The sequence below is a fragment of the Alosa alosa genome, chromosome 19 (genome assembly GCF_017589495.1).
Source record: "Alosa alosa isolate M-15738 ecotype Scorff River chromosome 19, AALO_Geno_1.1, whole genome shotgun sequence".
NCBI lineage: Eukaryota > Metazoa > Chordata > Actinopteri > Clupeiformes > Clupeidae > Alosa > Alosa alosa.
This window is the reverse complement of record NC_063207.1, coordinates 24,690,252-24,747,396: the sequence shown is the minus strand read 5'-3', so window position 1 is coordinate 24,747,396 and position 57,145 is coordinate 24,690,252. Positions and strand designations below refer to the sequence as shown.

The 57,145-nt window shown below is 40.8% G+C and overlaps 1 protein-coding gene across 1 annotated transcript; it reads right to left on the bottom strand.

Annotated features, from left to right (window-relative positions):
• Positions 1 to 10,534: 10,534 nt before the first annotated feature.
• Positions 10,535 to 26,383, bottom strand: LOC125284691 (uncharacterized protein C14orf132). Its single transcript, XM_048228767.1, has 2 exons — positions 26,193 to 26,383; positions 10,535 to 13,470 (listed from the first exon to the last, which is right to left on the bottom strand). The coding sequence occupies exons 1-2, from the start codon at positions 26,217 to 26,219 to the stop codon at positions 13,231 to 13,233; spliced, it is 267 nt and encodes an 88-aa protein (XP_048084724.1). The 5' UTR covers positions 26,220 to 26,383; the 3' UTR covers positions 10,535 to 13,230.
• Positions 26,384 to 57,145: the final 30,762 nt, after the last annotated feature.

The following is a 57,145-nucleotide window of genomic DNA, read 5'->3' as shown; positions in this document are numbered from 1 at the left end:
AACTGCAGGATTATTCAAATAACAGTTACTGATAACAAATATCTATCCTGACATGCAGACAGAGAAAGAGTGACTGTAGACAGCCGGACTGGCAGTGGGCCAGCAGCATGGGTGTGGTTAGTCTTGTCTGGACGGCACGGCGACCAGCTCAGACTGCCTGTCACACATGCTAATTTGTGGTGTTTTCTGTCTCCTGCTCATGCCCACACTGCCACTCTGTCCCTGGGGCTCTTTTCCAGACCCTCACCATAGAGGTAGACCTTTACGCCTGGGCCCCCGTAACCGCCATAATGAGTGGAAGTTTGGCAACTTCTCCCCTAAAACTATCCCCGTCTTACATAACCACAAGACAAGTTTAACACACTCCTCTGCTTGGGCAGAAAATGTATGTGCAGAGCCACAACGAGGATAAGTCTTTTAGTTCCATGGTGGTGAAAAACAAATCTCTAAAGACTATCCATGGTCACAGTAAAGATACTTTTCAAGACCTTTGGTGGTGCTGAAACGAATCCTAAATAAATCCACCCATCTTAGTGGCTGTTGAGCATATCCAAAAGCCTCACAGACAACTTTCCCACACGCAAATGATTTTTTGCGTACATGTGGCGTCATGAACAAAACACACATTTTTTCCATTGGACCTTGACCTCAAAAATATACAACCACAGACTCCTGATTGGTCCAAGAGACAGTGTTGTTTACAAGTGTCTGACAAGTATCAAAGCCACTTGACTTCTGTGCACACAAAGTGATACAATTAGCACTGACTTTGTCCAAAGACACACATACATTTTACATCCACAACCTGCTTCTACTAAAACATTATTGGCAGTAACCAATATGTCATAACTGTCTTGATCAAAACAAATATAAAAAACACTCAGATGTTTTGATGGTTTTATCAAACCCGACCTTGTTCAGTAATTATGTCCTCGTACTAACCATATCAATTCAACCACAATGTTTGACTGAAATCATTATTGCAACACCCAGCCAACCCCCGCAGTGACTCTAACTTGCTCTGGTTTTACAAGGAGTTCTGAGTAAACTAACAGTCCATAAACCACAAGCTTTATATGATGCAAGAGCTAGTGGGTGGAGGGAAGCATTAAGTGGCATTAATGAGACCCACATTAGTCACAGAGGTGGTCACAGCCAAACCGCAGAGGAAAAGTGGTTATACATACATGATAGAAATAATAATGGTTCCAAAGAATAATATATAAATGTGTTATATTCTTTATTTCTCTTTCTTTATTTTAAAATAAAACAGAGTAAATGTTTTGACTGAACTTTCATGAGCAAAGAGAGTAGGCCTAATACCTTAGTTGAAGTCATCAGTGTTATGCAGTTAGTTTAAAGACTTCACTGTACGAAATTTCATATACATTTTAAGCAGTATATTTTTCATATTCCTTCATATTACCACATTTATATTTTCTAGAATAGACAGTAGGCAGCAATATAACTTTTTGAAGCATTTTAAGGCAATAGATACTGGTATTATCTTCTAACTCATTTTCGTGGTAAACTCATGTAGGGGGATAATTAACACATACATCATTCCAATTAGCTGTCTATAGCCACTATATGCTGTTCTGGTCACCGCCTTTTGGGTGATAGAGATTGATAGCTTAAACCTAAACTCCTCACTGCTGTTTTAATAACCAAACTCTCCATTAGCTCTACCTTGTTTCTCTGGGGTATTTCATGTGATCCGCTGTGTTAGGCCACTCTTTGGACAGAGTTTGAATATTCTGGACTGTACACTGAGGAGATTTGTTCTCTTTGTCAGGCCTATAAAGTACTACTGTACACCCACTTCACCATACGGAGTATAACAAGCGCTGTCTGGATTAGGGCAGAAATAGATCTGTCTGACATACAATTTTTTCCATTAGGACATACGCATGTATGTTAAGTTTGTGTCAGTAACAACCTTTCACTGAAAAAAAACAACCTCAGTTTTGGGTTGGCCACCCTGTGCTGTGCAACAGCTGTGAAGCAAAGTGAAGACAACAATCATCACACATTTCTGAACTTATAAATATTTGAAGTCACAGAAATCCAGTCAGTAACACCATCATGTTTCCAGGATGTATTGAGGTACATGGGGGCAAGAAGTTCTGCATTTACTGTAATGTCTAAAGTTGTGTAATGGTCATTTTTACTTTTTTGCATGCAATTTCTGGTACTTGGCCTATCAAAATTTTGAATAGGCCCAGAAGCACATGGTCTCCAAATCAAACCACCACACACAAACATTTCATAGATTCTCATCCATTTGGTCCCTAGAGTTAAGGCACCCTTAAGGTTTTTTTTTTTGGGTGAGCCTATTTGCACTCCTGGTACATTTAGCAGTGTATGCTATTCATACCCCAGTGCACACAGCAATGTGTTCTATTACAGTAATACCCCGTCTGGTACAAATATCAGTGCACCCCTATTTGCACCCCTGTGCATTTACCCTGGCATATTGATCACACAATGTAATTTAAATAATAACTAGATGTACCGCATAGCAGTACAAAATATGACCGCCGCTCAGTCCTGTACATCCGTTTCGCGAAAATAAATCACACTAATCAATTTGTCTCCATCTTTTACTCCATCCCCCACTCTTGAAACTTTTGTGTATGCTTGTTTGGCATGCCTGTGTGTGTGTGTGTGTGCGGCTGCACAGAAAGTAGCCTACTGGCGCTGAAAAGGTGAATAGATTGTAGAATAGCCAAAGAAGTTGTAGCATTGTTATAAAACCTTTAAAATCTCTAAACAATCACAAGTAGGGCAGTTCAATACAGTTCATCCATTGCAACTGGATTGATGAAAGGTCACTTACACCTGTAGGCTACATTGTATTTGGGAAAAGCAAAAGGTATCAGCTTAATGTTATATTTTTTTTTATTTATTTATTTATTTATTTATTTATTTATTAATAACAAAAACATCTCTGTCAGTTCCATGCCGTTTTCATGAGCTATCAAAAACAAAGGTCATTTTTGGATGGATGAATGTTTCTACATAAGATTTTAGTCATCTTTAGTTCATGTGATACTTTATTGTCAATGCACAAATTAAGTAACAGTAGTCTGAAACTAAATGCTGTTTTACATCTAACCAGTGGTGCAAATAACTGACATGTCCAAATGGGCCTTGATGAAATGCGTCGCTAGACTGTTCATACACATTTTAACGGGCCAAAGTTGAAGCGCTGTTGTCCGTTATTGTTCGTGCAAATATAGGCTGATTCATGTTCCCTTTCATTGTGTAACTGAGGTCCATGGCTTGTCTGGCTTTCACCACACCAAGCTCAATCTTTTAAGAAATCAAAAAATAAATAGCGGGCAGATCAGGCTGGGTTCACCCAGCCTATCCATAGGCACCCGATATTGTTTAATTTTCTGATTGAGATATCCACGCTCTGGCTATTCTAAATGCAAAAATGCATCAGGGAGTTATGACAAAACTGTAAGTAACAAACTAGATCCTAATAGAAAGCTGTTAGCTTCCCTAAGCTACAGGTAGGCCTATAAGGTAGGTCTATTTACAACATAAATTTTCAATAGGCTATGCTGGCGACACAAATAAAATCTCCTTTGGAAACCAATGGCTTACGCCTTACAGTATCAAGCGGACTTAAACTGCCATATCGTGGCGAAAAGTTGTAATAAAATTCACGCAGCTCCATGAGTCAAGGAAAGCGCAAATGAAGTATCCACTTCTAAATGGGACCCACTACACAGTAGCTTAAAGTGCCCATATTATGACTATTTTTCAACAAGTTAAAATAGGTCTTTGAGTTCCAGAAAACATGTTCTGTTCTATCCTATTACCCTCTGTTTCAGCCACTTTCAGAGTGTGCTGTTTTCTGCTGCTCATTACATATTCATGATCTGCAACTAATTTGGCCACGCCTAAAGCTTCTAGAATCTTTGCCCACGCGCCACTGACTCTTACCACTACTACTACGTTAACTTTCACACAGACATGGCAGCAGTAGTTCAACCATACATGTTCGAGCCAGAATCTGATCCTGAAGGAGGGAGTCTCCTGCACTACCCAAGACTCAGAGAATTCAGCAAGATGCTTTTGAATGGTTAGTGAAACTTTCTATTTTTTTGAAACTTAGATATTAGTCAGTGTTTAGCCCGTGAAAGCTAACGTTAGGCCAGTCTAGTTATCGATAGCTAACGTTAGTGCCAGGTCAGGCACTATTATGAATTATTTTTCATTATTTATTAAACTTAATTAATTTGTATTCACACAGTAGTAAGCTATATATTGTGCTTCTTGTTCACTAAATGTGAGGTGATGTCTTGTAAACACCTCGCTGATTCAAGCTTCGCTCGGTTGACATTGGCCAAGGTGGTTGGCAAAATGCCATAATGAAATGAAGGTGTCATTGTTTGGATACTTCACACACACATGCTTTTTAATCTCACAGACTACAACTACCAAGCGGGAATCAAAGCACATCGATTCCCCTCTCACACCCTGCACGCACTTAAAACAAAATAAACAGGCGTCTCAGTCTCACGCATGTATAGGCAAAACTGTATCAGTGTATAACAGTGTAACGTTGGTAAATCTTCCATTGCACAGAATGTTTTTTGTAGCACGTGCAACAAATGACAGTCGAAAGATGCAATTACAGTGCTGCTATCAATTTGCTTGGTATAACCGCATTTATAGTTTTCTACAAATGCAATCAAATTGGCCTCCATCACTCAACCAACGCTAACGGTAACATTATTGTACCTAGGTCCTTATTGATATTATAAGATTAACGTACCTGCAGTAAAAACCAAGCATGTCCGATAAACATTCTCAGATTTATTTCGGCTTCAAGAAGAAATGGGAATTACATTTCTTGTGGACATCGTCCTATACTTATTAGACGTTCTCTGCGGTAAACTACAGTCCTTGTAGGAAGCGTCCATTGTTTTTCCAACCCACTTTTAACTTCCAAAAAAATTACGTTTCACTGCAACAATGCGCCATCTAGTGGACAAACGACTACGTATCGCCAATACTGGAAATGCAGCCATGATGATGATGATGAATATTTGGCTTTCTTTTAATCCTACTGAATTTGTAATTATGTATCGACCGTTCTAATACCGAAAGTATGTGCGTGCCTGTGTGTGTGTGCATGTGTATGTGTGCACCGCCATCTACAGGCCAATGAGTGTACAGTCACTAAATGTATAAGTATAAGTATAAGTATATATACTCTTTTGATCCCGTGAGGGAAATTTGGTCTCTGCATTTATCCCAATCTGTGAATTTGTGAAACACACTCAGCACACAGTGAGGTGAAGCACACATTAATCCCGGCGCAGTGAGCTGCCTGCAACAACAGCGGCGCTCGGTGAGCAGTGAGGGGTTAGGTGCCTTGCTCAAGGACACTTCAGCCGTGCTCACTGGTCGGGGTTCGAACCGGCAACCCTCCAGTTACAAGTCCGAAGCGCTAACCAGTAGGCCACGGCTGCCCCAAATGTACACATAACCTAAATTTTTTTAGACCCCCCCCATGGATGAAATTCTACGAAACTTGCCATAACCCCAGAGAATGCCAGGTCAATCTTACACATAAAATTTGGTGCAGTTCTGAACATCTTAACTGAAGATAGGGGCGATGCAGAATGATATTGCATTTTCATTTTTTACCCGGGGGGTGCAAATCACAAATGAGTGATTATGGGCCAGGTTGATGTGGGCCCTTGAGACCAACATACCATAAAAGATTCTTCATCCTCAGTGCCACGGTTCAGGTAGTTATTTAGGAAAACTGCTTTTTTGGCGGTTCAGGGGGGCTCCAGCACGGGGAGTGGCCCCCGGGACTAAAACAAAATTTTTCCGTAAAAGTCTAGTGGTGCTACATACCCACCAAATTTCATGTGCACCGGTGTTTCGGTGTCCCGGGTATCGTTGACCAAAAATTCAGGAAGTAGATGACGGGGGGGAACTTTTCATGAAAATTCGTGACTTTTGCGACTTTTCATGAAAATTCTATAATCCAAGATGGCCGCCAATATGACGTCATAACATGCAAATTAGATATAAACATTTAATCCCTACATAAACTTTGGGTCATCCTTAATATTTCTCTAATTTACAGAAAGTCTCTATCTCTTATCACTTTTAAGATATAGCCTTTTGAAATGAAGATGTCAAAATCGAACGTTTCAAAAAAAAAACTCTGGCGCCTAAAGGGTTAATTAAGTTATATTAATGTCAGTTTAGGTCTACTGTAAACTACCTGCTGTCAGTCAGTAAGACCAAAGGTAAATGCATGTTAAGTCAAGTGGTGACACCAATTGGAAAGGCCAGGGCTGCAATAGATATGGCAGTTAAAAGAAATGGTCTATAGTTCATAGTTAATAAAAATGGCAAGTCATGATGACGTGCAGACTCTTTGCCAGAAATGGACTATAGCCTAGTTCGCATATTAATGTCTGGTTTTGTATAACAGCGGGTCAACTATGGGGCAGACTGTGAAACCAGAGGTGTCAAACTAGACTAAACACCTCTAAAAGTAGGAGGACGTCAAACAGCAAGTCATTTTGTGTGTGCAAACTCTTTATGAGAAATGAACGAAAACCAAAAAAAAAGCAGGATAACACATATTTGAATCAGATCCCACCTTCCACCAATATGATTAGTCAAAATACAGTAAGAGAGAGGAAACCTCAACTCTGAGCTCAGCAGCCAGACCAATGGATACCTTGTCTTAGCTGAATTACTGAAGCTAAGTAGGTGTGGGCCTGGTTAGTACTTGGATGGGAGACCTCCTTGGAAAACTAGGTTGCTGCTGGAAGTGGTGTTGGTGGGTGGCCAGTAGGTGGCACTCTTCCCTCTGGCCAAAAAAAAGATCGATCCCAATGCCCCAGTGCCGTGACGGGGACACTGCACTGTAGGAGATGCCGTCCTTCGGATGAGACGTTAAAAACCGAGGTCCTGACTCACTGTGGTCATTAAAGATCCCATGGCACTTATCGCAAAGAGTAGGGGGTTCCCCGGTGTCCTGGCTAAATTCCCAATCTGGCCCCCTAATCATCCTCCACTGTAATTGGCTCATTCACTCCCTCACTCTCCACCTCAAGCTGGTATGTGGTGAGCGTTCTGGCGCATAATGGCTGCTGTGCATCACCCAGGTGGTTACTACACATTGGTGGTGGTTACTAGTGTGGTCCCCCCATCCATGTGATGCGCTTTGAGTATCGAGAAAAGCGCTATATAAATGTAATGTGTTGTTGTTGTTGATTGACTAAATGACATTTGATAAGGAGGTGCTTAGAGCAGCCAAGAAAGGTAGAGCACAGCGACCTACACTATGGACAATTAAGTCAACTGTTCACATTCACAGATTGTAATGAAATACATGACACTGGAGATGATCTGAAGAAGCTATAATCGGATGAACAACATAGAAAGTGTACAGCAAGATTTTACAGCCTACACACACACACACACACACACACACGTTGCAAGAATGAAAGAATGTAACAAACCATAGCAAGTGTTGCACAAAATTGTGCAATGCCAAAATCCTTGAGGGACTGACCATTAATCAAGCCAAATTTAATTTACCCGATGACGCATTAGTGATATCTTAACTAGTGATCTGGCTAAATATGTAAATATTTTTCCAAGCCAGGAAGGGCATCACATGTCATTTAGTGCCCTCCAGTGGTGAGAAGTTGAACAACTCAATGTGGGTGAGTCTTGCCTTCCATCTTCTTTCTTGGATTTTAGGATTTTAGTTCACAATGCTTTTTAATGGTCATTGCTGATATTACTGCTCTGGTTTGGTATGAATATATGAATGACAGGAGGAAAATCTATATTTTATTTGATCTGAATGAGAGTCATATAGAGGTAAAGAGAGGCCCAGATGTGATTATGGTTCCTCCTCTAACTCTTACCCTAAGCAAGGGTCATTGAAGGGTAGTGAGGTCTGAGGGTCAGACAGACAGAGAGAGAGGGAGAGAGAGACTGAAATCTAGTACAGATCATAAGACTAAGATACCCTCTGCTGTTTAAAGTGGTCAACCTGGGGGCAGATGCTGCAGTGACCCCTGCCCCGTCCAGCTCATCTGAGCCTCTCTCTCTAACAGCTCCTCAGAAAGACACCAAGGCCCATTAGATTCAATTGCATCCACCACCTCTGCTGCTGACGAGCTGCGAAGATTTACCACCTGGAGTCATTATCACCTCAGACCTTACAGGGAAAACAGTTTGGTTGTCCACCCCCAGGGAAGCGCGTGGGAGGACAGGCTGGTTCCAGGTGTCCGCCGCACTTCAGGTCCCTGCGTCTCTCCACTGACACATCAGGGACTGTGTGGGCACATCATGGAGGAGATTCTGAGGCTTCGCTGTGAGCAGAAACTTGTGATGAGTGGAGAAAAAGGGCCAACAGATATCATGCATGTGTCATTTCAGGGAGAATCCTCATAAGCTATAGGCTGGCAAAGAAATTGCAATATTTGGTGTATAAAAATATAGAACATGTGCTAGTTTTCATAAGTGTAGCCAACATAGAGTTCCGCTGATGCACACGTCAGATTATGCCTCTGAAGTGGCTCTCTGTTGAGTATTAGAGTTGACAGACTTTGACAAGATGTGTCCAAATTGCTTGACAATCATTAGCATATTCAACACCTCGCTGCCGTGCTGTCAGTATTCATCAAGCCAAAGATCACCAGAGGTGCATTCTGGGAGACTCCAGAACAACAACTAGAACAACACAGTAGAGGCTCTAGAAGACCTCACTTTCCTGTAACCCACCCAGAAACTCCAAGAATGTAAAAAAAATGTATGCAAACAAAATCTGTGAGAATCCACTGGGAGAAATTAGTTGAGTGGCAGTTGAAGGGTCCACTCCCCCCAATTGCACCTGCAACAAGCACTAATTAACCCTGAGCATTTGTTGATTTGCCCCTGTGGTTCTTCCTCTGTCATTGTGGTGTTTGATGGTGCTGGTGGCCTATTGAAGACTCCCAGTCCCCTGGGAGCTGGACGGGAGCGAGAGATGGGCTGCCTTGCATTCCTCATCTGCAGGTACGACACAGTAGCGCCACTGAGGCCTGGAGATGACCCAGCAATAATGATAAGCTGGGGAAAGCTCAAGCCAGGACATGACAAGGCACTTTTATGTTCACAGATGGAGTACATGTGAATGCCATACTCAAGGACACGATGGGAAGAAGGAGGAGGTGGTATTGCTAAGTATGCACAACATAGCTAGTCATTAAGGATCAGAGAATTACATTTAAATTGTATTATTCACAATCTTTTATGATGCAATGATTACTGCCACTACTTTGTAAGCAGTTGACATGAGTTCAATTCCCAATTGAAGATAGTGGTATACCTCATTGTGTGTCTTAGACACAATTTGAAGGATGATGAACACTCATACAATCCAGTCATATCATTTGTCTACGAGATGTACATTCAGGGATAATTGTTTGATAAATTGGTCTACAATAGCCCTAAAAAACCCTAAGAAATAATAGGAAAATACAATGGATGCAGGATTCCTGATGGGTATGGGAATTACATGGCATAATCATAAACCCCAGGGGCATTATTACTAGTGTTCCATGTGCATATATATGACCACATTATAACTGTGTGAGTGCTGAATAAAGATGAAATATAGTAATTATCAAGATGATGTGGGGATAAGACCATAATCCATCTTGCTTTAATATGGTTGCAATTGAATGAAATGGTGACTAATGTTCCTATTCACATTTGCCCATGCAACACCCATTAATAACATTATAGCTTAATATAACAGCATCATGAAATGGAAAATAACCAGACTCACAATAATGACTGTAGAATTAACCACCAGGAGGTACAATGAGCGAGCAGCTCTCCATTGTAGTCATGTAATCAGACCATGCAGGTGTTTTGCATAGGGGATTATGTGCCTGTGATGACATAAAATGGATGTCCTTGCTTATGACCTTCAGCCTTTGGTGATGTGCACCATCAACAAACCATCACTGCCTCCAGCTCTCACGCCCCCACAGACAGTAGGGATTGGACATGGCAGAGAAAGAGGTAAAACACTAAGATGTAAAGATGGGCCTAAAATAAGTTTATATCATACTTTCTTGTGCAATTGTATGTCCCTCAGTTAATAATGTTTTTTTCAATTAGGCTAGTGTTTGGATTGTTAGCAACAAAGCAATTACAATACTCTGGGACAGCAATGAATTTAACTCTCCGATGGTGGACCTCTTGTATGAACCAGACTTAAATGAAAAAGCCGCCCCTTATTATTGGTAGAATGAAGCTGTGTGTCTTTTTTTTTTTTTTTTTTTGTTAATATCTGGTCAGCAAATACCAACTACTGTTTGAACCTCATAATTTGTGCGCACTACATCTGAGATCACTGCTTGATGGTCTTTTGGGCTCCCAACGTCAAATTCAAGGCATTGCTGCCACCTGACTAGGCACCTAACTGTAACCTTAACCCTAACCATAACCCTTGCCTGACCCTAGCGCCTTCCAGGCAGAACTGCCTTGAAGTCGATGGTGGGGGCCCAAAAGACCACAGATCGAGGTCACTGCAATCATCAATGAATCTTAATAGTGTCTTATTACAAAACAGTTTATTCTTGTATGCGTGTGTCATGATATAGCACAAATACAGGCATTAGACTCTTTTTCAAATGAAAAATAAAAACTGGTCTTTCAAAGACCCTATTTGAGTGTATGACTGAATCATTCATATACAGTACGCTTAGCTGGCACTAAGAGCTACCCTTTGAGTTGGCACTGATTACACAGCCACATATTGAAATATGAAAGTAGGATAATTTTGCATGACAAACATTTTAGCCAGTTATTAAAAGTGGAAATAGCAGGAAACAACAAAGATATTGTAAAGTAGATTCTCTGTGTTACGTCAACTCATTTAATTAGCTTAATGGTGAAAATGTAACATCTGGTCATTTGTTTGTGGCCATTTCTAATAACCAGCACCATCCAGCTATTGGTGTTGGACTATAAGTCCATGTTCATTCCGCCATCACACATGATCTTATAGTTTACTTACTTACTTACATAACCAGCCTTTTTAATAACATGGTACGATGCATCGCTCAACTAACCAACATCTATGTTACAACTGTTTCCCAAAACCATCATACTTACATAGTACTTTGTAAGTTTGGACCATGATAGTTTCCAAACTTCAGTAGTCTGGACTAAGGTGGTTAATGACGTATAGTAACGTGGACTGGCACACCTGCAAATAACAGAGAATTAATGATGGACTACCTTAGTTTAATCCGTGAATCATCTCTGTTTTTCTTTATTCAGTGTCATCAAGTTAATTAATTGGTTCAAAATGACTGACCTTGTAACTTAACGAATGCTTTGAATTAACTTTTAAACATATGTCATTCAAATGTTCTGGTGAAACAGTTGTGTACTCTTGTGTACTATTATTTACCCCCTATTCACTCATCAACACCATCAGTTCTGTGGCGCAGTGCGTTAAGGCTGGCTGGTGATAGCCTGCGGTGTGCAGCAATTGACAGTCACCTGTCCAAGAGTTCGAATCTAGTTTGGGATTTTGACTACAATATTCTCACAATTGTTAATGTATAAGTCTATCTATTGTGCAGAGCATATTATCCCCCCACTCTATGAAAATGTTCAAATCAAAAGCTACATATTCTCAACTGACTGACCAAGTGCGCACCTTGTATTATTATCTGCAGGTGTGTGACTGACTAGTGTGCACGTTGCTGCAAATCGACTTTTAAAATTATGCATTTTATGCCTAACAGACATTTTAAAAATATGGATGTATGGTGGTTAAATGTGTAAATATCAACCATAAACCTTTGATGTTAGTGAAGTCTTTGACATTAAGATCCCCAGAACTATGCTCCTACTCATCGGTCTACCACATGTTGAGAGGTGTAGTTGTAACTACATAACTTGTACGCAACAGTGTATGCGAACATTCATTGGAACTATGGTTTTGGGAAACACTTGTGTAGCTTAACGATGCATCGGACTATGCAGGTCTAAGTTGCACCACCATAGTTCAAACTATCTTTTTGGGAAGCAGTTGTGTCGTACTAACATAGACTGAAATGTTTCAAGCTCTTACTTAGGTCTAACCTTGTAAATAGATGCAATAACTGACTTAATCTGAAGAGATGTGTTACCATTTTCCAAAATATTTATTTTTTTGCCATCTTTCTGAACTGACTAAAGTATGACTGGCTACCCATATTGATTTCGATCAAAATATCACCCACAGTGAGTGAGCCCTGTCTGTTTTTGAAGAAATAGCCTACTATTAAAGTGCCATATTAGGTAAAATCACTATGGCAACAGCTGCCACAGAACCTCTATCATGAGGAGGAATGTTTCTTTATCATATAAAATAATTCATTACTATTTGCATACAGTGACAAGACAATTATGACTGCAGTTTTCTGTTGTTGTAGTCCCAAGTCCATTCAGCGCTGATAGTTTAATAGCCTGTGACAAAGGAACATCAGGAGAGCATTATAGTACATGTTTGGGGATGGCCTAGGAAGCTGCACTTCCGTGTTGGTCGTGTGGCTGAACAAGGAACGGGAGCTGGGGCTTAATGCACTCCATGGAGTTCTCAGATCGAACCCTCATTAAAGAAAGAACAACAGGGCTCATGCAAAAAGCGCCACCCACCACAGCGGCAGCACTGTTGTTTCAAGTCACCTACCTCCGGCAGTTAAATTTACAAGTTATTTATTATGTAATAAGTTTGCCAAGTGCAGAGCAATGCAACAGTAATGACCCGATTCACTTGGAACATTTCAAGATTCATGGTCCCTTCATCCAAATAATTAAGCTGCACTTTCCTTAATTGCCTCTCATCTATCTGGGGGGCGATTAAGTAGGTCCAATTCACTAACTACATCATAATCCTCTTTTAAGCCCCACACTCCGCTCTAGTGAAAGTGTGCACACACGATTTGAGTCGAGGGTAGGGGGGAGTCCTTCCAGCTAAACTCGCATGGCAGTGAAGATCTGCGGGAGCCAGTTGGTTATTAGGGTCTCAGTATCTCCATAGATCCAAGACAGAGTCACGACACTGGACCACCAGGGAACTTGGTGGTGCTGTAAAGTTTTATAGCACATCCCCTGTGTGGTCGCTGTCACGTATGCTCTCAGGGTCAGGGGGGTTGTGGTGGGGGTGGGGGGTGTTCAGAAAGTGAAGGCATAGACCACCCCGACCACAACGATGTTGCCGATGGTGGCCACGATGGCGATCCAGAGCCAGATGGCGTCGCAGGACATCTGCTGCTGGTCGTCAAGTGGGGCCTGGGCAGAGGAGGCAGATGCCGTCGCCACGTGAACGCTGGCCGAGGAGTTAAAGAGGGAGTGCTCCGTGCTGTAGTCGTCGTTGGGTGAGGAATCCATGAAGGCACCTGTCATCACAGGGATCTGAGAAAGAGAGAGAGATGAGAGAGAGAGAGAGAGAGAGTGGTGAGATATATTGCATATGTATGATCTGTGACATGATCTATCTCATAAAAAATGCATAACTTTACAGTGGTGGTGTGGTGGTTGTTCAGTATATGCTTCATGGTAGTATACAATACAATATGATGATCATTAGGGCTTAATGAGATCTATTACCCACTTTTCCCTATGGACAGGCAGGCTCCATGGACAAGCATGAAAAACCCAGACCCAGATGTTTGAACTAAGAGTTCAGCACTGTATCAAATGTATGGCAGTACTGCAAAGTACTGTATCTAAACAGAAAGATGACTTTTGTAGTGAATAACAATGCATAGAACTAAGAGGTTATATTCCGTAACCATAGTTTTGAACACAACTGCCATGGATTCCACCACAGGAACACATTTCTACCAGGGCAATGTCAGGCACAGGAACCTGTGCTTAATTAAGACATAAATAAATATTTGACGATGCGGTAAGGTAAAGTGATTTATTGCCCAAGACAATTAGTGGCCAGAGTGGTGGAGCGTGCGCTCCTAGTTACTGTACATACTGTATGAGAGAGCTGAGTGCAGCCTCCATCACTTGCACACTAGAAAACACACACACTAGAAACCGCTTCCTCTGCCTGCCTCCTCCACCTCCTCTTCCCTGCACAAACACTGCTGAAAACAATGCTAAAAATACCTCAGGGCAAGATGACACTCATGCCTGTGCTGTCTACACATCACTTTCTTTCTCACACTCTCTCTCTCTCTCTCTCAGGCAACCTTTGCATTCCCAAGCTGATTATGAACGGAGACAATTAAGGACACACTGTATGTCCATCTCTCTGCAGGCTACAGTAGGCTAAGCATGATAGGGAGACAGACTGGTCAGATATTGCTGCTGACATGACAAAATGTTTTGGAGGCCATAAGAAATTAATGTCTGTAGAATAGCCCATGAATATCCACTCCAATACTAACTTCATCGCTGTACCACAATAGTGATGGTTTTCATTGTAAAAATCAATATTTATAGTGCTACCAGTTAGCATCTATGTGCAGTCAGGTTGTTTAACATCTCAGCCATTACAAAGCCTGAACCCAAATTAAAACTCAGCAGACCATAAATGCATTGATCAGCCAATACCATGAATTTGCAAACATTAAAGGTACCATGTGTAAGAATTGAGGTAAAAATATCCAAAAAATGAGCTACACACATCAAAAGAATGAGAAGAAATAAGGGTGATGATGTCATAAAAAAAATGTGCTGCAGAGATATCAACCTGAATTAGTATGCTAAATTACTAGCCACAGCCCGACAGGTGTCATAATACCAGTTTCGGCCATGGGAGGCGGTATGCGGGCAACATAACCACCAGCCAAACTGCAATAGGCTACGCGTTTCTCGGTTGTTACTCTAGGGTAGACCAACTCACTTTCTGGAGGTATACTGCCCCCATCTTTTATGGAATGTGGAGTATGAATTGATTTTTTTGGCGGACATTACACATGGCACCTTTAAGGCAAAGAAATATATGTTAGTAATGAAGATGATTCATAAAACTTTATGAATAAAAAACAAATCCTTGTTGAGAGCCTTATTGCATTTCCTGATTCTACAGGATGTAACATACTCTACATTTGAATTATGAACTATGAAATAGGAATCAGGAAAACATTTTATTGAAATTAATTTTATTCCAGGCTTTTTTGTTTTATTGAAATTAATTTTAGTCAAGGCAATTTGTGTCAGCACTTGTGCAGGAGAAACCATAACCATATTAGAGTGATGCTTTTACACAAAAACATATCAAAGCAATGCTTATGTAAACACAAACATGTTTGTGTTTCATTGTATTCTTTATCATACTAATATGAGTTACATGCACAGTTCCTACAGTCAAATCTAGTTTTATTCAGTAGAGAATGAAAGCACAGTATGGGCTATATGAAGAAAACTGCAATGGAAAGAAATGCTCAATTCATATGGGTACACATGAGGACGCAAAAAGCAAAGAAAAAGTGAAAAGCAACAATGACTGTTATTGCACTGCATTAGATTGCATTTGCATATGGACATCATTTATTACTTTAGGAAGATGGCAGACTTAACATTCATGAGAAATAGTTCTTGAATTAGTCAGAAAAGCCAAACTGGGTTCTGCCTGCTCCCACAAAGGCAACGTCGGGCAAATCGATTTTCCTCTCCCTGAAGAGGAGAGAGTGTTTCGCTGCGAGCTGCGCCATTCGATAGAACATGAAAAGAAGGGTGATTCCTCAGCCTGCGCCTGATGATCACTCAATAATCTCCCTGTAGTGGGGGAGTAGACGAATCCAGATGACAACCATATCCTCCGTAGGATATATAGAGAAAAGGAAGGCTGTTGTGGTTCTTTTTCTTTCTTTTTTTTATCAAGAATACTTTTAATTTGTTTCGCTTTGATTTTTTTTCCAATGCTATGCTCAAACTTACAGTGCAGAGAGAGAGAGAAAACAAGAGAGAGAACATTCAGCAGATGAAATCCCTGTCAGTGGTAAAGTGTTTTGTGTGAGTAATTGAGTTATGTGAGGAGGTGAAGCTCTGACAACAAAACAATGGAAAATTGACAGTGCAAACAATTAAAGATGATTTCCCATTCTGCCCAGACGGTCTTGTAATGGAGTGAAGAACTGTCTACAACTCTCATAGACATTAGTCTATATGCCTTTAATCTTACTAATTCATATGTGTCTGAGTAGCTATAAATATTCAACCTGCAGACCTTGGACTGTACCGTACTCCCCTCTACCAAAACATACTGGTGGAGCCCACACCCAGTTAAGGTCTGGTGCTGGTGACTAACATTAAATAAATGCATGAGGCTGAGGAGAGCCAGTGGGGAATTAAAGCCCTTTAAGCTTTCCCAAAGATTCTGAGCCCCAAGTTTAATCTCCAGTGAGGCGCTTGTGTTGCCTTCACAACCCCGACGAACAGAGGGCTTAAGCTGCCAGGGAGAAAAATGTCTGCTCGTTGAAGAACTTCAGAGCTTTACATATTTCAGCAAGCTATTTTTAAGAGAAGAGTGTGTTTCCCTTCAGGTGGGTAACCACTGCTGAGCGCTCATCGATGCCATTATCACCACCTCCAGAACTAGCGGTTTTAGCTACTCTGATGGACTTCCATATTGATCTATGTAGTCTGAGAAGTGTAAATAAATAGTAACGTCTCCTTATCAGAGGCGGACAGAGTACACAGCTTTATTACTTGAGTAAAAGTACAGATACCCTTTGCTAAATTTTACTCAAGTACAAGTAAAAGTACAACAGTCAGATGTCTACTTAAGTAAAAGTACTGAAGTACTTGTTTTTTAGTATCAAGAGTACATTTTCTAAATATTGCATTACTACTGGCACAGTCCTTACATTTATGTACAGAAACGTCCTACATGGAGTTATGAAAGGGAATTGAAAGTAAAATCAAGTCATTTTCATCTTTTTACCATGTTGCCAGGGATGGGCAGTATTTCTAATATATGTATTTAAAATACGTATTTCAAATACAAAATACTATGTTGTAATTGAAACACTTGAAGCAAACACTATCATTAACTTGTTCAGAAAATTGAAATAGTCTGGCGAGGTGGGGCCACGGGTTGTCGGGCTGTCCCAATCAGTGGTGCCTGCACAATCCAATCACGTTTGAGAGGGAAACAACAAATTGAGGGTTTCCGAGATTTTTCTTTTTTCCTTTTTTTTTAGAAGTAGTAATGGGTACTCACGGTTATGGATAGAAATGTAGTGGAGTAAAGAGTACAATATTTGCCTCTCAAATGTACTTGAGTAAAGTCATGAGTACACCCCAAAAATGATACTCGAGTAAAGTACAGATCCCTCAAAATTGTACTCAAGTACTGTACTCAAGTAAATGTACTCGTTACTGTCCGACTCTGCTCCTTATTTCTCACCAAATACTGAGTTTGACTGAGTCCATAACTCTGAATACATGCTTTTTTGAGAGCTCTCTGCATATCTGAATCAGGTGTGGGTCCAGAGATATCGAAAAACTGTTTGTGTTGTATAGTCTGTCCTGCTTTTTGAAGGATCTCATGAAATTCTGAAATGTGCTTCCAACTTCTGGTCCAGTGGGAGTAACTCTGATGCCTTTCAAACTGTCTGAACATTGAAGGCAGCCTGTGTCTCTGAGGGCTTCCTTTTTCTGGTTGGAGGTTGTGTGGTTTTAAAGGTGTTTTTTGGGAGGGATTACATTGTTAATATGCTCAAAGATGATATCAAGTTAACCACTTAAACATATCACATCACATAGGCTGAACATAATACAGACACTAAAAGTAGCCTATTATCTGGTTCTAGCTAGCCTGCATCTACTGCAATGTCTTCATAAATACAGTCCCCTGTGACTGTAGGGAATTTCAGTGATTCAGATCAATATCAACAATACTATAATAATTCATACACACTTTTACACTTACAGAAAAGAATGACCTATCCAGGATGTTGTCCATGGGACTAGGAAATACTAAGAGAGAGGGAGAACCATTGCCCCATCATCCATTCCTAATGGGCAAATGTGGTCATACATCAGTGAGTGCTGTTTACAAGTTTTATTGTTGGTGTATCAGTGGTTCCATTGGAAAGAGTGAAGACCTGTCTTTTCCTTAAAGTGAAATGACTTTGAAACTCACATCTTTCCTCAGTGACAACTCATTATTTTTCTGTGATCTGTGAGCATTTAGTTTATGGCACAAGGCATTCCCTGTCTGGCCATTTTACTTCTGGTGTCATTTATGGCACACATGGCAATATGTTATAACTGGTCAATATGAAAATGGCTTGATTGCCTCCTCAATTGCAACACAACTTTTCATTGTGAAAATTAGAAAGGCCTAGAACATGAAAGTGGACATATTTCCCAAGGACTTATTATCTGCATAATTATTATCTTATTATCTGCATATTTAACAAATGTTTTAATGATAATGACTGATATCTCAACATTTTCACAGACTCATTGATGAAATAAAATGACACATCTGATGAACATGACAGGGAATGTTTAGATACCACATACTGAAATATAACATATTCTAATCTTGCGTCTGTAGCTTAAAAATGCTGATGATATATTCAGCGGGCCTGTTGCCAGGGGGATGTCCTTAGCAATGAATAATGGGTTTTCCTGACAACCATTCACGGACAGACAAAAGGATGTAGTAACGTCTTGGAACCAAGAACTCTTTCCACTCTATTGAAGATGATGGAAAGAGACTATGGAGATTGCATCATGAGACAGTGTGTGCCTGTTTCTTAATACAAATAATTAATTTACCGTGGACACGTTTTTTTTATTAAAAAGGGATCTATTTTGTGAGATGTAATGGGGGGTATCTTGATAGAGTGACTGAAAGGGATAATTTAATCATGTTGTATAGCATGTCAGAGCCTAGGATGCTGAGAATACAAAATAGAAAAAAAAAACACACAGTCTTCTGTGTGCCTTTATCTGAGTCCACATTCGGTTCTCTTATCTGGCCGGGCTCAGAGTGAGATTGAGCTGAGGTAGGGAATATATATTGAGCCTGGACTCAAGTAAGATCTCATTTAGAGAACTGTGGTGATCTCAACTCGTCCCACACATGGAGAGACCAAAAAAGATTAGGGGAGAAAATCTAAAGCCCCATATTTACTTTCATTCAATCACCATTCACCATCGGAGATTTACTGCGGTTTAGGTGGGATGCTTGCAACAGTCCTGAATTGCAATCTTGCTGATGTGAAAACCTGTATATGTAGAAATGACATAACCCAAATCTCTGCGTCATAAGCCTGAGTTGAACATAAGACCTATCCAAGTGGTCGTGTATGGTATGAGCGAGTTTCAACCTAACATACCACAGCAGTAATGGAAAGGAGATCATGCCTATGGTATGGTAATATGAAAGTAGCCACAATCCCATCCAGAGCTGCATGAAGCCCATTGCTATTCTGGCAAGCATCTGGCAGATAACACACTTGAGTTATGCAGCTGCAGGGCTCCATGGGAGGCACATCACACGGAGGCGGCGGTGGCCGAGGGTGCCGGGGTGTCTCTGGTGACATACGCTGCCCTGCTGAGCCTCGCGGACATTCTGGAGCAGCGCTACTCTGGTGTGCTGAGGGAGGCTTTGTGTCTGGAGCGTTCTGCTTCCTCCCCTCCATCCCTACATCCCTACATCCCTCCCTGCCAGCCAGCCAGCCAGCCCAGCCTGAGGTTCTCTCCAGAGCATACACCTGTCAAATGCCCCCCACACAGCATACATCACCGTTAAACAGTGGTGCTGGAGAGTGGGGGGTAGCCACTGGGAGAGAGGGATGAAAGGAGGTGGAGAGGCATCCAGAGAAAAGAAAAGCAAGGCCAAGAAAGAAGAAGAGAACGACAGAAGAGAGGAGAGAGGCTGATACATTTGGCCTCCATCAGTATTCATGACAGTCCTGTCTGTTAAAAATGTTTGCTTTTTGAGATGTTCTTGTTTTAAATATCTATAAACATTTGTTCCTTGGGTGTCCTTGACTAATGTTCTAAAGGAAACTATTTCTGAACTCAGAACTGCTTGCTTCTCCATGCTGGCCAGGAGGAAGAGAGGAATGAGAAAGCAACAGCATCCTGCCTTGCTACAGCTCCAAGGCACTGGCCACACTAAAGCACTCACCAACCATGAACAGAGCCCAGAGGCCCCATCCGACTTGAATCAGTCGCTCTGAAAAATAGATATGTGGAGAGTTCATTCAGTGCATGCTTGGTATCCTTTGTTGTAATTTACTACACTGGAATAAAAGCCACATATTATGAGAATGATCTTGTTAGAACCCGGTCTGGAGAATGTCTTTTTATAGGATTGTGCATGGCGCAAATGAGTGATTAAACTTAAGCAACAAGAGGAAACAACACAGCTGCTCACAGAGCAATTCATCAAACTGTGTGTGTCTCAGAACACCAGAGTCGTTACTGTACGTCCTGCCTGTCTGCCAATGAGGGATAATTAGCTCATTTGCACAATCACATTTAGTTACAGGGCCCACGCAGGTGTTTGGCCATTTCTCTGACTTCTCATTTCTCACTGGGAACCCACAGCATCGCATCAGCACATATTCCTGTCATTGTGGTTTTGCGTGGAGTAGGTTTGTCTCTGACCTTGATCTTCAACAACATATGATCAAGGACACAAATAACAACCAAAAATACTTGCAAAATAATTCAGACACAAAAGTAATAGTAGACCACCTTAGAGTGGAATGTAGTTAGCATATCATTTATATAAAGAACTATTAGGTATAATTAAAGTATATAATAATTTCTGAATTATTATTATGAATGTATTCAGACCTATATGGCACTATCTCTTGGGGGCTTAAAGTAACTACTGGGTGTGCATACATAAGAAGTGACTGTACAGAGAGTATATTTCCCTTAGGGAGAACATAAAAAGCAGTACTTTCCTCTTAGCCTTTGTCTTATAGGATCATCAGGCTTGCTAGGTGGCTAGTTCATGAACAAAAGAGTGACATGACCAGAACTGAAAGAATTGCCCAAGGGCACAGAGTTGCATAGACAGCAGCCTCGACGCAACTTCCAGGAAAAATAGCCGCTGGCTGGTGAAAAGAAATGGACGTTTATTTATTTTGTCACAAATGAGCTAGAAATTCTTTCCTGGTGGGGGTGTGTATAATGTACCAGGTATAGTGAAAGCAGCATAACCAGGATGCTCAGTAAAAAGAAAACAGACATGGTAACATAAACTAATCAGTTTATTGGGGCTAGTTTAGAATCTTATTTACAAAAGCAGGAGTCCTATCTGTGGAGAATGGAGAGAGAGCCAGAGAGGGCGGGGATGTTTGGGGATCTGTCAGACGAGGCTGACATTTGAAGATGTGAGAGACAGCTTATGAAGCTGTTTGCTGAGAAAAATGTCCCAGCAAATGCTTGATGATCTGAGCTCATCCACCTTGGTTTAGATTAAACTCTTAGCAATGATGCGCCATCACCCACACACATCCTATCCAGTACACACACAGACACACACACACACACACACACACATTCAAAATCATACACATTACACTTAGAAAGTCACGGAGAGACACATAATATGTGAGACACAACAGTGGTGGTGACTCACACAGTAAGTCCACAGCTATTTGCCATCTGTGCAGCTGTTGGATTTAAATAGTGATGCACCCTCAGCACAGTGCCAAAGATGTGAATACCCTGGACGTCAGCTACGAGACCGGTATTAGGAAATGCTTCAGTGTGGTGTCTGGTGTTCTCTCAGTGGCAGCTTGCTTTCTGTAGACAGCAGCAACTTCCCTGAAAGGCTCATTTAGTCCATTGCATAACGATATTAGTCTTTCAGCGGCACGGAGTTATTCAGTAAAACTTTCAGTTTAAGGAAGGAAATTGGCTGCTTTAGCTTACATTTGGGGGTTACTCAGAGGGAGCATCTTGCAAAACTGCTAACTTTAGTAGCTGCATTCAAATATGTCTGAAAGGGAAGATTGGAAGCAGGAAATGAATGATGAACAGATAGTGATACGGGGTAATATGTTGGTAATATGAGGACGAGTGCCGTTCGGTGGGCCAACTGGACCACAGAGGGCCAGTAATATAAACACAGACAACAGTGAGGTCTAATAGACCCTTACTTTTTTTTATGCTTTTAATTTTGATAGGACTGAAGAATGACAGGAAGTGAGTGGGAGAAAGAGTCAGGGTGGGATCTGGAAAGGACCACGAGGCGGGAATCGAACCCGGGTCGCCGGCGTACGGGGCAGGTGCCCCAGCCAGTTGCGCCACAGCTGGGGCCCAAATAGACCCCTTACATAACCTCTTTGAACTTGTGTAATGGGAAAGCTGTCCAATTGAGGAACAATGACCCATACCTGCGCATCTTGCTGAGGCCACGTGATCTCTCTACCACCAGCTCCAGATTGAGTTCAAGGCCGTCCTACACATGGGGGAAAGGGGTTTCTTCCTCTAATGGCCATTTCACATTGCAATTTTTCTGACTTGGTATAAGTAGTCATGCTTTATGAAAATGGTTGTTGTCTCTATCTTTAAGCTCAAACATGGTTCAGTGTGTCATAACACATTAGCCACAGCTAACCGGTGAAAGGTGAAGTGAATATATTAATTAATACTAGAGATTATTATCATCCCTTATTCAAATTTGTGCAGATGAGCAGATTTGGGAAAGCATGAAATGCCTTATTACGTATAGTTAAGAATGACATTGTGCAGATTGAATGCACATATTTTAGCCTAATTAAATCAAAACTATATATGTTATACTCATTATTATAAATATGAGTAATTATAAATGCTTAATCGTGCTATATCTGATGTGTAAGTTTTTCTATATAGCCATAATTGACACTATCAATGTTGAAAAATTACACATTTAAACAGACAGTAATGATGTGTCTATTGTCTGATTACTTTGGTTTATGATATATTCAGATGCAAAGCCAAACGTCATGAGAATGAAACACACACACACACACACACACACACACACACACACAAACCCCTTCATTTACTATGTACCACATCATTTACAGAGCTTCCCCGGGCAAACGCACGCCACATCAGCACTTCCTCCTTCATATGTAGACACAAAAGTGCGTGTAGATGGCGTGCTCAAAACCACAGTCATCTCAGAATGTAATGTAATAATCAAACAAATAATCCAAATCCATTCCATCTCTTGGTGAAATTTGATTCTAGTGCATCCATGGTGGCAGCAATGATGGCAGGGATCACAGCATGTTTTTCATGTCATGCCAATTTACACACATGCAATGCTCTGACTGAATGTACGAGGGTCATTCTGAAAATAGTATTGGTATGTCTGGCCAAAGCAGTATTCAATTTACATAAGATGCCACTGAGCTGCAGGACAAACATGGACAATGGGATAGCTCATCTGTGTGTGAACTCACATATAGTACTTTTTCAGCAAACTATAGTACAGTTTCAGCAGAGCACAAATCAAATTATACTTTGAAGCCAAGTCTTTGAGGTCATTCTTCTCTCAAGCTGTATAGAAGAAATGCTCCTCTGAAGAGGAGAAAGGATATGCTATGAAACCCCCAGTGTAGTATGGTGCCCTTGTCATGCAGAGCTATTGAGATATCATGAGAGAAAATATGCAACTTTGGGAACCAAACAAGGAAATATCCAGGAACTGCTGAACTGACATAAATGAATTGCTTAATGAATTGCTGAATTGAGTTTAGTGGTTCCGTCCCTAGATTATTTCAGGCATGGCAATATGCAACAGAAATACCAGAAGCACACAACCGCTCTAATGAAAGCATTTCTATCTCCTACCAAAATCACAGCAGCTTTCTACCGTCACAATTATTGTTTTTCTGTCATGCAACTGGATATGGGTGTTGTTACACTATGTCACAGAGTAAACATGCCAAGTAAACATTCCATAGAATAAAGTCTTCCTTGACCTGTCTTTGCCAGATCCATTCGTTGACATATTACAGCACTTCTCAAACAAGTTAATTGTCTAATACAAATACAGCTATAAATCTAAGCAACGTGACCATGAACACAGATGAACATGTCAATTTCACGCATCTGAATATTGAAATATGGGCCCATCAATCAAAGGCATGCTGGAGCCACAAAGGACAACATCTGTGCAGTGATGTCTCCATGGAATATAGTGGGGTGTATACACACTGAACCATCCGATGGCCTCGAGGAAATCAGGCCCATTAAAATACTGGCCACAGACTGATGGCTTCTACACGTGAACTCTACATTCAGTCTAAATAAAGACCTAACATCTAAACCCAGTATGAAACTAACTACAACCCACGTATCAGCAACTGAGATACGATACTACAATACGAAAGATTTTGAAGTCAACTAATGCTTTTTAATGATTGTGTCATCATTTTGATATATGATCAGATTTATTTTAATATTACAGATTCAACACACTTTGTCATTGGAACTCTGCTGTGCAATGGATTGTAAGTAGGACACTAGGAGAACTCTTTTTCAACACTGTACACCATAATACACCACAATAAAGCACCATGATAGAAATCTTGGAGAAGAACTGCTCAGTTACATGTAACAGCTTTGGCAGGTAACTCTCCACCATCATGTGTTCAGTCATATTGAGAAATATGAGTCAGAGACTCTTCTGTCAAACGTCATAACAATACAAAACACGTCAGACATTATGTCAGCAGTCATAATTTGCAATGCGTTTGAAGCGTCTTGTCATCCTTAAGAGACGATTCCACAGCATTTGACAGACATGACGAGCCTCTCAAGCGACACTGGTGACCAAGACTGTACTGGGCTTACTCATGAGTCGAGGGCAACATTTCTCTGTGCTTCAACTATATGTGACAGCATGTGCGCCTTCAACTTAATGGAGTGTGACTGTTTCATTTGCGACCACTCAAGTGTTGCTTCGGCGTCTTAATTGGTAATCAAAACACATGGATGAACTGTTGGTTTAGTTCAATGATGTGTGGTCAGGCATGCTCTCCAAACACAAAGTGCAAAGAAGAAAATAAAAAAAGAGAAACTTTGGTGCTCCTCTACTAAACATCAGCACTGACCTGAATGTTAACACACCTGCGTAGATTATTGGCCAAATAACACACTGGCAGCTGGCCCTTCAGGCAGAATCTATACAGTATCCCCATAGCCCACCCATCTCAAGTCTGAGTTGGGCTATATGAAGTCATTCTGCTCTAGAACAAATACAGGAGCTCCACTGGCTCGAGGAGATATTCTCAGGCATGGCATGTGGAGAGAACCCATCAGTCAGCATGCTGCTTCTGCTGACAGAGGTGGATAAACAGAGATAAAACCTGTGTTCTCCCTGTTGAATACACTTCCAGATATCCAGGTTCTGAATTGTGTTCCATCAACTGTGGGTCATTTTGGTGATCTGTGGGGTAGTGAATATCTGCTCACTGACTGCAACTTTTTGTGTGTGCGTGTGTGTGTGTTTGTGTGCGTGTCTCTGTGTGTGTGTGTGTGTGTGTGTGTGTGTGTTTGTGTGTGTGTGTGATACCCTAGACCTGAAGATAAGTACCATCAAAGATAGATTCCTCCCTTAACTGTGAATGCTGAAAAAAACTCAAAGACCCTCTTCCACAGAAAAATCCCAAATAAAACGCCATCCTTTACAATATCAATGAAACAACTGTGCACATGATGATGCTGTAATGTACTGTATAATTTCCTTTAACCGCTTACAGCAGCCAGAGGGCGTTTTTCCTCGTAGGCTTCAGTAGCACAATGTTCAACAGTCTAAAAAATTGAGATTGTTTTTGTTAAAGACAAACTGTAGGCCTAGGTATCACACAAGAAGCCATTTTTAAAAAACACATTTTGTGCTGGTTTTAACTTTATTTCTAGCTTGTCATGCCATAGAACTTTTCATTCGATAGTATCCAAACAACCATGGGCTACACTGTTAAACCCCAAGTAGTCAACCTGTTCTAAATTTCCCTCAGAATTACCATAACTGATCATTGGTATTTACTCAATAAGGGTAGGCTAGACTTTTACAAGAAAGACAGTGTCCAACAACTCTTTCGAACCACGCCCACATAAAAATACAAAAGTTATGTTCCAGTCTGCACCATGTCGAACTGGGGGGGAAATGATTTGAGAACAAACGTGTATCTTACCTGTGCTGCCATAAATGAAAGATCCATATTTACTGACTGGAGAACCCGAATAGAAGTTACGTGGGGGTGCTTGAAGATGTCTTAGTATGATTTACTCCTCTAAACAACATCGACGACCACGAATCTCTAAAGGTCCTCGCTCCATGGAAATTATGTCGTAGTAAGAGCAGTTTTGACGGGCGTCAGTTCGTCAGCACAACCCGAAGGCGAGTGAGCCGAGAGCGGGCGGGGATGCCGAGGCGGGAGTCAGCAGTCAGTGGGTGCGCTTAATCTCTCTCTCTCTCTCTTTGTGTCTCTCTCTTCCTCTCTCTCTCCCTCTTTCCCCATCTACTCTGTCGATCAGCCACGCTGTGTCGAACATTAATTGATTTCATACTGAAGTTTGTGCGAGAATATTATGGCAGGGGAGTTCGACCAAATCAATTCTAGGATACTTAACACTTCACACTCCTTGGGTTCGATTTAAATCATAATAACTTAAATGCATTTAGCCTTACACTCAAATATTCAAATCTTCCTTTCAACAAGAAAACAAAACATTATTTTCATGTTATAGGCTACTGAAGGACCAAATCATGCAGACTAGCAATCTACAATACCAGGTATGCTATATTTTCCCCTAACCATTGCTAAATGGCTTGAACAGTATCAGCATGTTACCTCTAATGAAATGATTCAATATTGAATCAAGATAATTGCATTTGTTTTCAATTGGATAATGTTAAAAATGACATAATAATAATCAACTGAGCTGACTTCAACTAAGAACAACTCAGTTAAAAATTCACAAGGGAAAGAGCGCATCCTCAAAACTCCCTGCATGGGGAGCTTTATTATTATTCCGTTCAAAAAGCATAGCAAGCTTCTCACATGTGCGCACATACACATGTGAGAAGTGACGTGAGAGAGAGAGAGAATGAGGGTCACTGTGGCACTGTCATATTTGTCTTTCAAATAATCACAATGCTCTTTCAAACCTTATGCATTTTATTCCATGTGTGTCACTTAGAGCTTCCTCAGTACACATACATATTCAGGCTACTGTATATTAGCATAATTTACTGTTAATCCTCCATGGCACTGGCTTGAGGGACAGTAGACAGCTTCCAGCATCTTGAGAGAACTAGAATGAACTGACTAAATGAACTAGAATGAACCTACTGAAGACTTATGTATGCAAAATCCACATATTTCACTCTGGAACAAGTCACTCGAAGTAACCCTTTATAAGAGGTTGTTGTTATGCATATTTAATGCATCAATGCATCATCAAAATATTAAGTGATGCATTATAGCCAAAAACTGGATTCTACTGAAGAAATTTCCAGTTTTGCTTATTATATGTAACCATATTCACAAAATCTTTTTGTGACATGATATTGTTTATTAATCTATCTCCCTCTGTGTGTGTAGGTATCAGGTTGTTGTTGGGTTGTGGGCAGCTTTGAAAGTGTAATAGCTGGCTCATGGAGTTCTCCTCTGCTGGTCGCTCTGCAGAGCAGCTAGTTAAATTAACCATCTCGCTCCTATCTCTCCCTGGATGGCTGTATAAGCCACAGCCTCGTGCATCCTAGGCAGGGTTCCTGCTCCTGTACTCTTCTGGTGCTGCCCTTTATGACGCAGTGTGGCTCCATCCCATCCGCCACTGGAGAAGCAACCACATGCGGCTGCCGCTGCGGCTCCAGAGTGCCTGGGCCTGTGCTCTCCACCATGGGGTGGGCAGTGTGTGTGTGTGTGTGTGGGGGGTGGAGATGGGGATGGGGTGTTCTCAGCTGGAGGTGGTTTGTGTGAGGAAACCATGGGTCAGCGCTCTAGTCTGACCTTCTCCATCGTCCCATCAGCTTGCATTTGCCGGGTCTTAGATGAGGAGGACAACATCAGAGTGCTGTACATCATTTGCAGCTCCCTTATGGACAGTTTCCGCTGTGTGAAGTGATGATGGTGTGTGTGTGTGTGTGTGTGTGTGTGTGTGTGTGTGTGTGTGTGTGTGTGTGTGTGTGTGTGTGTTGTGTGTGTTGTGTGTGTGTGTGTGTGTGTGTGTGTGATGTACAGCACATGTACTGTACATGTCAAAGTATGTGTCATAACTATTCTCCTGTGGATTGGAACGTCTTCTTCCGCTCCTCTTAACGAGGAGCGAAAAGCGGAAAACCACCGACGCAGCAGTTTCCCGTTGGCAGCCGTGCCCCGAGGCGACATCGCTCACCCGCTGACCGTCACAGTGCATGGGTGACTCCGCTGCCCCATTTGTCATCCTTCACGAGTAGGACATTGCATGTGAAAAAAGCGGGCATCGAAGTCTCCTTGGAGTGGGCCTTGCCCACTTGGCCTTTCCACTCATCCCGAGTCGTGGACACTCCATGAGGTGCTCTCTGTGGCTCATCCATCCTCCGTACATCAACAGAGGACGGCTCACATCCCTAGCACCACATCCTTAAGGCAATAGTGTGCCTTTATGGATGGGCATTATGGCCTTTATGAATGGGCATTATCTCAGAGTGAAAGGCCTGGCTGTTTCTTTAGCCTGTCTCCAGATATCCTGTATCTCCCACACGTGATGTGAGACTGATGTGTGCGTCTGGATTTCACACTCTGGTTGGCATTTTGTCATGCGCCATGCCTGTCTCTCTTTGTGGCGGTGACCCATACTGTGCGAGTGTGACTGCTTAAAGCAAAGAGCTCCACCAATAGAGATGCACTCCTCATCCTGATCTAGGCCATGCTTACAGTATGACTAAGTGACTGACTGGGAGTCCTTACAGACATGGGACATACACATGTAGGAGGCTGTGTAATTAGGGACTGACTTGTATGTTTTCCCATCTTAGAAAGGGTGTGAGTCAGGTGGGCCTTCTCAGCAAATGATAGGACCATGCACTTGTCCAAAGGCCAGATCAGATTCAAAAGGTCAGTCAGATTCTCAGATCTGATCCTTTTACAAACAAGCAAACAACATATGACATGTATTTGTCAATACAGTATGTATTTCTGAAGTATAAAGGCATGTGTGTCTTATGGCCTATGCAGATTACACAATGTTTTTGTCTTCCGTGATGGTCTTTTATGATTGACCATGTCAGACTAGGCAATCATAGAAACATAAATTCTTGCCACGTGTTGCTCGGGAGATTGGCCACATTACTAGATCATGTAGCCCATCGTGACCTACTCGTGGCGTGTCGTCATACTGTGGTAGAAATGTTTAGACTATCCCTAAACTGAATGTGTTGAACATTACATTTTCATTTGTTATGTTATATAGTATAGTATATGGTTTACATACAATGTATTATGTTTGGGAAGAATTTATGTTCTTCTTTAGTATAATAAAGATCATGCGACAGCCATTACAGTAGTGTGGGAATTCCTTGAGGCAGACACGTGACTATGTGATATGCATTGACTATACTTCTGCAGAGGATCATGTGATGGTCTCCAACATCAGAAAAGATGAATATGTGGTATTTTGCTTGAGTCTATTTGTCTATTGTTTCTGCTGAAACTACAGCATGACAGTCATGGGTTTTGCCTGGAAACAATGTAATTGAACCTGAAGATTGGGCCCCAGAAAACTTTGGATTTGCTTTGTTGATGGTAACATGTCCCCGTCGTGATTTTCATCTCCAATTGTGAGTGAAGATGGGACCCTTTTCACTCCTGTCTGTGTTGCCTTGTGTTTAAGATTTTTTACCACACAATAAATTCGCTGGTCATTGAATAAGTCACATTACAAGAAGCGTTCCTCCTTCGGTGTCGTTCCCGACCTATCATATTCGGGCACGACACTGGAAATTTGTCGGCTACGACAAAATCGCCCTGAAATCGTGTAATCTGCACGGGTCATTACGTGTATCTCGGATATGGATATTTTGAATGAATGACTGGAATAGGTTATGTTTCCTATGATAATATGGTGACTTGTCACTCATATGGTCCCTTGTGAGATGTATCACATCAGATTGTTTTTTTAGGTTCCTGAGTAAGACTAGGCCATGCAGGAAAGGTCACTCTAATGCCATGTAAAAGTATGTCATTGTAAATGTACCTATTTTTGTCAATGACTTGATACATTTTGCAAACCTCCACATGTATGCTTTTGCACAAAACTAAACAAACACTACTTCTCACTTCTGCTTTGTGGGTGTCTGCACTTCCTTAAATAAGTTATGATAACAGCTAGACTACAGAAAAGATACATTTCATAGTCACCTGATTCAAATGGGTGGAAAGGAAACTGTATGTGAACTGTACTGTTCTGAATCTTAGAAATTTGAAGGTTGTCACAATTTCAATATGACTGTGCTCTCACATTTAGTAAGTAAAGCAATTAATTGCATTCATTAATAATTCCTTCACAACAGAAAATAATTAAATGTTTGATTTATGTCCTCCTCTACACATTAATTAAACATCAAAAGATTTTAGAACTATAATGTGTACTGTACTGGATTTAGTGAGTCAACATAACGACAACCACAGAAATGGTCTTTTATCTTTAACTGGATAGAGAGACTGTTGTTTCTAAATATAACCTGACAACACCATGAGCGCTGAGGACACAAATGTACAATGCACATAAGGAGAGCTGCCATGTAACACAGGCCTGACCTGTCTATGCACTCTCCGCAACATTATACAGCACATTACATCTTCCACTCTTGTTTCAAAGAGCCTTCCTATTACACCTTGTCTTACGGGTCTATAGGTCCACCTCTTTAGATTAATATTGCATATGTTCTTTTTGCTGTCTGAAATTTAAGATCTGTTTTGCCCAAGCTCATAGGAACACCACATTGTACATACTGTACAAAGCACCATTGACAAAAATAAAGAGTGCTAGAAAGTCTATGATATCAATCAGCCTTTTTCACAGCTCGATGGTGGAAAATGTAATTCCCTGTGAACCATTGCTTCCCAGGATGATTAAAGCTGACAGAATTGTGTTCGGGTAAGAGATCCATTTAAAAGTTTCTATTGAAATTTTTGCGAGACAATAGCAACTTTTGAGTTCACTTTGTATTCAGCGTGTGCGTCTCCTGTCCTCTCTGGCCTGCATCACTGTCTGCTGACTCGGCCGGTGCGTCGGTTGGCATGACATGTTTCTGTTTTTGCACAGAACTTGCGGCTGGTTTGGCGGATGCTTTTTATATCGGTCATGACAGTAAATGTCTTATGGATATGTAGGAGGACAATGATGGAGATGTCCTTAGCGCAGGCACCCTTTTTCCCTTTGTGTCTCAGTTCCTCCAACCTCGTACGGCACCTGGGACCCTTTATTCAGCACGTCCAATATGAAATGAACATGATGTGGAAGAGGTGGAGGTAGAAGATAGCAATTCACCCAGAAACCATCAGACTCTCCAGCGCGTTGATCAGGAGATGGCTTCAGTGCGCCTATGATGATGGGTTGGTTCTGATTCAGAGAAGACAGGCATACTGTTTCACTCCATATGGTCCTACATGGTCTTCCAGTGGTCTGCCAAAGAAATATCCAAACAATCCAAGCCATCCTGTTTTTAGAGGACGCAAGGCCAAATACGGGCTGTTAGAGGTCATCTGTGTCTGACCAGTATGCTTCTATCCAGAGAGCTGTAGGCGTGAGGCAGTGTGTTCTTCATACTGACAGGCAGACATCTGTAGAGGGGCGCTAAGATAATGGATGGCAGAATGTGAGTCAATCTCTGTGTTTCACAGGAGATTTCTCCAAGGACCCCCTCCATTCTCAATTCAATTAGGGTTTCAGATGCAGCTAAAAGGCTAAAAGAGGATTTCATCTTTTTTTTCATGACCGTGTCGGTAACGTGTCTGAGCGCAGCACACTGGCAAAGTGCACCTCACTGGGATGAAGGAATGGAGATGAGGGAGAGGGGAGGTGGAGGGGAATGTGAGCTGAGGTGAGGTGAGGAGTTTTCACCTCAGGCTACCCCACAAACAAGAGACTTGCTATTTTTAAACATTTTACTGGCTAAAGGCCTTTTATGGGACAGTGTCTCATCTAATTCTATTCCATTTTAATTGGTTGTTTGATGTCAGTGGTGTGATGTGATGTTTTGCCCAAGTCAGAGTATTTCTGAGTGGTACTTTTACTGAAGTTCAATACATCTCAGCTTGGAAAATAACTTGTAAAAGACTAAAGGGTAACAGGGTAACATACAATACTACTACCATAGATCAAGCTGTGTCATGCAATAGCATGACTTATGCTTATAGTTCTATTCCAACGTTGATTTCTACCCAACGTATAGTAAAAAGAAAAGACAAATTTAAAACTAGAAACCTAACAAATATTCTTTCCATACCTCAGCATATTCCTCAAAAGCCAGAGGCATTTTCAGCTAACATGGGTTTACTAAATATAGGTGCACTTACTACCAAAACCTTTGCAATCAATGATTTTATTAGTGAAAAAAAATTGGATTTTCTGTTTCTTGTTGAAACCTGGCTGACTTCAGACAGCGAAGCTGTTCTTGTTGAGACTTGTCCCCCCAAATTATAATTTCTTCCACTCAATTAGACAAGGCAAACGAGGTGGTGGAATTGCCTCCATTCTCTCAAACAAATATAGTTGCACACGAGTCAACTTTGGCGAATTCGCTTCCTTTGAGTATATTGCCCTCACTCTGAAGGCTGACCCAGCTGTACTTCTATTAACCTTATACCGCCCTCCTAAACTATGGACTGGCTTTCTCGACCAGTTTTCTGAACTTATGTTGCTCATCATCACTAGCTATGATCGGATAATTGTAAATGGCGACTTCAATATTCATGTCAATAAGACAACTGATGCTAAAGCCAGTAAGTTCCTTAATGTGTTGGACAGTTTAGAGCTAAAGCAGCATGTTACAGGACCCACCCACAACCTTGGCAACACCCTCGATCTAGTCATTTCCAGAGGGATAGAAGTCACAGACTTATCAGTAAATGATATAAATATGTCTGATCATCATTGTGTATCTTTTAATATTGTACTACATACTCCAAAAATTCATCCCGAAATTGCAATCAAATCGCGACTCTTGGACATTAGAGCAGAACAGCAGTTCATAGCTCTTATAGACTCCATAAATTTAGATATTTTACATCATCCCATTGATCAAATGGTAGAGGCTCTTAATCGTGAATTAGGCTCTGCTTGACAGAGTGGCACCCTTAAAGACTAAAAAAAGGCCCTGTAGCAAACTGACACCTTGGATGAACGAAAATATCCATGATCTAAAAAGATCATGTAGGAAAGCTGAGAGAACATGGAGAAAAACTAAGTTACAGGTTCACCGTGCCATTCTAAAAGAAAAAAATTGCAAATTATAATAGAGCTATTCGAATGAGAGGAGGAACCACTTCTCTAAGGTAATTGCTGAAAACAGTGGAAACTCTAGGGTGTTGTTCTCTACCATTGATAGGCTATTGCATCAAACACCTTTTGATACACTCAGTCAGGCATCCTCTCTAAGATCTTGAAGAATTTGCAGACTTCTTCAAAAACAAAGTCATTTCTATAAGGGAGGCTATTGGTAACACAAGTAATATGTTTGATAGTACACCCAAAAACAGCCCCCAAAATTAAGGTCCTTTAGCACTATTACTCAATCTGAGCTTGGTAAAATTATAACTCAAACCGGCTCCTCAACATGTGTTTTAGATCCAATCCCTACTACATTCCTCAAAAAGTATATGATGGCTTAGCTCCCTTTTTTCTCAAGGTAATAAATACCTCATTAGAAACAGGTATATTTCCAACTGCTTTTAAAACCGCTGTTGTGAAACCTTTACTTAAAAAGTCAAATCTTGACCATACCAATCTGAGCAACTACAGGCCTATATCAAATCTATCGTTTTTTGAGCAAAGTACTTGAAAAAGTTGTTTGCAATCAGTTAAATACCTTCCTCAACGAAAACAGTATCCTTGAAAAATTCCAATCAGGTTTTAGATCAAATCACAGCACAGAAACGGCTCTAGTAAAGATAGTCAATGATCTCAGACTAGCTACCGACTCAAACAAAGTCTCAATCCTTATTCTTCTGGATTTGAGTCGCGGCATTTGACACCATTGATCATAGCATCCTAATTCACCGCCTTGCAGTGGGTGGGTCTCTCTGATAATGCTCTAAACTGGTTTCAAACCTACATTACTGGCAGAGATTTTTTATATCAGTCTAGGAGATCATGTATCTGAAAAACATGACTTGCCTTTTGGTGTGGCCCAGGGAGCTGCCTTGGTCCCCTGCTATTTTCTCTATAGACGCTTCCATTGGGAAACGTCATAAGTCAGCATAATGTAAACTTCCACAGCTACGCAGATGATACCCAATTGTATCTTTCTGTGGAGCCAACTAACCCAGATGGCCTTTGCTCCCTCACTGCATGCCTAACCTCCATTAATCAGTGGATGAGCAAAAACTTTTTTGAAACTAAATGATGACAAAACAGAGGTACTTCTGGTTGGACCAAAACTAAAAGCGAGATATTATTCTTAGTAATCTGGGGAACTTGGCACACCAGGTCAAACCAAAAGTAACAAGCCTCGGTGTCATCTTAGATGCAGAGTTAAGTTTTAAGCCCCATATCAGTAAAGTTACTCAGACAGCCTGTTTCCACTTGAGAAACATTGCCAAAGTCTTGGCCCTTTTAACTCAACAAGATGCAGAAAAACTAATTCACGCCTTTATCACTAGCAGGTTAGACTACTGCAATGCACTTTTCACTGGTCTTCCCAAAAACATCTAAAGAAATTGGCACTCATACAGAACTCTGCGGCTAGACTTTTAACTAAGACTAAGAAGAGAGAACACATCACCCCTGTGTTGGCTGAACTGCACTGGCTCCCTATTTCCTATAGAATTGATTTTAAGGTTATGTTAATTACTTACAAAGCTCTGAATGGCATAGCACCTTCATATATCTCTGAACTTTTAATATCTTATCAACCACAAAGGAAACTTAGATCATCCAATTCTAATCTTTTAATCGTTACCCAAAGTGCTCCACAAACAAAGTGGAGAAGCTGCGTTTATCCATTATGCCCCAAACTATGGAACACCCTGCCTCTGTACATCAAGCAGGCGAGTTCAGTAAATATTTTTAAAAGATCTGAAAACATACCTGTACAGGAAAGCTTTTAGTTAACTCATCTTATCCTGTAGACTACATTTTCAGATTATTCTACATCTGCTACTATTGGAGGCTTAGCCAGCCAGAAACAGATGGGCTCCCCCTATTAAGTCAGGTTCTGCTCAAGGTTTCTTCCTGGAATATGGGAGTTTTCCTTGCCACAGTTGCCATATATGGCGTGCTTGTGGGGGTAAGAGGGTTAAGGCTGCCAGTCTTATGGCGTCATTTTCTATATTTTTGATATGTTGCTGAGTATAACATAAACAGCAAAGAAAAGTGATTGATAATGACTGACTGACTATTATTGTGTTACATGCTTCAAATGTAAAGCACTTTGAGCTGCATTCTGTGTATGAAAGGTGCTATACAAATAAAGCTTTATTATTATTATTATTATTATTATTATTAAATGTTGTAATATTGAAAGCCATAAAGCACGATTCACTATGTGACACAGATTTAATTCAGAGGATAATAGTATATGTCAGTAATCCAACATCTGTTTACAACTTGTCAGGTCTTGCTTGACCTTATCTGTAGATCTATCCGCTCATAGAAATGTTATTGGCTGTTTACTTGCGTCATGTGATAAAATGTAATCAGAGGAAATCTGTAAATGACATACGCTGCTGATCTTCAAATCCAAAAAGACATGCTCACACAGCTGTGTGATAACCGATGTAATGTATACATTGATATATAGGGGAAATTAGAACTGATCGATTTCCAGGGCTCCCTGTTTTCTCTCTTTATATAAACGTTTCCAAGAGCCCAGGGGACAAATCAGCGTTTTATCAAGCTCACAAAGGGTTGCTGTGACAATGCAATTTTTTGAGCACTTGCTACATGTTTTTTCCCCAAGCTATCAAACTGCCTGTGGCGGTCTTGATTTATGACAGTATCTCTCCAGTATACTCGTTGTTGTGGGCACCGGATGTGTCCCTTGAATGAGTTATGGGAAAGAGAGCGGTGATGATATTTAGTGGAAGGAGAAGAGGCCGGTAATGAGCCCACGTCAGGCTCTTCATCTCATCGGGATGCAAATGCATTCCTTCAGTTTGCACACTAACTTATTCATTCAAACGCACATCTTGACAGCTAAGTTCTTCATCCTCAGATCCTCTCACCTTAAAAAAAATAATAAAATATGGGAAGTGTCAAAAGTATGGCCACTGCATAGACATTATCGTCGAGTCATCTGTAAAGTTCTCCTTATACTAAAAAAAGATAAGTCATGATGGGAATCTCCACTGTTTTTTTTTTCCGCTGTTGGTGGGACGTGTGGTGGAGTCAGAGTTTCCCGGGCAGTGGTGTGTAATTGCTTCATATTTTATGTTGTGAACATGGCAGCGGGTGGCTGAGAGCTTGTCTCTGCTGAGTCGAGTGCTTGCGTGCCCTCCCACCCTGGAGCAGCTGCTTGCGTACTCTCTAGATTGGGTGCCGGTATGCACTTCTTGTGTTCCTTCCACTGGTGCATAAAACGAGCCACCAAATGAGTGGGACTGAGAAGCTCTCTGCAAACTTACATGCGCCTCTACACAGCCAGCGAGAAAGCAATCCGTGTCACCTTCAACGTCACCGCGGGAAGAGGGATGCTGGCCCAGGTAGGCTATGGAGAAGAGTGCAACAGCTCCGCTACCTCTCACACCCCCTTCCTCTTTGCGTCTCTCTCTACCCCCTCTCTCTCTTTCTCTCTCTCTCTCTCTCTCTCTCTCTCTTCTCTCTCTCTCTCTCTCTCTCTCTCTCTCTCTCTCTCTCTCTCTCTCTCTCTCTCTTTCTCTCTCTCTCTCTCTCTCACACACACATTTTCTCCTTTTTTCTTTCTTTCTCTGTTACCTTTCTTTCTGTTTCCCTCAGCATCCTCTACTTTCTATGTGGCTGCTTCCAGACACACAAACTATTTTGTTCCTAGCTTTTTTTAGCTTTCTTTTCCTACCATATACAGTATCTCCTTCACAAGCAAAGCCAAGAATGTATCACTGTACATGTGTGTCCTAAGGTTAAATATAAATTTTTTGCAGGATCACTCAGATGTCGAAGGCAGGCATGCACACAGTGATTCAATCACGGTGGGGTTTTGTTGGAGCGGCTTATTTGATTGGCAAGATGAATGGTGAGTGGCGCCTAAAAGGCTGTCACAGCTAGTCCGGAATGGCTGCACTGATAAGGTCACCCCCTCTCTTGTTCCCCAGCCCGGGGTCGGCTCCAGCATATGATAGCTGGTGCCAGAGATGGATCATCATGTGCTGAATGAAGCCCTTCTGATCTTCATTCCCTTCCCATGACAGATCCCACAGAACACACTATGGATATGAATACATAAAGAGTGAAGATATAGATATAGATACAGATTCCATTAATAATTCAGTTGCTTTACAACAACAACACGTTACATTTATATAGCGCTTTCCTCAACACTCAAAGCGCTTTACTGACCTTTACTGTATTTTTGTTTGCAACGATACAGTAATCTGGAATATCAATACAGCTATTTTTCAGCTGCTCAGTCGTGGAAAAGATGAGCATGGTCTGGAAAATACTCTAATATCATGCAGAAAAATGAGACTGACATGACTCAGGTGATTGAGGTGACATAATAGGATGATTAACTGCATTTAAAGATGTAATTACCCTTGCATTGAGGATAACTAATCCATCAGGTTTTCAGAGTTGTAGCCTAGAGGGTGCCAGATTCTCTACAGTATAGATTAAATTGTCATTTGCTTAAAAAATGCATAGACCAAGTTCACTTGGTGCATCAGCTGTGTGTGTGCATCAAATGATCTCTCTCTCTCTCTCTTTTACTCTCTCTGTGTGTGTGTGTGTGTGTGTGTGTGTGTGTGTGTGTGTGTGTGTGTGTGTGTGTGTGTGTGTGTGTGTGTGTTCGTATAAGGAATTAGGGATTCCTCAAATGGTAATCCAGCTGTATCCGTAGTAATTCCAACCATCCTAACTGTGGAATTGGAACTAACATGCCCATGATGTGATCTTTCTCTGGTTTAGTGTCAGATATCATAAATATTGTCCCCACAGTAGGAGGTCTTAGTAGCTGTTTTCGGGAGGCAGCTATAAAGAGCTTTACTTTTTCACCAATTTCCCTCCTGTTTAGATGCGGCATTGAAGGAAAATTGAATTACTTAAAATAGCCTGTGCTGACCTTACATGAATGCTCTTTGATACACATTGCACACATTGAAGGGCAGACAGGTCCTCCTCTGTGAGAGCCAGAGCCTTTGCTTCTCACCAGACAGAGAAATGCCTAAAATTTAGTAGTTTTCCTCTATTGACAGCCTTTGCTCCAGTCTACGTAAACAAGTAAACAAGTCTACTAGTTTTGCCAACCCTTAAAGGTGTGGGTTTTTGAACATTCTAACATAAGATTCCGTTCCACAACAATTCAAGGTTCTAAAATTCTATGTTGAATTCAATGAACCCAGATGTTCTTTAGAACGTTCATTTTCCAACAGTCCCATCACACCGATGTGACGGTGCACCTTTAAGGGATAACCCACTCTCTTCTCTTCTACAGGCTCTCCATCCTCTCCTGTCAAAAATCATGTTTTTTATCTGTGTGGCACATTTTTGTCTGTGTAGCACACGTTCTTCAGATGCAAACTGTCGAGCAAAAACACTTAAAGGTACAGTCCGCAATTCAGTATTGCAGAAGGATATTTGAGCATGACAACCAATAAAAATGATACCATGCTTCTGAAGCTATGTTCATTGGCTTAAATTGTTTGTGGCCCGGTGTTTGTTTCTCATTTACTGAAGCTTTGTTATGTTCATTGGCTTAAATTGTTTGTGCACAACAGAAACAACAACCTCCAAAACCAACACCTGCCAACCAGTCTACTGGTACAATGTGACTTAACCCATCAGAGAGAGAGAGAGCACTGGCTCTGCATTCCACACAGCAACATTATGGTGTCATCATTCATTAAATACGGATGGTAATATACATACAATACAATGTATATCAAGTTCATATATTGTCATTCAAAGGGTGGGTTGTACATTGTCTGTCTTCCCACAAAGTTTGCTTGCATAGTGTGCACTGAGGTGCATAAAGTAACATGTAAGTGGTGGGCACATTTAAAACAATCAATGCTAATTAAAAATTGAGCTCATATTCCTTGGGTTTGCCGTCATTAGTCTCACTGTGCCTTTTAGGTCAATCTCATCAGCTGAAGAAAGAAAGTGTCATAACAATGTCTCTCACTAGAGGTCAGCAGTGGCTTTATTATTATGCCAGATATTTATTCATGAGGGCCTGAAACTGCTCGACTCACCTATTGTCCTGTGAAATAAGATATTATAGAAATAGAAAAGAATAATAAATGTAGTTTTAATTTACACAAGTTTGAGGTAAGCTGGAATGTTATGTCAGTCAAAAAATCGTTACATTTACTTAATAAACTACGAATTTATTAAATGAGTGTAAAAATGCAGTTTTAGAGAGGAATTTATGTCTGTCAGTAAGCTATATACATGTGTAAATTGCTCTGTGATATTCCTATAGCCTACATGTCCAATATGGTGGATCTTCCGAACTGAAAATATTCAAACTAATATTGTGACTAAATATACCCAGTAGAGGGCAGTGTGTTATACAACAAGCTTACTGCCTCTTTTCTCAGATAATGGCTTTTTAAAGATGCTGTTTACTGCCAGCTCTTACAATCCTGGCAAAAGAATAGGCTTGTCTCTGAGGCTGAGAAATCACTCTGGCAGTTCAAAGTAAGACATCGCTTCGCTTCCCCCGCGTGTGCCTACTTAATACACTTTATCGGCGCTCTCCCCATCCCGCCCAAAAAGAAACCAGCCCCGCTGTGATCTCCTTGAAAGGATCTGGATTTACGCACAGCACAGCCTGTGACAGAGCCCAGCTACGCGCGTACTGACCTCATTACAACATGGCTCATGGCTAAATGAGAAACTGCGCGGGGCTGTATTGCAGTTTTTTCTTCCCCGGCATTAATTAAGACAGACTTCCTCTTCACGTTGATCCGCATCTAATGTGATGAATACGAAGTGAGAAAGTTCAGACGCGGAGTCAAACTCACTTCCTGAATTCTATTGCGACTAGTTCAAATTCATTTTGACCTGCAGTGGTGGCACACACTAAAAAGTCATAGGCCACAAATTTAGAACTGTATGAAGTGGTGGTCATCCCTCCCTAGTGCTGAATCCATCCATCACAGATTTCCATATGTGACCAGTGAGCTGGCTTGGTGGGTCCCAATGTCCATTTAACGGTGAGACATATCATAGATGGTAAGTAGTGGTAAGTAGTTACATTTCCCTGCCATTACAGCTACACAAAGTCATTCTTTGAAGTTGAAATATTTGGTCTAATATTACCAATCTCAAAACAACTCTCCAGTACTCAAAACATCAAAACATGTTAGTCATGCACTGAAATACCCAAATAGAGAGATGATGATCACTAAAGGACTGAAGAGTAGTACCTATAGGTAGGCCTCCTATTTGATTTCTTCCCTGAATTGTCTGTTTTTTAATTGTCTCTTTCTCAACATAAAGCCTTTCTCTGGCTCAGCTCTTAGTTTCTATCATTATAGGACTACCTCTCCATCAGCGCAAGACAGAGCTGACCAATCTACAGTTCCAAGTGTTAATCACATGCTAATTGACTGAAAAGCACAAAAACACGCAGGCCTCGTGCCCTGCTATCTGCCATTGATTTCCCTCCGCTAAGAACAACCACATTCTGGATCCAAACCATACGTGCACATCCACACACTCAACACCACAGCATGTATGGTAATTTTCAATCCTCATTTCAACAGCTGAGAAAAAAATGCTGAGCACTCATTTTTCTTTCCACGCGTCGCTTGATTGAGGCACGTCCGGGGTCAGGGGTCAACTCGCTTGATGCGCCGACACTGAGCGCTTCCTTTAACGCTGAAGCTGCGCCGTTCTGGTGACAGATCCAGTTGGGGAGCAGAAGCTGAGGGAGCACCCCTCCCCCCCCAGCTTCCCTCCCCTCCTCATTAAAAACTCACCTGCTGAGATCTGTCCTTTGCTTTCCAGACACGGCCGCCCAAATGGTGATTAATAGAGACACCCCTGGACGCATGCATGTGATACTCGTGTTCAATTTAGGGTGCTGACAGTGATGCATTATATTGGGATGTAAATAAGGACGGGCTAAAGTGATGTGTGGTTGTAGGGTTTTAATAGCTGTCATGCTAACTAGTTTGTGCAAACTCTGCGACTTCAGCTTGTCTACCCATCCAAGCAGCCTGCTGTTCTGAACAAGCAGAGGAGAAAAGTGAGGATAATTAAAATGTGTAAAGTATGAAAAAGTGACCAGTAATCCAGTTGGACAATATTGAGCTCTCCTTGGCTCGCACCCACAAATAACCCACAGCATAAATAAATCATGGTCTTCTTGCAACCCAGCAGATCTCAATACTCTTGAGAGGAACACATTTACCTAACAATGGTTCTTCCATGTGCATCAGCCTACTTTAACCTGAGGCTAATGGCAAACCGCCTCTCTGTAGACTCCAATGAGACTTATCAAGTAGCTAAAAACTCATCTGTAGCCATTTGGCTAGTTGTGTGTGTCTACTGTGCTTGTTATTGCTGTTGTGGTACCTACCATTTAATCTAGTAACATACCCCACAACATTCAGCATAAAATCAAATTAATTGCGTTGTGGGATGGAGCTGAATTTTATCAAAAATTAACAAAAATCAAAACCATGCTTGAATTGAAACTCAAACACAAGTTTATTTTCAAATGGTTGAGTGTGCTGTGTGAACCCTGAAACTTGAAGATAAACTTTTTTTCAAACGGTTGAACTTGAATGTGAACTCTGAGGCAAATTGGTCTGAGAAAACACATTTCAGTGAGAGCCACTTAGCTGAAAGCCCCAGACACACACACACACACATCCCAGACACACACACACACACACACACACACACACACACAGTGTTGTTTGCACCCAACATGTTCATCCTTAACTCCTGTCTGCAGTGTGCGCCAACAGAGAGGAGGGGAAGATTTAGTCAGATTAAAAGCAGAACTAGGCGGACGGATGAAAAGAAAGCTCTTTAATCATCTCGCTCCGTTACATGGTCCTGAGTAAATATTAACATAATTAATCATTGTCCAAACGTCAGTCATGTTAAAAAGAGTTCCCCCCTGAGATTAGGCAAACACTTTCCCCATGCTGCGTTCAAGCATCCCCCCCTCCTGGCCTGTTCCTGCAGGATGTAATTAGTCAAGGTCATATTTGGCAGTTTTTTAGGAGCCTTACCGCAGTGAACATGAGGGTTCTATGTGGTGGGTCTGATCAAAAACACCTCGTCTCTACTAATGTGTCATAATAAACATTTACACACTCACACACTACTGGTAATCATTTTTAATCATTAAACAAACTGACTTGGGAAACACGTTTTAGAGATTTTGTGTTCCAATTAGCAGTGTGGTTGGCTCAGGCAGCTAAATAAACAGAAGTTGATTCACACCATATGTCTTATTATGAGCTATTTGTTTTGACCGCCTCGACTAAAAATCTGTTTCTACAACATGCCAAGCAAATGTATTAATTTTACATCTTCCCTTGAGCTAATTTACACATTCTAATAAAAGTGTCCCACATTTCTACATCCTTGTTGGAGGAAACATGCAAGGCCCTCTTGAATGCATAATGCAGCACTTTGATGAAAGGCAACTTTTAATGACTTGGGCTGTTTTGTCTCCTCTTAATAACGGACACGTCTCCGGAGACGGATCCACGGAGCCGATGGGAGTTCAGTCCACTCTCAGCAGGAGTCTGCTCACAGCAGTTAACAGTCTTAGTTGCTCTGTAGCCTTCTGTAATGTATGGAACACCATTATTCTAAAACGTTATTTTAGCTCAATCAGCAGGACAACACAGTTTAGTACTATATATTCTTTGCTGAGAAGAAGTTATTGAAAGTTATGGTACTTGGATGTGTTAATATATGTAGTATGGTAAATAAAAAAGGAAATTTATGAAAATTAATATCACTTTATAGACATTTGAGTTTTATGAGGACCTGAAGGTTTATGGGAACGATGAGGAGTAAAATCTCCAAGTAAATATCAAGGGACACAACAGGAACTAAGTCTGGACTCTGACATACAATGTAACTTCGGTGATCCAGATTTTTTTTGAGATATTCATATTTTTTCCTCCATATGGGCTGCATTGGGATTTGTCATGGGTCTTAGCACCACTCGTTTTGATCACAGGATTTATTGTAATGCTCCAGTAGAAGTTGGTTAAAATTGGATCCTGCTGAAATTTAAGCAACATCTATGAAATTTGTGTAAGATACTAGTCTGGGGTAGTGTTTGTGCCATGGGGTGATTTGTTTAACCATCTAATGGTGGGATAGACAATAAAAAGTTCAAAACTCTCCATGTGTTTATTGCCATTCATATTCTTCACCCTCATGAGTCCCCCCTGATGGGTCAATGAATCTTTGACCGGTGTGAAACAAATATGCCTGATTCATATTTATCAACAGTATATTTATATAACAACAAAAAGGTTGTTTTAAAATAAGATATTAAAATCTCAAATTGTATAAGCAGAAAATATTTAATGAAATCCTTAATTTTTGCAAAGAGATTTCAAATAACCCTGTGAAGTTGGATAACTATTCATGCACAAAAAATCCTCACACATAGATTTTTTTCCCCTCAAAGGATTAGACTGAGCAAAGATGACGTTACTACAGGAATACCCATCTTTTCATATGAGGGCATCTAGAGGTAAGAGGAATTTTGATATGCTGGTTGGTTCTTGAGTATACTTGTTTCTCATTGGCTGCTGCATGTGGGATGATTTTGAAGTGTTAATGAAAATAAACATAAATTGTGATTTCACCGTGTCCGAGGACACACACTAGCTTTGTGTGAAGTGAGAAAGCTGAGGCAGAGTCACTGCTTTTAAGCCTGAATTCTAGGGGTACTTTGTCTAGCTCTGGAAGGTTCTTTACTCTAACTTTTCCATTGTAGTCCATGTTATTAGGTATACCCAGGTAATAGTTAGGTAATGACATAAACCAAACATGCTCTAGAGTGGGCTGACTTAGATATGTTGTGCTGTGTTGTGCTAGGATCTGATCCTGTAAACAGTCTGTGTAACCCAATAATATAACTCCTAATTATAAAGTCACTTTGAAGAAAAACAAATAAAAGAGATAACCTGCCGTTCTTTCCCACACTTTCTCACAGCAGCCCATTTTTATTTTCCTTCTGAAGGAAACAGGCTGGATAAATCAGAGTGAGCTCTCGGCTAAAGAAAGACCTTGGTATATTTGGTACAGTGATGAAGGGTGCATTGGAAAACAGAGCAAAGGAAATAATGAATGTATTGTTAATGAGGAGAAAATAGATTAAATGGAATAACGCAACATATGTGAGATACTCTTTTAGAACTCCTGATGCAGAGCTCTGGGTGATAGTATACTTTAAAATATGGAACGTACTATTAACTGCTCCAAGGTTGGTGAGGATGAATAATTCGGATGTGAAACACAAAGTACAGAGAAAAAGGGTGTGAAGGTTGTGATCACTGTAATTGGCAAATATTCATGAGCTGTCGCCAGTGGTATTCAACTGAACGCATACAGTATATTAGCTTTTAGGTGAGTATACTCTAGTAGTATATTAAGAATTCTACATAAGGCACAGCATGGCAAACAGTATTGGTGCACAAAAAGCAAAATGATTTAAATTGTATTATGTTATGTAAGGGATAATGTATAGAACACTGGTCATTATTGGGAAAATAAGTCCCGACAGGGCGAACCTTGTTCCGCCCTGAAGGGACTTATTTTCCTAATAATGACCGGCGTTCTATACATTATCCCACTTATTACACGGCTACTTGCCAAAACGAAACAATAAACTCCCCACGATGTGACTCTTTAGCCTACATAGCCTAGGCTATAGCCTATTTGTTACCGTTTCATCGTGGCTTTTGGTGAGAAACAAATAGTTCGACAACAGCACACGCTGAACTTGAATCCAACATTCTTTAGAACACAGCTGATCAACCGTCTGCTTTCACTTTTGAATGAAGTTCCAGTCCTTGCATAGTGATATGAAAGACGTGAAATAGAAGCACAAAGCCCATTTTCCTTGACAGCGGTCTGTTATACTTAGCAGAGGTCTGTTATTGAGAATTAGCAGACCACTGAACGTTGGGAAGGCCCATTCAAGTGAATGGAGCATTCTGCAGCATTATGGAGAGCCGTGTAATAAATTATATTATATTCTACAATTATTTTGAATATTTTTTATTTTCATAATATATCATGTCTGTTTGCATGTGAGTTGACTGGATTTACCTTCATTGTGCAAACTGCCAAATTGTCTGTTTAAACAGTCATAATGTTAAGTCAACATGCACTTGCAAATGGGATTGCCACCCTCTGTGTACAAATCTAAAACAAGAAACTATTCCTCTGATACCTACCAACTTGATTCAGGCAATGCTGTAATATTCAATGGACTTATATTCTGACATACAATACAGTATTATGCTGTATATCTGCCGACCAGTGCTTTTGAAACACACCCCATTAACACTCTGATGTGTATCGCTCCACAGACAGGACCATGGACAGCGCACAGCCCAATGGAGGCTACAAAATTAGGCTCTGTGCCATCTCTATACTTTCCTCGCCATGTATTCTTTATCAATGCTAGTTATTTACTAAATAAACACAGAATTTGGTACATGGTCTTGCTGAACTTGGACACCTTTTGGCACAAATGCAATCCAGCCTTGGAATAATCGTGTATGATGCCCTGATATATCCAACGATCCTTGATTAGTAACTCCGCTTCAACCCTCTCTGATATGTCTGTGCTAGTTTATTTTAGAAAAGCAAAACTGCAATGACAGTCTATGTACACAATCATATGATCCAGTATACATATTTGACCTGTTAGTCAAGCTTGTTTACAGTGTTAATATTCCTTGTTATCCTGCAAAGCAGAGCAAAAACTGTGTAGTGAGCTAAATCTATAAATGTTTTTGTAATTAAGTGCCTCACTAATTCTTGCTGTCCTGCCATTGAAATGAGCCTTTGTCCCATATAGCAATTTCCAGGCCTGGTTTGACAGATACTTAACAGACCAGACAGAAAAAAGATTTGTAAATGGAATGACATCAAAGAGAAGCACCAGTCTCTGTTGATTTGCAGCCAAGACACACAAGAGCATAGGGATGAACAGGAAGAACAGCCCAATAGAATAGAACAGTCCCCGTCTCACATAAGCCAGACTCTCCCCACAGACCAGTCTACCTATACCAGGATCTCAAAGTGAAAATGTAGGTCTGTGTTCCTCAACATTTGGATCCTGGAATTAGGTCAGCCAGAACCATAACATTCTTAAATTCTGTGAAACTGTGGAATGTATTGATGGATGTTGTGCACATATGGCATATACACAAGACTGGAACAAACCTCAAGAGAAGTAGTGGTCAGGATATGATTCATCATTGCTGAAAAGCAAAAAAAAAAAAAAAATCATAAGAAACAATACAAAAGCAAAATTCTAGATATCAGTTCTCATTTGTATTAGTGAACACACACACACACACACACACACACACACACACACACACACACACACACACACACACACACAGAATCAACACTGGTCCATTTGATTCTTACGGGGGCATAATTGCTTCTTTAAATTCATAAACTGAGCATATTGTACGAAAACCCTGAAAAAAAATTTTCTCCCAGTGAACATGTTAGAGCTACAAAGTGATCTTAGGCTATGTTCCATATCCAGGTGAAACAATGGAACACAGGCTCCTGGGCATGTGTGAGTTCCAACAGCTGTGGAACTTCAAACAACATTGTTTACTTGGTTCACTGCCTAATCCAATATATTCAAAAAATATGGAGTTAAGCTGTTTTATTTTTTATATTTATTTCTCTCCCCCAAACAGGATTATTCCAGTCTGTTACAAATCTTGAGGGGCTTCTGCAGAAGGAGAAAAATTATTCTGACACATATATGACCTAAATGATGCAGGCAAAAAGAAAGAGACAGGACAAAAATAAACTTGTTTGGTTTCTGCCTCTTTTGTCCCAGCCGATATGCCCCCCCCTCTCTTCCCATCCTTCAGATTGATTTGAGATTTGACGGGGGATCTGTCTCATTGTGTGAAATGGTGTAGTCACTGAAGCACAGTTTTGTCTGTGTGACTTGAATAGAGTGTTTATCTTTCCTCTAAGGTAGGACCTGAGCTGGATATGTTTGCTCTGTGGTTGTGGCACTTAAAAATAGCGCCTGGGCCCCAAACACATTCGTTTCCCACATTGTCACCAGTTTTAGGTAGTGAATTATACACATTTTGAATTTACAAGGAATGTTGGTATATCATTTTTTATTTGGTTTTCATTGTTGTTAACAAATCAGCAAGCTGTAAAACTTTGCTATGTTGCAATTGTACAACTGATGACCATCACCAAAAAAACCACACTAGATTAATCCCTGTTTCAAAGGGGAAAAACACATAATTTACCTCACATTATTTTAAACAAAGTCTGAAACTTTGGAGGATGTATGTAAATAATTGACTGAAGATGTGAACAAATCCTAACAGAAAGCATTTAAATCTTTAAGTATTGCATCCCCATGCAATACTTCATGATGATCAAATGATCACGACAGTCAATGCAAACATTCTAGGGCTGTGCTTCTAGTTTCAATGACTGACACAATCTAACCAATCTGGTTTCACAAAGAAGATTACATGGACCATGTACATGATGAACTAGTTAATGCAAATACATTCTCATAACTAACTAGGCATTGCCAATGACCTCCATTTCCTCCTATAAGTGTAGAGGCACAGATGTCTCCAAACATATGCTACTTGACTCGCCCCATAGTTTTCAAAACCAACAAAAGGTGTGTGTGTATGATCAGAGGATATACTAAACTCTTATCATTGGAAATAGTTCTTATAACACATGTAAAGATGTGAAGAGTTTGTGGTGCTCTGGGCACACACTGACACTGTTAAGTGATGTGTTTTTGTATAGTGTCCAGAGTGACAGTGATGACTTGAGTGCAGGCACATGAGGCATCAGGAGGGGACTCTCACAGTAACACACATTAGCACACTGTAAACATGTACAGTAGGCCTATGCAATGAACATACATTCATACCGTACAGACCCTACATAAATTGGGTTTTGTGTCCTCTATCTGTGTCGTGCTAATCAGCTGGTATCTGTCCATATATTATAACTCCTACACCAGAATCAATTTAGGCCAATAAAAGTCTCCAAATTACAGGGATGATCTACAATGCAATAACAAAATAAAGCATTAAAACAAATGGTCTGTACAATGAAATGGATAAAATGAATACTCAGGGGTAGTCGATTCTCAAAAGATTTAGCCAGTGTGCAACATGAGCAGACAGAGGCAGCAATGCCCTAAGCAGACATTTGACATTACTCATTTATTCATGTAGAAATGTAAAATAGCCAATTATAGTCCTTCCTCACCACAACCCTGCTCAAAAAAGGTACAGTATGGCTGCTAAACATGTTGTTAAATGCTGGTAGGTTCCACAGTGTTTATGCAATTTACACTAAAAAATGTGGGTTGAAATTAAGGACACATATTTTCTCGCTCTCAAAAGAGCTAGAGCATCAAATGGTCACAGAGTGTGGGTGGCTCTGCTGTACATGTGATGTGTACACGTGTCAAAAAGGTAACGTTCCTTCCCACCAGTCAATGCTATAGTCAATGTCTAACGTGACCAATTAAAGGTGCACCCTAGACATGTTTATTTCCCCATTTTCAACTAATCTGTACATTCTCTTGGTTGTAGCTAGGTTCTGTTGTGCCGAGGCTGCACACTGTGAAGTTAAAGGATGTCTGGAACGTCAGATTAAGAATAGACAGAATTTCGACATAATGTGTGGATCAACAACTTGAATCAATGACTGCAGTGAATCTACAATGTCTGAATGTTACTTCAATGTACAGCAAAATGTGTTTACATATGGAAGAAACCCACTACATCTTATAAACAGCATTTTTAAACTTTACGTACATATTTGCAACAAAAATGAAATACCTCTGAAACAAACAAGATCAATAATAACAGCACTAACTGTACAATTCATTTTACATGTATCCATATGTTGAAAACTTAATAAAATACATCTTGCAAACTGCACCCATGATTAAAGAGATATCTAAAATTTAGAAAATACACTTCCTCCAAAGTTACATACAACTATTCCATGGTTATAATATTCAAATTCCTTTTTATTTCATAAGGCAATATAAGCATAAAAATACTGGGATAGCTTGGCACAACTGTGTAGAACACAAATGCATCATACCTTAAAAACTAGCTAGAAACAGTAAGCCTACTTCAAACCTAATAAAATGAAACACAGTGATGCAGTTAAGAGAAAAATACCAGACTTAGACAGCCTTTGTTAGGCATCCTTACATCACACTTGAACACTAGCTCAGATACTGACCTGATCATTACACAGAAGTTATGTTGATCATCAAGACAAAAAATTAGTGATTCCTGTAGAGTTCTTTTGCAGCCAGCTGCTTTCAAATTATGAGACCATGACAAAATCAACTCCTAGAAAGAACTTCTTTGAGAGCAATGCCTTGTGATAAATTCTCTGTCATTGTAAAAAAAAACAAGGTGTAGATGCATGATTAGGCATGCAAACTGTATTGTATAAATAAAGCATTTACAACTGTACTCAATATGTCCTTGACAAGGTGAGCAACCTACTGCACAGTGTTGTCATTTGTAGATTGTATTAGTGTGTTGACCCTACAGCATCAGTGGCATACCATACAGTGCATCAAAAAATGCTAGAAAGCTCATTCCGCTCACTTCAAGTCTATTATGTTTTACAGGCTCCTTGGAAAATGTCCATGTTTGTGATGAGGACATCATCACAGCAATAAAGTACCTTCATGCATATTTACAGTGGAGAAAAGGGTCGTTCAGTGACGACACTCGTAACCCATTAACAGGAAACACTCGGGATCCTCTTGGGCCTCTTTGATGCAGCGGCGGGTTACTCTGGCCGTAATGGCATTGTCTGAGATCTATGTGGCAGTCAGGCGAGTCAACGTCCTGAACCGCCAGTTTGGAGTCGGAACGATTAGACATGGTGGGAAATCGGGGGCTCTTTGCCTTTCCGGGAGCAAAGGGTCTCTGGGGGCAGGACTACAGTGTGGTGTAGATGTAGACAAAGATGATGACCACGAGATTCAGGATGGTCCCGATGATGCCCAGCATGGCCAGAATGGACTCCTCCTTGCCCTCCTTGTCTTGGATGCCCTTTTCTTCATCACTGATGACAGTGTTTACCATTTTCCCAGAAAAAGTCTGCAGCTTTCCTCTCAGACCAATCTGCTGAAAACAACAAAGACACAAACAATAAATAAATAAACAAACAAACAAACAAACAGAAGAATGAATCGACAGAGATTAGGACTGTGAAAAAATAACATCCACAATGAAGGATAAGGCCGCGCAGCTGCATACAAACCCTTTGATGTGCTTATGAATGAGACTCACAAATCCCCTTGAATGACAACAGCATAAAATACCACCAACAAAAGTCTACATATGTCTCTATCACAATCTGCACTCAATTCCCAACCACGGAGGATAACAGGCAGGAAAGCATACAGTAATGCTCACATACTGTACACTGTCAGAGATCGTTGAGTAAAAAAGACTATGGCTCTGGGCTCAGGGGTGGCCAGTTTTCCCAGGGTGGCCTGGGGAGAGTGTGAAAGCAGCTAAATAATGCAGCCAATGGTCCACACTAGAGGCATGTGACATCTCACTAGGCTTCTCGCTCCTCACAGGCCTGCGAGGGGCGTCAGGTATATGTGCATCACCATGTTTGCTGGAGCGTCAGCACGGGCAGCGAAACACCAACAGACGGCATGGGAATTCCAGGAAGGCCTCCCTTCACACTGCCATCATTAACATGGCACATGTGATCCAAACATTACACCTTCCTGTAACTTATACAGGAATCCTGACCAGCTTTCCACTTGCTGGATGTGCCATTCAGGCATTCATTAGCCATAGAATTCTCTCATCGTTTCCTGTGTGCAACTGTAAAGTATATTGTGTAAATGTAAATATAATCCACTGTCTAGAGTAATAATATTTGATTATTCAGTTCTGCAGGCATGGGTTTTTCCTACATAGATGTTCTTTGCATGTTGCATTAGATTTCCTACAGCTTTTACAGGGTAATGTTTTATTTAAGAGTGTGGAAAAGATTTTCAATAATGTGTGGATCAAATATGTTTTTTCTTCCACTAAATAAAATATGATCATCTGATTTTTTGCCAAAGCTGTAAGATGTCAAACACTTGGAGATTGTTCTTAAATCCCATTGATTTATTATGAATGAATGAATTAATATTAAGTAAATAATTAAGTCCCAAAAGATCTGGACTTCTTTTTTTCAGGTCCAAGTTTAACTGTTTTCCAGTATAAACAATAACTCCTCTAATAGCTCTCAATTTTAAAAGACAGAAAATTAATATTGCAGTACAGTGTCAACTGCCAACTAATCATGCAACTTTGATGTGCTCAGATAAGACAACTTAAACTCAAAATCTGATTATCTTAAGAACCAGGAGTCTACTTTGTTTTCCTCTCCCAAGACAGCAGTCAAAACATTACTGTCCTACATTGAGCTCAGTTTTACCTCAACACATCAGAGTGAGTCTGATTCCATTTGCACTGGATGGTTAACCAAGCATACAAGTAGCCCCCGACCACACCGAAAGAGCCAGCTCTCCAGAAGTACCAGGCAGACTTGACTGACACGTTAGTCATCGTGAGGACAGTTCTCTGGCGGTTCTCGGGATAAGAGGTTTGCCCGATACAATATGCCCCTGCAAATCACCATGGCAGCAGGAGTCTGTGGCCAACAAGTATTGGGAAGCCACACCAAGCAGGTTAGCATTCTGGACACAGCAAGAAGGATTGGCCCACTTATAAGAAGTGAGTGGTTTTGCTGTGTACACTTGTGGTAATACAAGAGAAAAAATGTGGGTTGTACAGTAATCATAAAGCCAGGGTTATATTTTATACAATAAATAATTGATAACCTCAGCACACTAATGGAAAATGTATTCAATATTTCGACACCACCAGGGATCGTAACACGATGCCAGGTTTAGAGCGAAGCACAAATATTATACGTGTATGCAACTCATAGCTATGCCCTGCTGCGTGTAAGCCTATGTTTAACATTCAGTTAGCATCTGAGGACCCATCCATCTAAAAAAAATCCTCCTCTTTGGATGAGTATGAATCCATTTGCAACCAATTGTTTGCCATAATTAACATCTTTGACATCCAGATTTTTAAGGCTAATTTGCAAATCCTCCTCTGGTGTAATTGAAAAAGTATCTGTGACCTTCTAGGTCTGGTGGGGCTTTGTCAATGCCCTGCCAAAGGTTCTTTCGATCCCAGAGGCCCTTGAGACCAAGATTCTTAGCTCTAAGTGAGTTACAAAGAAACCTAGTATAAGTCTCGAAAGAATAGTCAGGTTTTTCTACATTGCCATTGTAAGATGTGTGATAGCATTTATCAATTGGATATGAATCCCAGAGGTGGGCAATGTAATTGTGTTCTGCTTGAATAAAATGTAAAGCTCTGCCAGGAGAACCACATATAGAACCACATACCAGTGCAGTTCGGATGGAGACACAGTCATCACATGTATTACTGCTGAAAACAAAGTCATCACATATTTTTTCTGCGCTCCCATCAGATTCTTCTTTGGAAAGCACAAATGAGCACAATTGTGTGTGTGTGTGTGTGTGTGTGTGTGTGTGTCTGTGGGTGCACTGGACTGCTTGTCTGTGATCCGCACCACAACAATAGTCTCTCCCCACGCCACCCGGGATGGGATGGAGCTGAAGCCGAACGCCGCTCTTTATGCAGGGCCACTGGATGTGCTCTCATGCATAAAGACGGCTGCTCTGTGCTGATACACACCATGGTGGCAGGAGTGCTATCCAGGACTAGCCAAAATAATCAACCACACATAGGAAGACAGTGTCACCAGAGAGAGGGGGAGAGAGCAGCTGTTCATCTCAAACAAAAGATCTGGACTTTGCCCAAAGGCCCCTTTAGTGGCCGAGTACGTGGAACCATATAGTTTAAACAGCTACTGAGGGGCTCTCCAGGTGGGGCAGGTTGTCATTTTCATGCCATCTGAAGTCTACGCTTTCCCTGCATGGTACACCAATGGTGTGGCCTAACAACACACTTCTGTAGTAACTCTGTTAGTCTACATATGGCTAAAAACACAGCATACACAACATTTTGCCCACCAAATACAATTAGCAAAGGCTTAAAGGTGCAATATGATTATTTTCTCCATTCATTGATTGTTGAAAAACATGTTGATCAGTGTTATGTTTCCCAAAGCCCAAGATTGTCTTTGAATGTTTTGTTTTGTCCACACACCAAATATATTTAACTTACTGTCATAGAGTAGCAAGTAAAGCTGAAAATATTCAAGTTTAAGGAACTGCGATTAGAGAAATTAGAATTGTTTTCCTTAAAAATAGCTCAAACTGACAAGCTACCAAAATAGTTGTCAATTGATTTAAAAGTTAAAGGAACCATATGTAAGATTGTGGCCAAAACTGGTACTGCAATCACTTTCAAATGACTGTAGAGCAGTGTATCCCCTCCCCCTCGACTCGAGGTTGCCGAAACACTACTGACTTCGTGATTAGTACATAGGTGGAGGGTGGCGCATCAGGCCAAAACACATGACATGACAAAACACAACATCAACATCAGTTGAGGGCTGCAACTTCACTTTTGAAATGACAATGTCCTGGCCGGACTGCTGTTGTCAGTGATATAAGTATTTGAAATGAACATGATTTCTTAATGTCTAGTGACATATCCGGGACATTTTATGATTAACTGAAATACATTTCTTACATACGGTTCCTTTAACAACCAGGGATGGTAAAATAAGAGGTGGGTAAACTAAATTGAATTCTGTGATCATGGAGGTGGACTGCACCATGCGGTATTGGATTTAAAAAAAAAAGGCATTCAGAACATGTTTGATGATGGTGGAGGTTATTGTCCAATGTTTATAACAATACCAGTGGTATTAAATGTTTCCTAGAGTGTTAATTAGTGTACATATTGTGAATGTGGATAATACAGTGTGATGTTTGAATGTTAAAGGCACACTATGCAGGTTTTTTAGCTTAATATGCAAGTTTTTTAGCTTCATTTACCTTCAGAGTCATTGGAATGGTTATATGAATTTTTTCGGGTTGAATGGTGGCCGTGTCGCTTCCCCCTAGCGCCTGTGAGCGGAAAAATCACCCTTGCAACTGTGGGCTGGTGGGCCGACGGCCTCAGTGTCAGGAAGTATACAGAGTGTAACGAATTGCTTTTCTGCATTGGAATACACATACAAGCCAGGCATCGGCTAGAAAAAGGTAGCGAAGGAGGATGGAGTTTCTCAGACATTCGTCAAGACAGAGCCAGCGAAAAAGAAGCAAAAACCGAGAAAACAGTAAGGAAATTGCCAATACTGCATAGTTTACCTTTAAAAATTGCAATTGGTGGATAAACTCTGTTTCTGAAATTTCAGAGGTGGATAAACTGGGTTTAGCCTCCACTCCATCCCTGTTGACAACCAATTGATTCATTGTTGTAGCCCTATTAAACACATTTGAATGGAAGTTTTGGGAAGTCTCAAACTAACCCTTTCACCACAAACGTAAATTAATTTGGTTCCGCCCTCTTCTGACTTCTCTGGCTAACATGGAATATGAATTTGAGCAATTAAAAGTTATTGTGCAATTAGCTTATCCTGTATATCACTATGTTACAGTAAGAGGCCAACATTTTAGGATGAGCTACAGCTGAAAGTTGTCCAAAACCAAGTGAAATCCCTGAAAAAAAACTCAACAGAGATGCTAAATGAAAATCTACAAAGAGACTTTGTTCACTCAGGGGCCGTTTATACGAGAACGATTGCGAAGGAAGACGACAAAATATTTTATCATAAGTGCCTTTCGTTTACACGGCAACCCCGCCATCGGGGCTTGAAGACGCAAAAATCTGAAGACTCCTTCCAGAGTGTAGAGTTTTGAAGACGACCCGGGTTGCGTCTCCGTCTAAACGGCTAAACCAAAGACCCTTGATTACCTCTCTGGCTAAACTGTGAAATTAGAATGTCTGCGTGGCGTGACGCACGGGTTCTATCACACCACCACCCAGCGGTCTGGAATGCATATCCAATCGAATATCACATACTCTTGCGTCTTCATATAAACAAAGATTTCCCCCTGAGAATGCTCGTCTAAACGCGAATAAAAAATGAAGACGAGACGCCACTTCTGCGTCTTCTCTTTTCATCGTCACCGTATAAACGTAGCCTCAGTGAAGTGGACTTGTTCCACTGTGCTTGAGACTGATTGCACATACAGTAGGAAATTCAAAACACAAAGTGATATTAAAATGCATTACTCATTCAGATAGATAGTTAGAGGTTAGATCAAACTGCAACTGACCAGACACAGCGTATTTATATGTTAATGCCAGTAAATGTTTTCATTATACATTTAAGCTTATGGTAACACAGGGAAATAGAAATCACCATACAGAGTCCTATGAGTTGTTCACTAACATGTATGTGTACGTCAATGCACTTTAATTAAGCAATAAACTTCACATGTAAATGTTGTTAAGTGCCAATGTTCTAAGTACACTGTTCAGAATGTGGAGAAAGTGGAGAATGTGTTCAGAATGTATGACTGAAATGAACGTAGTTTGCAAATGAGGCTTAATTTTGTAGTAATTGTGCTGTTTGCCATGTTTTCTTGGGGAACTCTTAGAGCTTTCTATTAAAAAAAGTGAAAGTACACCACCTGAACAATTTTAGTTTTCCTCAGCAAAACCAGACAACCTTTAAGAGCGCAGAGCCTGCTGTCGTTTACTGTTTTATAATGAAATGTAACACTTGGTTAATTTGTTTAGGCAATAACATGCTTCATTCAGGACGACTGACTACAGGATTCATTTATTTAAATAACTGTTTTTGCCTAAGTCCACTGCTATGAGAATTGAGAATATATTTCAGAACAGACACTTAAAATCAAGTACATCATTTGAAATGGCCATCTTTGTTATTCATTTTCTAATGAATCAGGGGAAACAGATAACAGTGATGTAAGATTATAACATGTGCCATGATTACACAGTCCCTCTTGCAGCAACATCACCTGTAATACAAAACCCTTCTGCCTCCTCATCTGCCTGCCTCCTCATCTGCATAGACGTTCCTTCTAAAATGTGTCGGTGTGGTGCGTGCAAGCGTGGAATGATACCAGGTACTGCCAGACTTCAGCTGTTATCTTTTAGTCATCTTTGGGAAAGTTCTTCGAATCAAGACCTGCAATGCTTCACTGAGCCTCAGTGGTCCGACGGGTGAAGAGGCAGGACAATGGGACAGAATCAAATGTCATACCTGGAAAATGGAACACTTGGCCTGCTCCTGCTGCACCTCATCGAAATGAACCTTGTCCCAACCCAGTCAAGTGTAAAACCCGCCTGCTACTTGAATAATTCGGGGCTTATCATTAATTGTTTCAAGATGCTGACCTGTTCTGACAGCAACTTTTGCTCCAGGCATTGTTTTAAACTGGAATTAAAAGCAAACACAACCCAATGTACGCATTATGTGCAAACATTTACACACACACACACACACACACACACAC

Bases quoted from the DNA above. Each gene is read 5' to 3' on its own strand.
- LOC125284691 (XM_048228767.1), bottom strand. From the start codon at position 26,219: ATGGATCTTTCATTTATGGCAGCACAG. The intron at 13,471-26,192 runs GTAAGATACACG...TCTCTTTCTCAG, and splicing joins TTTCATTTATGGCAGCACAG to ATCCCTGTGATGACAGGTGC.